This window comes from Rhinolophus ferrumequinum, chromosome 24, assembly GCF_004115265.2.
Source record: "Rhinolophus ferrumequinum isolate MPI-CBG mRhiFer1 chromosome 24, mRhiFer1_v1.p, whole genome shotgun sequence".
Taxonomy (NCBI): Eukaryota; Metazoa; Chordata; class Mammalia; order Chiroptera; family Rhinolophidae; genus Rhinolophus; species Rhinolophus ferrumequinum.
The window spans coordinates 21,077,776-21,149,864 of record NC_046307.1 but is presented as its reverse complement, the minus strand read 5'-3'; the positions used below and the strand labels follow the sequence as shown (position 1 = coordinate 21,149,864).

General features: G+C 39.8%; 1 protein-coding gene across 7 annotated transcripts; it reads right to left on the bottom strand.

Moving 5' to 3' along the window:
- Positions 1 to 13,613: 13,613 nt before the first annotated feature.
- Positions 13,614 to 59,425, bottom strand: FBXO38 (F-box protein 38). 7 transcript variants are annotated; one of them, XM_033096211.1, is made up of 22 exons: positions 59,320 to 59,421; positions 52,858 to 53,048; positions 49,014 to 49,147; positions 45,984 to 46,147; positions 45,612 to 45,777; positions 42,669 to 42,806; positions 41,354 to 41,491; positions 39,626 to 39,719; positions 38,495 to 38,625; positions 35,971 to 36,141; positions 34,200 to 34,342; positions 33,104 to 33,314; positions 31,929 to 32,048; positions 30,383 to 30,562; positions 28,173 to 28,907; positions 23,024 to 23,124; positions 22,713 to 22,815; positions 21,505 to 21,671; positions 20,016 to 20,161; positions 19,289 to 19,392; positions 18,455 to 18,568; positions 13,614 to 14,491 (listed from the first exon to the last, which is right to left on the bottom strand). In XM_033096211.1, exons 2-22 carry the CDS (start codon positions 52,983 to 52,985, stop codon positions 14,313 to 14,315), a joined length of 3,567 nt encoding a protein of 1,188 aa, XP_032952102.1. In that variant the 5' UTR covers positions 52,986 to 53,048; positions 59,320 to 59,421; the 3' UTR covers positions 13,614 to 14,312. The 7 variants fall into 7 exon arrangements, with proteins under 7 accessions (XP_032952102.1, XP_032952107.1, XP_032952103.1 ...); XM_033096216.1 differs by having other exon boundaries at positions 28,398 to 28,907; positions 59,320 to 59,394; XM_033096212.1 differs by lacking the exon at positions 59,320 to 59,421 and adding an exon at positions 58,980 to 59,245.
- Positions 59,426 to 72,089: the final 12,664 nt, after the last annotated feature.

Below are 72,089 nucleotides of genomic sequence, written 5' to 3'. Positions count from 1 at the left end.
TTCCTTTTTGGCCTAGCCACATCCTGTGTTCTTATGTGGGGAGCGGGACCAGAGACCCTGCAGGCCACCCCGCATGACAGTAGCTGTAAGACCTTAAGCAAGATCTTACACCAGACAGAGCCAGAAGACTTGGGCCACTCTGAACAGATGACAACCTTTCTCTGGGGTTGTTTCTTTATCTGTAAATCCATCTGGACGGTTTCTTTCAGCCCTATGATGAATTGCTTAGTGAACAAACATCTGATCAATTTCTAAGGCGTGGATTTCTGCACTGAATCAGCAGTGGGGTATTGGGTTCGAGTCTTACCCTGATCACTAAACAGTAACAGTACAAATCAACATTCATGGAGTGTTTCTGACACTATTCTAATAAGCATTTTTATGTGCATTATCTCATGTAATGCCCACAACAACCCAAAACTTCTGAAGTAATCATACATCTAGTTTGTGCCACAGACAGGATTTAAACCCAAGCATTCTGCCTCAAAAGCCTGTATTCTTAACCATTCCATACACAACTATTAATCCTTCTTCGACCCTGGGAAAGTCACATTTTCTGAACCTTGGTTTCCTTAACGATGAAGATTCCTATACCCTTTCTGTATCTGGCTCTTTGCTAAGCCCCTTACAAATGTTCATTTTATCATCATCACAACAAAGCTGCAAGGTTGCTGGAGCTAATCTGCTTGACCAGGTCACACAACTAGTAAATAGCAGAGTCAGGATTTGAATGCTATTCTGTTTGCCTGCAGTAACATGTGCTTTCTTTCCCTCAATATTCCTCAAACTGGGGATGTGTAGATCGCCACGAATAAGTCCACAGACTGCTAGGGGTTCATGCACCCTAGTTAGAGAAATACTGTGTAAAGTTAGCCATCAGGGTGGACCTGAATGCAAATGTGACCTCAGTTCACAAGGTAATAAATGTGAGTTTATAAGGTGGCCATGCAGTTGATCCCAAATCTGCTCAAATTATTTATTTACTATCAAAGTAAGGATACCAAATTAAAAGACATAGATACCCTGGAGACCTGGGGATACACAAGCTCAGGGAATATCTCTGCAGGCCAGACTTCATTTGAGACACACTGCCCTCACTAGAGTCCTGCCGGAGAAATCTCAGATTAGTTCTTTCTGTGTGTATCACCCACCACACGATGGTGACAGGATCCACCCAAATGTCACTAGAAAAACGTGTTTGTCTGCTCACCCCCGTCTCGAATGAGAGCTGTTGCCTTTCAACTGCATTCTGGAATGCAGGGAAACCCCACTTGGAATAACCACTCCAGTCCCTCTTTTCTAATTATTCCTGAACGACTCACTCATTAGCACATGAGAATTAGACACTTAGGAGAGTTGTGTGTAAGGCTGCGGAGGAGATGTGCCTACACTCCATGGCAGCACGTCTTACGTGATCAGAAATATCAGTTTGGCTCCTTAACTGAGACACCCTCTGTATGTGAAATTGGTAGGAGAAGCTGTTGTTGATTGCCAGTGAAAATGACTTATTGGGAGTTTCTGAGGCTGTTCTGAGGTTAAGAATATGGGCATTATGGACACTGTGACCTCATATAAGTTGCTTAACTTCTCTGAGCCTTAGTTTTCTCATCTGTAAGGTAGGTCTAAGTAGTAGCTACTACTTAAGGGTTGTGAAAAGTAAATGATATAAATGAAATCATGTATGTAATTACTGCACATGGTACTTGGTAGACATCCTCATTTATCATTATCCTTAGAGTCTCTTCTACATAAACATGCACTTCTGGAATACCGGAGATATCTCAGATACCGGAGTACAGCCCCGTTTCACAGGGGTGTTAGGTTCTGAACCCTTTTTTGAAGACCTGTATTTAAGTCATTAAGCAACTCATTAACTCAGAGGCAAGAGCAATGGGCAAGAGTCTGACTATGATCCTGGCCAGGCCCTGCCACTCACTTACCGTGATGCTCAAATAATCACTCAACTGCTCTGGGCCTCATTTTCCTCCTCCTTATAGTATTGGTTTTACTCTCTGCCTTGCCTGGACTGCAGAACTACTTTGAAAGGATTGTGTATGGAAAAATCCATTAGTGCTGCTTCAGTGTGCCTGCTTACCAAATGAGAGCTTGTGACTCTGAGAAGGGAGAAAGGAAAGAGAGGGGCGTTTCCTACATCTTGAGTCCTTTCAGGTTTTACCTATAAAGGAAATAAAAAAGGAAAATATTTGTAAACAATAAACTGCCATATATATATATATATATATATATATATATATATATTTACACATATGTATATTGCCTTTGTTACATACTCCTAACTAAATGGGATATTGAGGGAAAGAACTAAATAGAATAATTTTAGTTTCAATATATTGAGATTCTACTCTGTGCCAGACCTTGTGCTAATGTCTTCATACATTACATTATTTAATCCAGACACCAGTACTAGGAGGTAGGTGTCATCACCGTCAGTTACAGAGGAGGAAAGTGAGGCAGAGGGAGATTAAATAACTTGCTAAACATCACAAAGCTGGTGAGCGGTAGAGCCTGGTTTGGGAACTCAGTCTAGATCAAGGGCTGTCAATCTTGGCACTACTGATGTTTTGGGCCCGATAATTCTTTGTTGTGGGAGATTATGCTGTGTATTGGACAATGTTTAGCAGCATCCCTGGTCTCTACTCACCGGATGCCAACAGCACTGCCCCTTCCATGACACCCAGAAATGCCTCCCCAGCGGTCTTGTTGAGACCCACTGTTCTAAATGTATACCTTGTCCCTGGGCTGTGTGAGGATGAGCTGTGTGGGCTGTGTGGGTGTTGGCGTCAGATAGACCAGGTTTGATGGGTGTATCTTCACATATTACCTGTATTCCCTTGGGCATGTCATCGAAGCTATGCATCATTTTGCTTCACTGAAAAATGAACACAATACTATCTCATAGGGCTGTTGTGAAGATTAAATAAGGTAATTCATGGAGAGGGTTTAGTACATTTCCTGGTAGACACAAACCAATCAGTACAAGTCAGCCATAAATTATTATAATGCAAAGCAAAGCATTAATGTAATTCATGACAAACCACCAACTTGGTTGTCAACATATAATGCCAAATAATGGGCAGGTGTGTGTGTGTGTGTGTGTGTGTGTGTGTGTGTGTGTGTGTGTGTGTTTTACTGAATGGTTTGCACTGCCCTCAGAGAAGGGAGTGTTGATGGTGCCCCTAAACCCTCTAGAAATGTTATAAGAATGACTGCCAGATGCTGAAATCTTGGTTACTGATGACAAGAGCCACTTGCAATTGAGAATAATTTTTTTTTAATTAAAGTTTATTGGGGTGACAATTGTTAGTAAAGTTACATAGATTTCAGGTGTACAATTCTGTATTACGTCATCTATAAATCCCATTGTGTGTTCACCACCCAGAGTCAGTTCTCTTTCCATCACCATATATTTGATCCCCTTTACCCTCATCTTCCACCCCCCTCCCCCCTGACCCTCTGGTAACCACTAAACTATTGTCTGTGTCCATGAGTTTTTGTTTCTTCATTTGTTTGTCCTGTTCTTTTGTTGTTTTCAGTTTTATATACCACATATCAGTGAAATCATATGGTTCTCGACTTTATATGTCTGACTTATTTCACTTAGCATTATAATCTCAAGATCCATCCATGTTGTTGCAGATGGTCCTAGTTCATCTTTTCTTACCACCAAATAGTATTCCATTGTGTGTATATACCACAACTTCTTTATCCAATCATCTATCGAAGGACACTTTGGTTGTTTCCATGTCTTGGCCACCGTAAATAAAGCTGCAATGAACATTGGAGCACACATGTCTTTATGGATAAATGTTTTCAGATTTTTTGGGTAGATACCCAGGAGAGGGATTGCTGGGTCATACAGTAATTCTATTCGTAATTTTTGGAGGATACTCCACACTGCCTTCCATAGCGGCTGCACCAGTCTGCATTCCCACCAAGAGAATGATTTAAATACAATTAACATATTGCATGCAACTGTGTGATCCTGCAGAAAAATAATAAACACTTGTCAAGTAGTCAGTTTCACTGTGATGCTTAGAGTCAAGTTGCTGTTTGATTCATCTAATGGATTTACTGTTCCAAATGTCACTGAAAGAAACCAAAGGAACAAATACGGTTACATTGTCGGAACCATCCCTGGTAGAGAGAACTTAGCATCTGCAGGTGCAGCTTTGAGGTGCTACATAGGGTCCATCTTGCTGAGTAACACAAGAGCCGTAGGGTTTGTTGGGAGAAAAGACATCTGGGTTCTAGTCCCAGCTCTGTGACTCCCTATCTGTGTACCCCTGGGCCTGGCCTTTCCTCCAGGCCTTCAGCCCCCCACCTTTAAAATGAGCAATTTGGATCCATTTCTTGGGACGTCCCTCTCAATGACATAGCCAGCCCCACCTCACCATGCTCTGGGAAGCACACAGTAGAAAGGAAATCAGGATTGGTGGAAATGCTCTCTTTGATGCATTTGAAGGATGCCGGTTGAATTCTCACGCTTTCTTTCCTTTCTCCCCAGGTACACAGTTCTGCACAGCGGACATCCCCAGGAACTCGAGAAACTGCCCATACACAATGACCCAGAATCCCTGGAATCATGCTTCTGATTGAGGACATGGCTTCCAACTAAGCCATTCATTCCCATTCATGTCTGCATGAACAGGGCACCCTGGCACCTCTCCTGACCCCCAGCACCACCAGTGAGGCGCGAGGCGGTGGGGCTGAGGGCCCAGGGACGGTACATGGAGATCAGTGTTGGCTGGCACCCAAGGCCAGAGCATGGAGGCTCTCAGAGTTGAGAAGGGACTTGAGGCATCGTCACATCCAGCCTCCCACCCAGTGCAGGAGCAGCATGTTCCACAGCACCCCTGGATGTTGGTTAGTCTCTGCGTGCACACCTCTAGAGACAGGAGCTCAGGACCTCCGGATGCAGTTCCTTCTAGTGTGGGGAAGCTTTCATTATAAGGAAGTTCTTTTCTGTGTTGGAACACAAGTCTGTCATTGCTCCAGCTTCCATCTGGGCCCTGCAGTTAGCCCCCTCCTGCCCTTGAGAGCCCTTGGATATTAGAGGACAATGAGCTGCCACCCACTCACCCTTTTAATTCCTCTTTCTAAACTAAACAGCTCCAGTTTTCTCTCCATTCTGGCCATCTGCTTCTGGACATGCTTTGGTGGGTGAATTAATCGAGGCTCTTTTAATGAAATTAGGTTGACATCAAAGCCAAGGGACCCATCCAGAAGCACATAAACACTGATAAGTGAAGTATCAGTATTTTTCAGTTCATAGATGTGAACATTTTTCTTTTATCTTGAATGTAGATTTTGAAAACTCTGCTTCAGTTTTGGTTTCAGATCCATTACCAAAAGGCAGCTTTATAGCCAGTCTGATGTGGACATGTGTTTCAAGGTGACATTTTCTCATTGGCACACTGGCTTTGAGGTCTTTTGGAATGGATCTTGATTCGCTTCCCTTCCATGACGATGGGAAATGGACCCATGCCTTTACTGAGAAAGCTGATTGAGAACAGCTTTACAACTCATATTTGGGGAGGGACAGGGGAGTGCTGCCATCAGACAGCTTTCAGGGACCTTCAGGGCTCTGTGCTGAGCCAGCGGCTGGTCTCAGGCAGGGCAGCTGCTGGGCAAAGACAGAACCACAGCCCAACTTTCTTGGGACACTTCATTGGCCCCTGTCTGTGAAGCTCCGAGGGCTACCACTTTTCTATATCTTTTACCAGCGTCTCCCCTCCTCCAACCTCCTAAGGAGATATTTCTTTCATGTCAAAGCTACCACCAGATTACTTTATTGTGAGGTGAATTATTCCCCCCAGGCTGAGGCTCTGAGGGTAAATTGTTTTCAGTTGCCTTTCTTTTGGCTGCTGATAAAAACCCTATTGAAAAGATTGATTGCTGGTCCTCATAGGGAAACCTAGGGAGCAAGCGACATGGGTGGATGGGTGGGTGAGGGTGGGGGGTTCGTATCTCACACACCCTACAAGACAGAGGCATGCCAGAAGTTCCTACCCTTACCAGTTCTCCTGGTCCTTCCACTTGCTCTATGACCCTTTTTTCCTTCCTGAGTAATCTTAGAAGTTGCACTTGCCCCTTTATCCCCTATTTCATTCATGAGGGCAGAACCCAGTACCTCTTCCTCTTCTCTCTGTCCCCAGGTATGGTGAGAAGGATGGTCAGACTCTACATGGGACAATGGTGACCAACCACCTGCGTTTTAGCACTGAGAGTCCCCCATTCCACGAAACCTATTAGTCCCAGGCACCCTGGGCTGGTTGGTCACCCCAGGGGGGACCTGTACTGAGGATCATAAACTTCACAGTCGCTTTCCTTTCTTCCGTTTTTTATGGAAAAGGTAGAGAGGAGTGAATCTGGGGGTCCAGAGGTCTCCACATGCTGTGGGAATGTGGTCTCTGTTCTCCTCGAAGCACAAAGAACTGCTTAGGGAAGGACTAAGACAGAGATCCTAAGAAGCAGAGCACAGTGAGGAAGAATACACTGAGTCCTTTTAGGCAGCTGGTAAACTTTGTTCAGTGCCCCCAAGTGGATAGGATCTACTTTTTAATACATGCGTATATACACACATACATAAACATGGTAGGATTTCTTGCCTATGAAATGCTGCTTTTCCCAGCAGCTTAGCAAACATATCTGCTTATGTAAAATATTTCTCAGTGGCAGATCAACCATATTAAAAGGCACATTGGATTCATCAGGGATCCAGAGACTACAACATAGGTGGGAATCTTCTGGACTCTCTGGACATGCTTCTGTGGGCCAGCCTGGTGTCTCTAGAGGTGATAAGCACTCTGGACCAGGGAAAGGACAGCGCTTGAGGGAATGGGAGCCCCTGTCACTGGTAAGAAGATGGTCTCTTTTGCAGAGATGGTCTCAAGACAAACTTTGCTGTCTCTTTAGACCAGGGCTGGGATGATACGGGTGAGGCTCCAAATGTCCACATTGGTGGTTCCAGGGCAGGACCAGACTGGCTCTATCTGGACAGTTGCTAGCCTGGCATTACTTCAATCTCTGGCTTCTGGGAATCCAGGTAATATAGCATGTGTACGGAAGCCTCCGAAGGAGGAAACTTAGAGCTTGTCCAAGAAAGAGGAGATCTCTATCTTTCCCTCTTCTCTGAGAAGGCCACCCTCTTTCTGGAAGCCTGCAGTATCAAGAAGAGGTGCTTCCAGGGAGGAGGGCGTATGCTCCAGCCATGTCAGCCAGATTGGCCTTGACAATCAGTGGGGTGATGGGTGCTGCAAGCAGACTGCCCCATGTGGGGATAAAAAAGGTTCACCTGTGTTTCTTCTCAGCTTAACTCTCCAACCTGCAGGGCTATCCAGGCAGTAGCCCTGAAATTCCCTGTCCAGCTCATGGTCAGCAGCTAGAAAGCAAAAGAGATAAAAAAACAACTTCTTCAACGGACACCCAAGTATGTGCTTGTAGAAAAACCAGTTTTTTCTGAGGTTTCACCTGCTCGTCTCACCAACCTGTCCTCTTCATGCTGCTAACTTGCTCTTTCCTGAGAAAATTGCTGTCTAGCTGGGAAATGGGGGTTGAGCATGAGGATGGATGAGGGAGGAGGTCGAGGGCAGGGCCAGGAGTGGCTGTAATTAAATTGCCTTTAATATTGTCTTCAAGTAAGAACATAAGTAGTGTCTTCTGGGTGCCGTGCTGCCTACGCGTTTTTCTCTTTGGTGTTGGATCTCAACGAGAGATCAGTGTGGCTTTATTCTTTTTCTCTATTACTCAGCTTTGCTCTGGTCAAAGTCATTCCTGTAATAGCTGGTCTGGAAAGAGACTAATAATGCCTTGACCTCCTCTAGCCATCATTTGCACCATCTTTTCCATCCAGTCTAGAAAACTGAGGCCAAATATTTGGTTTGAACGTAAACAAAGGCCCGAGTTTGGGACACCATGTCGTGGTGGGACTTAATCGGCACTAGTGTCACTCGTCTCTTCTACAAAATGGAGAAAATCTCTGAGCTGGTAGGATTATCGTGAGTGTTCCAACATGCATCATCCAAGGGCCACTGTTAGGAGTTTTACCAAATATGTGTCCTGCCTGTCCTGTTATTTATGTAATATTTTTATTTAAGTCAATTCACATTTTCACTCACATAAATTTATTTTAGGAAGAAACATTATATCAGTACCCTAAATAGAAAATCAGTATTACTCGCCATAAATAGAAAGCAGCCATGGAGATAAATGACAACAAAACAAAGTCATTAAATTCTAACCAGAAGCCAACGCTCAGAGCTTACCGAATGCTTCAGTGTTTAAAAGGGAGACAGTGAGTTTTGGAGAGCAGTAGGGCCACTTCCCTTGAGGGACTCTTTAAGCTAGGAAGGGTTGAAAGAGAAGGTACCAGAGATGAACTTCCAAACTTTATTAGTTAATGTGATTCAATGACGAGTTGCAGTCCACACTTTTTGGAAACGTAGACAGAAGGGACGTGAAACTGCTTATATTTTTAAGTACTGTTATATTCAATTCAGATTAGGTTTCTCCTTTCCCTTTCCCTTTTTTTTTTTAGCTCACCCAGAACATATCTTAGTTAATAATAATAACAATGTAGCAATAATAAGAGAAGCTAGCATTTAATGAGCTCCTTTCTTCTAGGCACTGTGGTGCTTTACACAGATTATCTCATTTAACCCTCATGAAATCCTTACAAGATAAGTACCAAAATGACCCTGTTTTACAGACAAGCAAACCTCAGCTGAGAGACCTGCTGCCTGCCTAGCCCAATGAAACAGACCTGGGAAGTGTGGACTTGAACGCAAACACAGGCCGTCTGATGCTAAAGCCCCCAAGTCCTAAACACATGCAACACTGTTCATTTTCAGGATTAACGTATTCCACATTCTCGTGTTGGACCCTACGCTGGGAGAGAGCAGTGAACAAGCCAAGCGTGGCCCCCTCCCTCATCTCATGCTGCCTCAGTAACAGTTTTCCTTTCGCATCAGCTTGGGACCTGGAGAGGAGCTGGGGAATGTGCCTATTCCCGTGGAAACCTCTGCCACTCGCTTGCTCTATTGTTCTCTTCTGCTCTCTTCTACTCTCTGAGCCTCGATTTCCGTCTTTAAACAACAGAGGGATACAGGTACTAGGTGGTTGATCAGCAGAAAAGGCCCTTCCGCACTGATCTTTCGTAGCCTTTTCAGTATTCAGCAGCCTGGAATCACCAAGTAACCAGCAATGGACCCTGAGAATCAGATGTGTCAGCCAAAGGAGTCAGCCACAAATATACATTTGTGTATTCGAGACATCACTGGAGCTGCTGCTCCCCAGTGGAAGGCACTTTGTCTGGGGCACATTTTTGAGTCGGAACCTTCGCACTCCGTGGAGAGGTTGCCATTGGTCCCATCAGCTCACCACGGCAGGCCCTTTGCACAAGACCTGAGCCTCTCACGGCAGCGTGGGCGGAACTGGCGATTGACTTCATTTTATAAAAAAGGAAACAGACATTGTCAGGGAAAGTGATTTGTCCAAGGACAGAGAGCATACATGGGACAGAAGTCAGGACTGAAAACACTTTTCAGGCCACTCCATTCTAACAGACTGCTTTCTTCCTCCTCCTGTTTAAACTTATTTGATTTCAAAATATACAAATTATATATTTTTAGACTATACAAATAATGGGTTATCCATATATTTCTGCAATCGATTCTCACTATAAAAAGTTTTAATAATATGGATACAGCAAAATACCCCTTGACTCCAACTCAATCCCACTCCCCACCCAAGAAGTAATTCCTCTTATTGCCTGGCTTATATAATTCAAGAACGTGTTCTGTGTATTTACACATGTGTAAATGTACATATACAAATGCACGGTTTTGCTTTGTTCTTCTACAGAAATAAGATGAAGCTATCTATAATCTGTGACTTGACTTTTTCAGCGGTACACCGTCAACATCATTTCACACAGACACGTGATTCTTTGTCATTCTTTTTAGTTGCCATGTGTGCGTTTCATACAATAGACGTATAGTTTGCAGTGTTGTCTCTTTTACGTTCTGGCTGCACCCCGTGTCTGAGTGGGGCATTTGAGGCATCGGAAAATCAGCAGTCCCATTTTTTTGGAAGCGTGCTAACCAAGTGAAGGTCAGTGGAGTGGTTTCAAGTTTAACCAGCAGCAGCAGCTCTGACTTGGCAGCTTCCCTGTGGGGAAAACCGGCCCTTCCATGGGCTCCCCGCCTCCTCCCTCCCTTTGAGGGGCTGAGACAACTTTGCTCAAGTTGCACAGGCTTTGGAGCCAGACTGCCGGCTTCCTGCTTCCACCACTTCCTAGATTTGTGTTTTTGAACAAGATATTTAAACCTGCTAAACCCTAATTTCCCCAACAGTAAAGTAGAGGAATGATCAGACACATTTTAAAGTGTTAGTATGAGGATATATAGGCAGCATTTGGTAAACGCTTCTAAAAATGCTTTCATAGTATTATTTCCTCTTGATGGCCTCCCCAGTTGTGCTTCCTGCCATTGTGGTATGTGGTCTAAGGAATAGAAAGTTATGGAAAGATTAGAAAACAAAAAACCTTTCGTAATAAAGGGAGTTATAGTGGGAGCAATACTACGTCCACTTGCATCGCACTTTCCAGTTTACTGAAGACCCTCGTTGGACCTTCACAACTGTCCTGTGGCGTGGGTATATTATTCACTGTTACCATTTTACAGATGAGGAAACCAAGGCTCCAGAGTCAGGGTTGTGAGCAACTCCAGGTCACCTGGCTGTCATTTGAGGGAGCCAGAATCTGAACTCAGGTCTGCTGATTCCAAATGCGAAGTCCCTGTGAGAACTGTGGTGCCAGCTATGATTTAGAGTGAGGTTTAGGACTCACACACCTGGCAGCATTAGGACAGAGACCTGATTGTCTCTCTAACATTGACAGTAATTCAGTAATCCATCCATGAAACGTTTCTTAAGGCCTTTTAAAAATATGTCAGACACTGCTCTACATGCCGGTGACACATAATTGAATGCATATGGGACAACTCAGTTCTCTATGGTGTAGGCAAATCCTCCAGTCTGTAAACTGAAGAATGGTTTTTACTTTTTTAAGTGGTTAGAAAATAAATCAAAAGGTATCTTGAGACATGTGAAAATTATGTGAAATTCAAGTTTGTGTCCATAAATAAAGTTTCGATGTAATGCCATCATGCCCCTTCATTGATGTATCTTTTATGGCTGCTTTCATACCACAGCAGAGTTGAGTAATTGTCACATCTGAGCCTGAAATGTTTACTATCTGGCCCCATATAGAAAAGTGTGCTGACTCTTGCTGTAGGGCAATCACTATCCAATCATTCATTCCATAGACATTTACCAAATGTCTACTATAATAGAGATCTTCCAGGTCGGCCCTGTGGCTCAAGTGGTCGGAGCGCCAGGCTCCTAGCGCCGAGGTTGCCGGTTCGATTCCCACATGGGCCAGTGAGCTGCGCCCTCTACAGCTAAGATTGAGAACAATGGCTCTCCCTGTTGTGCTACCGTGTGCTGCCATGAGTGGTGGCCGGCAGCCAGTATGAGTGGCCAGCAGCCACTCTTGCCATGAGCGGCTGACCTACTGCCTACGCTCGTAATACCTGTGTTGACAGAGTCCCAGAGAGCTGTTTCCAGGCTCTTGGCCTCTCGTGGAAAGGTGCTGGCTCAGGTAGTAGATGGCCATCAGCTGTGACTAGTTGGCTATCAGCTGTTACCCGTTAGCCATCAGCCACTGATATAACTGCCGTGGTTATGCTGGCAGGGGGGTTTTGGTTGGTTGGCAGAGAAGCGAATGGCAGATTGTGGATCATGGATCATGTGGCTCCTGCTTCCTGTGTCTCCAACCCAGCCGCCAGTGAGAATACAGTGGTATGAACCCTCTATCTATGGCTCCGTGGGTGTTCCTTTTTGGCCTCACCATAGCCTGTGTTCTTATGATCGGAGCGGGACCAGAATCCCTGCATTACACCAGCATGAGCCAGGGAGCGGTGTCCTACGCAAGTAGACTGAGAAACAACGGCTTGAACGGGAGTCGGGGAGGGAGGTGGAAGAAGGGGGAAAAAATTTTAAAAACACACAAAAAAACAGGGATCTTCCAAATGTTTTCAGTTGGGCCACTCTGGGCATCTTTAGAATGACTTTAGCGCCCCCTGCTGTACGTCTACTTGTTCTAACTGCATTGCATGAGGATCAACAAGTTAGAAAGCAGCGACATCTAGTGACTGACCTAAGCATTACTTAAATTATTTGGTTATGGTTACAGTGAAAAAAACAGATTTGGATTGAGTTTTCGCTGAGGGTTGGGGTTCTGTATTATTTTGAAATACCTAGAAAGTTCTATAACTTGTTTCCTGCCTCTGACTCTCACGGTTCTAATCTGGAGAGTGGAACACACACTTTTAGTTACAAGGGAAGTTAGCAGAGTTAAAAACAAGGTAATAATGATTTTAGTATAATAATGTAATACCAGTCTTCCTAATGTAATAATAGGATTTTAAAATACTTGGAAAAGAGAGAACGTCGAAGAAAGACACTGAATATCACACTATTTTAGCATTAGGAAAACTTGCTGGCATCCTTGCATTTCTATGCACATTAAATGAGACAGAGGCAACCCCGTGGGAATCAGGCACTTGGGTTCTTGTCTCACCTGGCCTTAACCAGTCCTTGACCATCTGAGAACTCACTGGGCTTCAGCTGATCCCCTGTAAATGAAGGGGTTGGATTAGATAAGCTCTAAGCGCCCTTAACCCTCATACAGACCATAATTTCATAGGCTACAGTCATGCGCTGCTTAACAAAGAGGATGTTTTGAGAAATGCTGGGCAATTTCGTCATTTGTGATCAGAGTGCACTTACAGAGACCTACCACTGTTAAGTGTACGAGTTATACTTTTATAGGACTGGCAGCGCAGTAGGTGTGTTTACACCAGCATCTCCACAAACACATAATTGTTTTGCGCTGGTTTCAACCTATTAGTCACCTCATTGTTGTGGTTGGACCAACCCTTGTGGTTCTGATGATTGCAAGACACCCCTCAGCAATACCATCAAGAAACTTTGAAGGTTTATGACCAGACTTGGAAATTACAGTACAGGTGGGGCCACACAGCAAGTTTGAGGGTAGAGAAAGAATAGGTCTGAGGTTCTCTTTTATTAGGGTCAAGGTTGGGGGGCCCCCCAATAAATAAAACCGATTTCAAAGGCACCTTCTTCGTTGAATTTAAAACATAAGAGCAGGAATTTAAAGCGTGGGAAGAGAAATCTGACCCTCAACCGCAGCTGCTGCTGCTCTAAGGCTTTTGTTTGCTCTTGATCTGACACTCTTAATACTGTAGAGAGAGATCACTGCCCTAGCTGGGGAGTTTCTCTTTGAGAGAGGCCACTTTCTGATGACCAGATATCCTGGGAAGCTCTGCTGTTCCCAGTGTTCTGTCGTGTACCTTTCTGTGAGTTGAACATCTTGCAGCCACAGAACTTAAAAAGAGAGAGATCAGAAGGTGGATTGTACTGGAATCTTATTTAGATGCAACTTTACACATTCTTTTTCTGCGTATTTGCTACTGTTCTTTAAAAAGAGGGATTCAGGTCCAAGGCAAAAAAAAGTTTTTAATAAACTTTTATTTTTATATTCAAGATAAAGCATATACACAATTGAATGTGGAAATAAATAACTAGAAATGCTTTGGAAACTTTTGCATTTCCCCCTCAAACTCAGTTTTTGTTTTTGTTTTTTAACTCATGAGTCTTTATTTAATATTAAGAAGTATGGCAACTATAATACCAAAAGAAAAAAGAACCACAATTTTGTACAGAAACATATAGCCACTTCTGACTATAGGGTTTAGTCTGTGTTTTAATAGTAACAAAAAAAGCACACAAGACACAAAGACTCTTCAACAGATTTACTCAAACTGCTTTGCTCGAGAAGAAAAAGGCACAGATTTAAGGGGATGACAGTGATCATTAAGAATATAGTAAATGGAGGCTCAGCCAAAAAGTGACACTTTATGAACTAAGTCAGGAAAAATGAACTCTTTCCAATTATTTGCCTTCATTAAAATGAATTTTTAAATTAAACTGTATAAACATATGATATAAAGTTGGTACTTAGGAAGTGTCTGTATATCTCCTCTATGTACAAATCTTTGTATACAACTTCAATGTTCCTTATATATTTCCTATATTCCAAACTGAGCCAGGGCCTCCAACGACGCGGCCCGAGTCCATATGGTGCTCGCTGGCAGCCGGACGGCCCCTGCAGCTTTCTGCCAGAAGAGCTGGGACGCAGGAGGGACCAGTCAAATGTAGTCATCTTCCACTGGCTCCCCATTGACATCACAATAGTGGATAAAAACTGCCACCACTCGCTGAAACACACCCTTCTTCATCTGACGCATCTCTGAAATTTCTTCTCCTATTGTCTCCATACAGATGTCTGCAGACAGCTGCCCTTTCCGTCGCGGAGCATAGATGGTGCCTTGGAAATCAGAAAAAAAGGGGAAGTATGCATGAATATCAGAACTATCTGGAAGGACACTTGATTAAGCTGGTCCATGAGCCATGCCTATATACTACAAGGCAATGCCACTGACGTGTAGAGCTCACGGAATGGGTCCCCGTCAGGTTAGTTATACACCACGTTTGATGCCTAAGAGCACACAACGTTAGGGGCCCAAGGTGAAAACGCACCAGAGAGGTTAAGTCATACACATGTACATGCGGCTTCTGAAATCCATTTCCTCACAAAATATATTTTTAACAATTTTTTATTTTTCAATTACAGTTGACATTCAATGTTGTATTAGTTTGTGGTATACAACATAGTGATTACAATATTATTGACCAAATTCCCTCAGCTTTACTTTATATGCCCATGACTGTTTTGGAACTACCAATTTTTGACTCACAATCTTTTCCCCTTTTCCACCCATTCCTCCAACCCCCGCTCCCATCTGGCAACCATCAAATGTTCTCTGTACCTATGAGTTTGTTTCTGTTGTGTTTGATTATTTTGTTTTTTAGATTTCACATATAAGTGAAATCATATGGTATTTGTTCCCCTCTGACTTATTTCACCTAGTACATTGCCCTCTATGTCCATCCATGTTGCCACAGAAGGCAAGACTTCATTCCTTTACCACATCTTTATAGATTCACCCACTGATAAACACTTAGGTTGTTTCCATATCTTGGCAGTTGTAAATAATGCTGAAATGAACATATGGATGCCCATGTCCATTAGAATTAGTGTTTTGGGTTTCTGTGGATAAATACCCCGAAGTGGGATTACTGGGTCCTTTCTCTCCTGTAAGAGCCTTTGTTTTAACGTTTATTTTATCTGGTATATGTATTGCTACTCCAGTTTTTTTGTTTTTTTTCTGTTTCCATTTTTATGAAATATCTTTTTCCATCTCTTTACTTTCAGTCTGTGCGTCTCTCGACCTAAAGTGAGTCTCTTGTAGGCAGCATATGTAAGGCTCTTGTTTTCTTATCCATTCAGCCCTCCTATGTCTTGATTGGAGCATTTAATCCATTTACATTTAAAGTAATTGTTGTCAGATATGTAGTTATTGCCATTTTTTCTATTTTTTATCTTTTTTTCTTTTTCTTAAAAAAAGTCCCTCTAACATTTCTTGCAATACTGGTTTGGTGGTGAGGAACTCTAGCTTTTTCTTGCCTGGGAAGCTCTTTGTCTGTCCTTTCATTATAAATGACAGCTTTACTCAGTAATCTTAGTTGTAGGTCCTTGCTTCTCATCACTTTGAATATTTTGTGCCAATCCCTTCTGGCCTACAAAGTTTCTGTTGAGAAATCAGCTAATAACCTTATAGGAACTCCCCTGTAGGTAACTGCTTTTCTCTTGCTGCTTTTATATTCTCTCGTTGTCTTTAACCTTGCCATTCTAATTGTAACTGCGTCTTGGTGTGGGCCTCTTTGAGTTCATCTTGTTTGGGACTTTGTGCTTCCTGGACTTGCATGTCTATTTCCTTCACCAGGTTAGAGATGTTTTCAGTCATTATTTCAAGTAAGTTTTGAATTTCTTGCTCACTGTGTTCTCCTTCTGTTAACCACATGATACAAATGTTAGTACACTTGATGTTGTCCCAGAGGTCCCTTAATTCTCATTTTGTTGATTTTTTTTTTTCTGTTCTGATTGGGTATTTTCTGCTACCTTATCTTCCAAATCACTGATTTGATGCTCTGCTTCATCCAATCTGCTGTCGATTCCCTCTAATGTATTCTTTATTTCAGTTATTGTATTCTTCATTTCTGACTGGTTCTTTTTCATGTTTTCTCTCCCCATTTTTATGTTTCCTATCTCTTTGTTGAAGTTCTCCCTGAGATCACTGAACATCCTTATAACCAGTGTTTAGAACTTGGTGTCTGGCAGATTGCTTGTCTCCATTTTGTTCAGTTCTTTTTCTGGAGTTTTGTTCTTTTCCTCCATTTGGGACATGTTTCTTTATCTCCCCATTTTGGCTGCCTCCCTGTGTTTGTGTCTATGTATTAGGTAGGGCTGCTATGTCTCCCCATCTTAGCAGAATGGCCTTATGTAGTAGGTGTCCCGTGAGGCCCAATGGCACAGTCCCCCTGGTGTCCTAGCCAGATGTTCCTGGTGTCCCCCTTGTGGGTTGTGTGTGCCCCCATTGTAGCTGAACCTTGACTGCGGTTGGCATGTCAATAGGTGGTACTGACCCTCTCAATCTGGTTGATTGGTTGTGAGGATTGGCTGTGATCACAGTGGAGGAGCTGTTGTGCAGGGGCTGAACTTATAGAGCAGGATTTGCTTTAGCAGGGCTCTGGTGCCTGCTGAGACTGCCTTTTGGGTGTGTTGTTTGTGGAGGTGGTTGGGTGGTGGTGCTCTGGTGTAGTCTGAAGCTGGCCACTGGATGTGTTGGTTCTGGGGTCTTTTGGGAGGGGATCTGGTACAGGCCAAGGTCAGCCGCTGCCTGTGCCATCCAGGGCCACTTGGTACGAGCTACAAAATGTTCTGCAGATGTTGCCACTTATACTGGGATTGGAGGTGACTGGGAGAGGTTAACTTGCAAACTGAGGCCAGTTGTTGCTAGTGCCAGGCTTGGGGCTGCTCAGCCAGAGGTATAGGACATGCTGAGGCCAGATGCTACTTGTTGGGGGTTTGTGAACCTTTGAGAGATTTTAGGAATGTCTGCAGCATGAACCAAGACAGGTCTTTTGTATGGAAAAGCCAGTAGGAGTGGCTTGAGTAGGCCCACTAGTTGGGTGGAGCAGATCTCCAGGAATCAGCAGGGCAGGGCATATGGTGTTTGCTAAGCGGATGGAGACTCAGCTACGGCCCCTGCACAAACAGGCTGGGTGATAAGAGGGCTCAAAAAAGAAACGATGGCTTCTGTCAGCCCTTTTGTCTGGGAGTAAGCTGCCCTTGCCTTGAAGCCAGACAATTTAGTTCCTCCCCATATGTTCCTGGCGGCTTTCAGCTGCTGTCCCAGTGCTGGAGCTCAGAGTGAGTGAGTCAGTCAGCGAGCAGAGTCCATGTGCAGCCCCTTTAAGAGGAGCGCCTGGGAGTGCAGCTGCTCTCCGGCTCACTCAGCCACAATCTCTGCTGGTTTTCACAGCCAGAAGTTGGGGGACTTCTCTCCCCAGCACTGGAACCCTGGGCTACAGAGCTCAGTGTGGGGCTGGGACCCCTTGCTCCTGCAGAGGGTACTGCAGCCGAGATATCCCTCCTGATTTTTAACCACTACATGTAGGCATGAGACCAGCCCGTTCCACATCTCAGCCCCTCCTACCAGTCTCGAGGTGGCTTCTTCTGTATGTCTTTAGTTGTAGGGCTTCGGTTCAGCTAGACTTCAGGTGATTCTCAATGATGGCTGTCCTGTAGTTTAGTTGTACTTTTCATGTGGTCGTGGAAGGAGGCTAGCACAACATTTACCTACCTACCATCTTGACTGGAAGGCCCTCATAAAACATTTTTTAACAAACATCCTACAAATGGATATTCAACTGTGCAAACACTTAGATGAAGTATATTTAAAATTTCTTTCAAGTTTCCCCCAAATATCTACACCTAAATCATAAGTTGCAAAAAGTATGCTAAAAACTGTAAGTAGCAAAACAATAATTAGCATAACTGGAACCAATCTGAAACAATATGGTTGAAAATAAGGAGTAACAAAATTATAAACATTTAGGTAATAAAAAAATCTAGGTAGGAAAATCTGTCTAAAGGATTCCTTCCCACCAACCTCCGTATGTCCCTGGTAAGTCAACTGATTACTGTACAAATGTAGAGCTGTTTTTTGTAGGGGAGAACCAAACAATAACGAAAAGCAAATAAATACATTTATATGGGAAGGGAATTAAAAGCTGAACTGCTTCTAACTGTAAACAAAATATAAATATCTAACACAGTAGAATACACTCAAACTAGAGAATATAAATCAAGTCAGGTCATAATTACTTTCTTCATCATCTTCAAAATCGTATCTGGCGAAGCTGTTGGGTTCTGCTGCCCGTAGTGATCTCAACCAAGGGAAGTCAGAAATCATGGAATATGGAGCACCATCCACAACACCTGAAAGAGGAAGACAGGATAACAGAGTTCCTGGTGGGGAAGTGACGACAGGGCCAAAGGGGTGGTATTTTGTATCAAAATGTGCTTTCGTTCCTCATGGCTGACAACGCTCTGCAGCAGGAATGCACGTTCCAATTACAGCTCTGTCGCTGCTCGGTCACATGATCTGGCCCATCCTCTGCTTTCATTAAGCCTCAGTTTCTCTCTATGTATATATGCAGAAGGTGCCAAAAAAAAAAATGTATACACATTGTAAGAAAGGAAAAAAACATATTAAAATTGGTAACTACTTTGAGTACCTCTTGTAATTGCAGAAGTCAAACGTGAATTGTAGTTATCTTTTGTTATAGGTATATATTATTACAATTTTAATAGTTTTTTTCCTTTCTTAAAATGTGTACACATTTTTGTGGCACCCTCTGTATGTATAAAACAAAAAGGCTGAGACAGGTGCCCTCAAGTCACCTCCAATTCTCAAACTATAGCAAGTTTCAATTTTCTTCTACTTTTTGTGTTTCAACACTGCTTCTGATTATTTTAGGGATGGTAAAGACATATGTAGGGAGAATAGGATTTATCTGGTTCCTGCTACCCCCAGATATTCAAAATACCCATTATTTTGAAGAACTGTAAGGCTCCCATTCCTGTCTTCCCTAAGACATGTCTCTCCATTGAGTTAGTTACAGCTGCTTAGCTTTCCAACCATCTGTAAATGCTCACCTTCTAAAGTATAGATTTCTCTTCCCCAGGGGTATTTGGGGTACTTCTTTAAGTCATCTTCACTTCGTTTGGCTTCAGGGAAGAATTCATACTTAATGAGCTCTCTGGTAGCAACAGGAAAAAATAAATAAAAATGATAAAACTGGAAAAAGTGTTGGGGTGTACAATAGAAAGGAACTGTCAAAACTGTGCCAGGCCTTGATTCTGATGAGCATCTCGAACTAAACATTAAGCACCTAATGGAAGAAGGGTATACTCAAACTACAGAGTACGTATCCAGCAGGTCAAAATTACTTTCTTCACTACCTTCAAAATCCTATCACGTAAAGAAAGAAAGCCCCTCTTTAATCAAATGTCTTGTGTGTACAAGGTGCTTAATATAATGTTTATGTAACAAATGCATAAAAAGCCCAATTTCCTAATGATGTATAGCATTGCAGTTTTAAGGTCTTTAATTCACCTCTTTTCCATTCCCTAAGGGTAGAGGAATGAAGTCAAATGTACGTGTATAACCTTATCTTGGAATTTTTCTTATGTCTGAAAATAAAAAGTTACAAAAAACACATTTTTAGTTTTAGGTCCTCATTCCCTCAAGATTTTCACTTACGTTGTATTTCGTATGTTTCAGTGCCTGAAAAGCCCAGTGAAAACATTTGAAATAAAGAATAATTAGGGTTTTTTTCTGGGAGGCCTTGCAACAGGAAATGACTGAAATGGCCTTACTTACTGATTGATGTTTGCTATAGTGTCCATCCAGCTGCGAATGCGCACCTTGTTCCGGACGTTGGGAGGGTTACTGAATTCATGGATAATGCAGATGTGATAGGGGTAGGGCCCGCTGAATAGCTTCTGCTCAAGTGTTAGTGTGTCCACCTGTGGGAGACATCAGAGAGAGGGGTTTGGGCCAACGAAGAGAATGCCTCAGAAATCTCTCTCTGAGAGCTTGAAAAATCTTCCCTGGGGACCTACGTTTTAAAATCATTGGCTGATTTGAAAATCAAATAGTCACATTCAGCCCTGAACACAGCTTGCCACACTGGAAGTGACGTTTAGCAAACTCTTCTGTCAAGCAAGCTGAGAGACTGACATTTCACTGTTATATAAATGCCCACTAAATCGGAGAATCGGAATCAAGTCAGAGCGCAGGAGTCCGCGTCCAAGCATGTCTTTCATAGATTCAGATAGTGACTGCATTCCAGGCCTGTGGCTGCGCAGTACCATATCCCCTGTTCAAACTAGACTACTGCCTAGTCCAGCTCCTTGCCTCTTTGCAGCCGTTGTTCACGTTGCTCTCTTTTCACGGAAGGCCCTCTGCCTAGCTCTACTTATAAAATCCCACTCTACCATCTTAATGGCATTCACATCTACCTCCTTCTCGGAAAACCTCCTTCTCGGAAAGACAAACTTCTCAAGGGAAGGACGACGTGCTGTGTACTTTTCAGCCCCAGCACATCAGAGCCACTCAACAAACAATCTGTTGAAATGACTCTTTTGGGGCCAGGTGCCAACTGACTACAAAGGTTTAGTATTTCCTTTAAACTTTCTTTTGCAATTAAGCAGAGCCTTACATATAATGTTTACTTTTTATTTTGTTGTTTGAGAAATCACTGACATACATCATATATAAATTTAAGGCATATGGTATGTTGATTTGGTTGACAAATATTGTGAAATGATTACCAGAACAGGTTCAGCTAACATCTATAGTCATATTAGTGCAATGTTTACTCTTATTAATAATGAAAATAATAATAATAGCAGCTATCATGACAGCTTACTATATGCCAGCAGCTGTTCTAGCACTTCACATGTATTAATTTAACCATAACAATAACTGTACGTTTTTATTCTTCTAATTTTATAGATGAAGAAACTAAGACACAGAAGTTAAGTCATCTGCTATAGGTCAGTGAACCAGAATTTGAATCAGGCAGTGTGAAACCAATCTTTGCTCTTCACCATAGGCAACTTTGAATAAGTATGAAAACTTGCTGAATAACGATTGCCCTCATCACACAACTTGCTAAATACCCACAAAAATCTAGCAGAGAAGTATTAAGGAAGATTGGCAAAGTAGTCTATCTTGGTTAAAAGAATGTAAAGGATCATCACTATAGGTTGAGCAAATGAATAAATGTCAAGTCCGAAAAGGTTGAAGACTAAGTAAACATGTCACTGCAATACGTGTGTCATCAGAAAGGGGCAAAGCTGGGTACCTGCTGCATTGGGCGTAGGTATATGATGCGGTTTCTCTCAGGAGGCATCCGTAGTATCTGGTCTAGCACCTGATCCATGTTCAGTTTCTTGCACTGTGCATAGTCAAATCGGTTTACAATTGGCGCATTCTCTACTTTTAAGTGTTTCAGTACCCTGCATCTGGTAGCTATGAAATGAAGACAACGGTAAGCTCTACAAATAACTTATTGCAAAATCACAGAGCAATGTACAACCTATTTGGAATCATCTTTGGAGGACGGACACCCACGTTTTTGGTCCAAACTTTCAGGGAAAAAAAATCTTTCATTTTAATTCAAATTTTTATTTTTTTATATTTAGGCACTTGTTTTTTGTATTATAAAGGAATTTTAATATTTATTTATTATTGTACTTTTAACTCATAAGCATAAATAAAAGAATTAAAAACATTTATATATATAATTAATAGATACGGAATTAGTACTACCCAAGTATAACACATCCTTATTTTCCCCTCACAAATTTGGGCCAAAAAGTGCACATTATGCATGGGAAAATACAGTACTATGTATCTCAAATTTTCAAAGCTCACACAAAATAATACCCTACTATTTTTCAGAGACAAATACGTACATACGCAAATACATGAAAGATAGACTGGAAAGGATGTATGTTAAACACATGAGTATAGATGGTGGGAGCCAATGGGATTGACAATGCGAGACAAATGGGACTAAAGAGAAAAGTGAGGCTTGGACTAATGATAATGTGCCGTGAATTGAAGTTATTATTAATCATATCAATCTAATCCGGAGCAGGTAAGCACTTAAGGTCCAGTCACCATTCGTCCCCAAAAACATTTATACACAAAACATATGGAATATCACAGTTAGCACATAGCAGAAACAGGATTCAAGCTGAGGTCTATCTGACTCCAAAGCCCATACATGTTGTTGTTCTGTCCTATCAGATCAGGGAGCAATGATCATTTGGAAGAAACGGGAGAAGATGCTATTTTAAAAGATGAACCAAGTCTCTGTACATGGTCCCTCGCAGATACTACGGAGTAATTATTTGAGAACTACAGAACGAGGACAAAATTATAAGTAATCCAACATAATGATTCCTTTAAAAAAATAATCTAGTCATGTTACTGAAGCATTTGTGAGTCCTTAGTTCCTTCCACTTGTTCACGATGCTCCTGTATGCCGTGGGCCTAAATACATACCATGGATGAACATCATCTTGGGACAGTCTTTTAGCACTAGATCTGTGATTCCACAGTTGGTCATAGTGACTCCAACGAGATTTTTGGATTTTAATACAAGGACCTACAAGGACAAAAATTTTTAAGTTAGAGATCTCTGTACCTTTTTTTTTTTTTTAAAGCTTAAATGTTTTCACTGGCACAAATGACAAGCCACTGTTATCAATTTTTTCTCCTTAGGGCAAAGAAACTATGTAAAGATGGAAATTTTAGTTCCTTTACGTTATTCAGGAGATGGCTGGACTGAAAAGTACGAGGGTTTTTTCCTTCACCTGCACGTGGTCGTCCTCAATCACCGGATCACTGGTGCTGGTGGATTTATCTGCCGTCCGCTTCCGCTTCATGGCATGACGTGGCTTTGTTTTGGCAACCTCTAGAAAAAGCAAGGAAAAATTGCAAATTTTAACCTTGCTTTCTTTCCTTCAAGAGAGCACATTCAATTCCATGTGTATAAACTCCATCAAGACAACTCTCAAATCTGTGACTGGATTCCCACAGGAATCCAGTCAGACCCCTATTTCCCAATGACTGTTCCAAAACAAGATCACCCTCCATTATACCTCAAGTATCTCTACATCAAATATAATATCCCTTGTTATCCCTGGGCCATTCCAACAACCTAATTAACATCCCAATCTCTAGTCACTCAACCCAACCTAAATACTATTGATGGATGAAACTCACCAACTTCCTGCTAAACAACTTTAAATCATCAATGACTGCTGAATGAATTCATTTTAATACCTGGCATTTGGAGCTATGCTTTAGCCCCCCCTCTCTCCTGTTTTATTCCATACCGTATCCTAGTCATCTCCCACTGCCAAAGCCTCGGAAGCCATTAATCATTCTAGCTCCTTCTGCCCAGAACACCTTTCCTAACTTCACTTTTTGAAATGCTACGCATCCCTGAAAAGACCATCTCAAATGCCACCTGCTCTAACAAATCACTTGGATCCCCACACGTTGTATATGGCTTTCTAATTCCCTGTTTACTTGTTCTGTTGCTCCATTTAAACTAAAAGTTCCTCGAAGGCAACAACGCCGTCTTATTTCATTTTTGTATCAATGTCAGCCACCAGCAAGGAGCTAAAATGAACATTTACTGAAATGAATGGCACTCAACATTCACTGAATGAATTGAATGAATGAATGAATGCAGCAGAAATACATAAGTGGAATAACAATAATAGCAAATAATTACTGAGCCCTTACTGTGTATCAGGCACTTTTCTAAAGGTTTCACTTGTATTAAACTAATTTAATCATTCTAAAGGCCCTTCTGAAATAGATTTATTATTCTCCTTATTTTACAAGTTGGAGACTGACATAGGGGAAGGTAACATAGCTTCCAAAGGTGTTAAGTGGTAGAACCAGGAGTCAGAACCAGGCAATCTGGTGCCAGTCACTACACTAGAAAACCTGCAATCTTTTATCTGCCAAACCCTAGTCAGTAAGGCGCTAACTCATTTTTTAGTATTGTTCTGAAACATCACAGATTAATTATAAAAGTATGATTTTAAATACAAGTTCGAAATTCATCTCTAAAACTTAAGCACATATATATTCTAAGACAAGACAGTAGAAGTCACTATCCTCATTTTTTATAATCATTCTGTAGCAAAGCTTATACTGAATGAAATAAGATTGCCCTTCATGAATTAAATCCCGCCATACTGCTCTTCCCACTTGGCAATTCTCTAACTTCAAACATGAAACATTACTAAGAAAGAGGGAAGCAAGATGCAAATACTGCACATTCCCAAAGGCTTGGGATTAGATGGGAACTCTAAAGATCTAGTCTAAGTACTTTTTTACACACCAGAACTTTTCCTCCACTATTTGAAGTCTTTGTGAAACCTTACTATGCAAAACAATAGAAAGGAGCTGCTTCGGTTGAAGACTAAGAAAGAACCCAACAGTTCTACTCATCAATCTTGCTCCAAGGACCGGGAACCCAAGCAAAACCCTGGAGTTCTGGAAAAACATGAAAACCATTGATCTAGGTAACCCAGTGAAGGCCTCCTTTCACAGTATTCCTGAAGGAACTTTGTGCAGAATCTAGTATCTTCATTGACAAGGAATCTTCAAAAGGCAGCACATTTCACATAACAGACAAAATGCACGCACTCGTTACAACAAATAAAAAGGCCCTGGTTCCCTCTCCCCATACCACAAAAATGAAAACATACAAAAAAAGCAGGTTTTTTTCCATTCCTTTATGACAGAGTTCAAATAAGAATCTTCTACTTAGCATTCTTTATGATCCGATTTTCAAACTTTTCCCTTTGCTGGATTGCTCTCTCCCCTTCATTCATCAGAATATGGGGTTCAAAGTTAAATTTCCTGCTCTCCAGAGTGCCCAAATTGGCAGCTTATGTTTTCTAAGAAAAGTTATAAAACTAAGTCACACTTTACATTTAGATAATCTTAAAAACCAAGGACTTCTCAATGTAAAAGGAAAACAAGAGTTCATCCTGTTCGTTATTTTCTTCTGCCTCCCTCCTTGTTTAGGAAAAATTAATCTTTCTAGGGACAATTCTTAGTGATTTCATATACCCGTCAGCATCAATATACCTCAAATGATGGTTCCTACCACTTACTCACAATTAAAAGTTCACAATTACTGAGCCCCATACCATGTAAGATATTGTGCTAGAAGCTGGGACTATAATGGCGAACAAGCAGACACTGTCCCTGCCCTCCTGCAGCTCATAGTCTAGTAGACAGACAGACGGCAAAAAACGGAATTACAACATACTGTGGTTAACGTTAGAAGATGCTACAGAAACACAGAACTGCAGACCAATCCAGTCTTGGGTGTCAGGGAAGGAGGTTAGTATTTATGAGAACCATACCATATTAATCTTAAATGCTATTCTTATGACAATTTTTGTGATATTTATTTTATAAAATATTATACAGTGAGGATAAAAAGAACTTACAGGCATTTATTCCCAAAAAAGGAATTCATAAGACGAATAACTATATCAGCTTCTAACATGGGTATTAACACAAGGCCATAAATTAAAAACTAATAAAAACCTCAAATGTTTTCTTTAAAGTGATTTTAAAAAATCCCTAACACTCAATTAAGTCTGTTCCTTTATTAGTTTGGACTTTTCTCCTCAAAATTTTTAAAGCAGGATGGCGAATAGATATTAAAAACATGCTAGATTAAAAATAACAAGTTGAAAGCTACCCAAACAACTTATTCTTCTTTCTAAAAGAGATCTGGAAAATATTAAAATCAGCACTTTGACCTCTCTCCAGAAAAGTTGTTACTGAAAGTATATGGACTGTTTAATAAATATTAGGAAATAATTTACCTACTATAGACACATTAGCTACATACATTAGAAGTCTTCTCAAACTGAATAGTAAAATTACAAGGTAACAGATGTAATATACCCAAAAAAGTAAAAAGCACTACATGAGATTTAAAAAAAAAAATTCTAGGGAACTATTTAAACTATTTAACCTAAGAAAAAGCTCTAGTCATGAAACAAGTCAGAAGGAAATAGAAAAGGGGATAGTAGAACACAAGGCAAAAAAGAAATCACAGCCCCTTATGGTTAATATGAAAGATCTATGTTAAAAACAAAAACAAAACAAAGCAAAATCCCCAAAACAGTAACCACCATAAAACTTTACATAAGACAAATTGGAGACATAAGACAAATTGGAGACAAAATAGTCTCTAAATAGGAAGACTTAATGCTGCAAAAACGACAGTAATCTTTCCAGTTGATCAATGTAATAGAATTCCAAACAAAAACAAATATTTGTTTTTAGAGCTTGACAAAGTTATTATAAAATACAACTGTAAAAATAAATGATAAATGTATGACTAGCCAAGGATATTTTGACAAAGAATAATGAAAGAGGAAAGGGCACTGGAACAGAATAGAATGCCCAGAGATAAACGTTAAGTACAGCTAAGGCACATGGTAAAAGAGCATTTTAAAATAATGACATAAGAATGGATGTCAATAGATAGTATTGAGACAACTTGGTGACAATTTGAAATAAAAAAAAAAATCAAGTTAATTAGCACAGATTAAAATAAGGAATTAAAATCAAATAAACAAATAAATAAAAGAATGAGAAGATACGAACAATTAACTGAACCAGGCACAGGGAAGGCCTTCCACAGCATAGAAGCAAAGGAAAAAAATGGTAAAGGTAAACTCATACACCTGACCTTACAAACATGAAAAAAACCTGCAACGAAAGGTGTCTCAACGGGGGAGTTTCTGGGTACAGTCTCAGTTTGGGACGATGAAAAAATTCAGATGGATGGTAGTGATGGTTGCACGACAATGAGAAGACACTTAAAGCCACTGAACTGGACACTTCAAAATGTTTAAAAATGATAAATTTTAGGTTATGTATAAAATTTATCATAAAACATTTAAAATTCAAGCTAGAAAAAGGATTTTCAGCATACGTCAGGACTAGTGTTTGCAAAACATAATAAATCTTTAAATAAAACTCGTAAGTTTATGCTACTACAATTCAATTAGCACATACTTAAGTTCTCGTATTTATCTTCTGAAAGCTTATTTTTGTTTATTTTAACTCCACATGATTCGATCATCTATTAACATATAAAAAGTATGGACTCTGTTCTGGGGTCTGATTTTAAGATTTTAAAACTGAGGGAGACTTGGATAAAGTTAAAATATATTATTATTCATTGACAGGTATACATGTCTTACAGGCAGAAGAGATGACTTAAAAATGAGGTCAGATATATAAACAGAATTATGATTAAGAAATGTGTTCATCCCCACCCTTCCCAATGCCTCGGCATACACATTATAATATTATTAATGAAATTTTATACACACACACACACACACACACACACACACACATAATTTTTTTCTTTTTCAGTATATCGTCACCAAAATAATTCTCAGCTAAGCTAGATACTTACCGGCTTATCTCCTGGCAAACCTAACTGGACGCAAAACTAGACTTCAGAAAAAATTACTAAGTACTGCAGAGGCCGACAGAGGAGGATCCCCATATGACATGTTCCCCCCACCCCAGCAACTTCAGGCCCTTATCTTTTGGCTAAGGTTTAAAACTTCACTAACAGTTAAGACTTCCCTAAGCGTGGGATGGGAGCAGAGTTTACCTATTGGGACTTACGACATCAGAATCAGCAGTGTAGTTAGGGTCAATATACAGTTATATTTTTCTTAGAAACTTAACTTTCTGAGTTTTCCTGGGTCACACATTTTCCATACCCTCCCCCACCACTGCTGAAAATTAGCTCCAAATCTGTACGATCACAGAACCCCAACACAGAATTCAGTCTGCCAAACTGGCTTTACCTAAGAAAGCTTATGGAATGAGTTCATGCCCGTCTCCAGTCCTATCCTGCAGTTGCTAAGCCTGGCAGCATTGTCATACCTGACTCAGATACCAGCGGTACATGGGACAGTCTGCTCCTGGCCCTTGTTAGGGGCCTCCGAGGGTAGTCTTCATTAGACTGCACGTCACAGCTCTCAGGCTGGGAGCTCCCCCTCCTGTCCTCACCTGTAGCCCCAGAGCCACTCCCATTAGTCCTCTCATCATGTGCTGGGCCTGAAGACCCCCCTTGTGGCAGAGTCCTAAAGGAAAAGGCGGATCTCGTACCATCCGGGCCATTCACAACACAGGCTCGGCTGGTTGAAGGACGTTCCTCATCAGAACACCTGCTAGTTCTCCTTTGGGGTTCCTGGGGCCTGTGACAGCAGCATCTGGGGCAGACAGAACTCTCTGCATCTCCCTCCTCCATGGCCTCAGAGTCCTCTGACCCAGCGGGGGAGCAGACACACTGCCTGGACACATCCACTTCTGGAGGGCTAGGCTCGGAAGAGCCGCCGCTGGTCACCGTCCTTACAAAGGCAGGGCTTTGAGAAGCAGTGCTGTGTGAGCTGGAGTTTCCCACTGTGCTGGCGGTGGTGCTGCTGCAGCTGGGATAAACATCCTTGTTTTTTTTCTTTTCAGGAATATCCCTAGCTGCTTTCATATCGGCTTTGATCTGCTCACTGGTGACCTGACAGCCTTTCTCACAGCTGCTTTCCTCGAGGGGAAACTGCTTCGACTGGCCCATCTGATGGGAGTTGTACCTCTTTCGAAGTGGAGTCTTGCCTTTTCCACTTACTGCTTATAGAAAAAGAAGAATGGCCCGAGGAAAAGAAAAGGTTTCAGTACAAATTCTGGACAAAAGGCAAGAGTAAATCTGGAACAGGAAATAATGTACACCAGTTTTCCTAAGGTATAATGGTGACCACATAACTCAGCTGCTCAAATTCTCTACCGCTCCCTAGCGCCTCCCGGGTTCACACACATTAGCTCAGCCTTCGAGGCTCACCAGGACCTAACTGCAAACTAACTTTCCATTCGCATCCCCTCTATGTACATTCTACACCCCACCCCAAACTTTTCTTTCACTATACACAGCCCTGCTTTACTCCCTTGGGGTCTCTGTTCTTACCAATCCTTCAGACTTGGGCCTCTGTCATCTCTTCTGCAGCCCCACCCCAAAACCACTGCAGTGCATCCCCTGTAACTTTATTCCACGTTTCTGACCTGACTCTTCAATGAGGCTAGAGGTTCCCTAAAGAGAGATCATGACTTACTCATCTATGTATCTAACTTACTCATCTATGCACCTAACACAGTACCTGGGGCACAGTAAGGCTCAGCCAATATGTAAAGGAATCCTTAAACAAATAAGGTTTTGTCTGGCTGACAGAAGATCTAGTTTCTAAATTCAGAAACTGAACTTTCTAGGAAACTTAGGTTAGTCAGCTGGTCATATTACTTTTCCTAAATTTTACTTTCCATAAAAGCTCCTTTCGACCACAATGTAAAGATATCTGATCTTTTGAGAAGAATAAAATAAGAACTGAGTAATTAGTCAACACTTAGTAAATTATTCCTCTAAAGAACTGAGTTTTCCATATACAGAAGTGTATATTTCAGGTTCAGTGTAAAATGAGTACTGAACATTCAAATATATTAAGGAATAGGGTACCCAAGGAAAAATGAGTGGACAATTTTTAAAAACCCCATCCTTTGCTCAAAGTGGAAAGCACATGGTTCTGAGAAACATAAAGGAAGGGAAGACAAGGAGGAAGTATGAAGAGATACAGTTACAGTTTCTTGGTGAGGCAAAGGGCAGAAGGCTGTTGGCTAAATTTAAAGGGAGACACGGGATGGGAAGAGTTCCCTCAAGCCCCCAGAATAGCCACTGACATTCACTGAGCACAGCTGGACAGGTTAGCCACTGGGGAATATCTGTCTTCACTACTCTAAATGACCAGGGGCCTTCCCTTATCCAAGGCGCAGGCCCCTTGCTCATCCCTGACCCTGATGCCACAACTTCCTAAAGCTATGGATTCACAATGCTCGTGTCTTCTCTTCCCTGAGCCCCAAATTGTACTACAGTTGCCCTCGACAGCACCACCCAGACTCCCCTCTCCCTTGGGCTGTTGCCTTTCTCGTCTCCTGTCACATTTCGTAAGGAGATGTTAACTGCACCACACGCTGTGATAGGGACACATTATTATAAAAAGTCCAAGTGTGTCAGTTCTCATGACTCTAACAGGTCAGAGGACGACACAATCTCTCACCTGACAATTCCCTGGACTGCACTGGCTCTCCGGTTTTTTCTTCACGCTCAGAGTAACGCCGAGCACCATTCTTAGGAATCCAGACTTCTTGGAGTTCTAGACTGTCTTCCTCATCATCACTCTCTGAATCATGAACAGTAATTGGGGTTGGTTTTACTACACGCTGAAGACCACTGGGTCCTAAAACAAAAAGCACAGACCTAACAGTTACTTTCTGCCTAAGAAAGACTCGCACTCAAAATGCTGCTTCCAGGGATCTAGGCTCAGAGATGCTTTGGCTGTATGCAGCCTCCCTGATCACTCGTTTCAATGGAATACGTACATACTTGGATGAATACTGTGAAAGCATTTTAACTCTAAAACTTCATATAAATATTAAGTATGATTAGTAAGCAAATTAAAATAGAAGATCATGTGGCATCCCCCTTCAGGACCTTCACTATTTGAAAAAGGCCCATAAATCATCCTAAAAATAAGCAAAATAAGTCATAATAATCACCAAATAGGCCCTGTTTTTCCAATTTTGCAAATGTGCAAATGAAGGCAAAGGAAACGAGGACCTCAGACATCGACAGGACCAGTGAGAACTCTGCCTTCTTTAACTGAGCACAGGTCTATCTCACTGGATGTAGTTCACATACATTCTCGAGAGGCCCTGCGCATGTTAGAGTCCGGTTATTTACTTATACTTATGTAAAACGTGTTATCTGCTTGGCAGTACACACTGTAAACCTTTAGCTTGTATGACCCAATTCTCTCTGAAGAATGACTGATATTTGTTCCATCAACAAAATGTAAGCTCCAAGGAACCTTGCCTGTCTTTTTCCTGTTAACACTGTACAGTGCCTGGCACAGAGTGGGCACTCAGTAAGTATTTGTCGAGTAAGTGACTGCATCTGTAAGACACTTAAAACAAGGGTAGTTAAAGGTGTTTTCAATTCAAAGGCAAAGTAGCCTTCCAACAGACTAGCTGAGAGATAACTTGAGCTCTAATTTCAGTTCTGCTCCTTGATCCTTAGCTGAGTGGTCCTGAACAAATCATTCAAACTTTTGAGAGAATATTAAGTTTTGCCACCCGGAAAATGCAGGATTGTATTAGGTAATTTTAAGGGCCGTGGACTACCATAGGTCACCCAACAGCAGAGACTAGATCTTGGTCTATTTACTAAACCAGGTTAACTTCTCCACTGCTCTTCCTCTCCACCAAAATGAAGGGAGGGCAAGCAGAATATTTAATCAGGTCATTTATTTTTCCATCAACAAGCTAAGTGCTTTCTTTCTCTACACACACACACACACACACACACACACACGTGTGCTAAAACAGACAGAGGAATTTTTGCTGCAGTTATAAAAAATCAAAACCAAACTTTAGTAAGATACATACAGCAAGGAGAACATCAATGTAATACAGGCCTCAGTAAGTAAAAGCATACAACACATCATTATCTGTGATGACAAAAAAGAATCATTCAGTGTTTTAACTCCTTCATTAGAGTCAGGACCTAGGTTTCAGAACCATGAATGCGGGCAGTAACATGATTACCTGCTTGTTCCTCGTCACCATCCACAGGAATAACAGCCTGACTGTGAGCTGGAGTCTCATGTCCACTCTCAGCCAACACCTCTCCATCTTCTTGCACCATGTCTTCCATCTCATTCAATGCTTAAACAAAAATAAACACAAAGTCAAACAGGAGAGCTCTACAATGACCACAATGCTGGCCAAACTGTGGCACCCCTGAGAAATGAAGAGCCCTGTGATTATTACGCCCACTCTGGAAGAAGAGCACGTAATCGTGCTTTGTTATATCAACATTAACAAGAAGTATCCACTTCTTCTGTAGGCGACGAACTCACAGACAGGAAAGGATCACTTGTTGGAGAAAGTCCATCACTGTATGATGAAAGCAAGGACAGAGGAACACAGCTGAGAGAAAGCACCAAGTTCATTCCTGAAGGTGTTACCAGGGATGGCTGTTATCAGGCAACTGCTTGTCTCCTTCTAAGCTGTTTGCTTGGAGGGAGTGAGAGCCAGCTGAGGGAAGACCTTACAATCACAAGCAATTAGTCTCGTAGTATCTGCTGACTAAACCAGGAAGTATTGGGCAGGCAAGCTCAAACTGTACGTACGTTTCTTTTCCTACTCTCTACAGGCTGCGGTATCATTTTGGCTAATGTGTGACAAGGATTATTAACAAATATACCAAGTACTTTTTTAGCATTTTAATATCACTCCAAATGTTTTATTTGCACCAAAGTCTTCACTACAGTTATCAGTGCCTATCAGTGAAGGGGAATGTGTGATTTTATTTATAATTTTCCAGAGGATAAGTGCAGTGAACAATTTCAGATCGATGTTTTAATCAGTTTACTCTCAATATAAAATGGTCACTTTTCAAAGAGGACCCAAAATGAAATAATTCCTGGCTTTGCCGGCTTTTTATAAGGTTAAATCCAATCCCCACGTCAGTATTCCCGGAACTCAGCCCACGACGCCCTCCCGGCCTGAGCCTGCATGCCTGATCGCAGCTTGAGTAAGGACAACGCCAATGCTATCCTACACATTCCCAGCTCGGACACAAGCCAGAGGGCAGCGGACGTCTACCCCCTTTACCACTATCTCCTCAGTGCCCACGGGTAACAGAAACAGAATCAGAGAAATAGAATCCAAAAGGAGAAAATCATTTCTATCTGGAGCTCACAAAAGGTCTGGGTTACCGTCGGCTGCAAACTGCTGCTCTCCCGGCTGGAGATCTTGCCGGAAGTCATTCTCCTCATCCGAGTCATCTGGCTGATGGTGATTATTGTCGTGGATGTTGGCATTATTCTGGGCGTTATTGTCATTGTCGTTGTTGGAGTTCTGGTTGCTCACAAGGGCTGAGGACACCCCAATTCCTGTGCCTGCACTCAGACCAACTCGAGCACAGCCCTAAGGCAAGATGGAACCACATGCTTATTAATTAATATCCCTTCATTCATCTCTATTTATAGCACCTTTCATCTCTATTATTTATACAGCACCTTATTCATGAAGTGCTTTTACATATGCATACAGGACTTCACTTAAGGCTCACAACACTTCAAGCAAGAAAAACTGCTATTATTCTTGAGTTACAGATGATGAGAGGCACATTGGGAAGAGATCTGCTCAACAGCACGTGACCAGTCAGTGGGTCAGCTGGGACCTGAAACCCAGTAATCTGACCTCAAATCCTGAGCTCTCCCCACTGTCACACTGCTTCAACAGTGGGAAGGTAGCCAATTAAGAACTGGTAAAACAGAACATAATTAGTTGACACATTAAGTTTTTATTATGGTGAGAGTATAAATTTTATGTTAAACTGTTTTAAAATAACCTTTTGTACAATCGGGCAACCTCAGATTTCTCAGGATATACAACTGACTGAAAAAGATAGCAGCAAAGGAAAACATTTCCAAAATAAATTCCTAATCCTTATTTATATTTTGGATTCCTGATTAGAGATTTAATCTCCGAACTAATTACTCTAAGTAATAATTTGTCTTAGCTCAAATTTCCACCTTTGCTCTTACCTTATTTTCAGTTTATAGGACTAATGGGAACAGCTTTCCACTTAACTTTTTCCTTTCCCTTCTTTGAAAACCCTTTTATACTCATTTACAAAAACAAGAGGCCATGCATTATTATAACCTTTATGCCTTCACTGAGGCTGGCAATAAAAAGTCCAATCATAACACTGTAAAGGCATATTAGAAAGAAAAAAAAATAATGTAGGTTGTTTTCTTCCTTGAGTATCAAAATAAATGAACAAAAACTCTCTCAAATGTGATTTACTTTGGGTGGTTCACGAAACATCTGGTCCAGTGAAATAAACTCCAGGCTGGGCAACAATTCAACAAACTGACCAAAGGAGTCCAGCTTCAAAGCGTGGCAGCGCACTAAGTTGATATCAACCAGTCGAGTCCATCTTGAATGGTCTGTTGACGAAATGGCCAGAGAGAATATAAGTAACACTTTCTCCATTACTGATGAATTCTGTCACTTTTAAATTCTGTTTCCTTAAGGAACTTTTCTCTTATCTCATGATCTCTAAAACTTGGTGACTCTACACTGGTATTTCCATACCTAATTTCATTGTGAGAACTAGATAGCTTGGGAATCATTAACTTGAAACCAAGTCAGCCTTGATTTAAATGTAACCCAATCTACAACCTATATACCTATTCAACAACAGGACACTAATTAAAGACATACTGGTGCATTTATTTAATGGAACACTAAGAAGCTATTAAAAGATTGAAGAACTGAATATGCTTGCATATTAACATACAAAGCTCTCCAAAATATTTAGTACAAAAGACAAGGTACAGGACGGACAGTGTATACCCAGCAGGCTCCTTTTGTAAACATAAATCATTTTTAAATGCTACATATGCATAGGCTGCAATGTGCACAAAATAATTTGTCCAGAAGAATATATAAGAAACTGTTGATGGTGGTTACCTTTGAGAAGAGGAGACTTTTCATTTTGTACCTTTCTGTACTGTTTGATATTGTTTATCAAATGCATGTATTACTTTTAGTTTTTAAGTGTTAACAGGAATTCTGAGTGATAGGATTATAGGCCATTTTTTTTGTGTTCTTCTTTATACTCTTCTGTATTTAAGAAAACAAACAAATCAAAAACCCAATAAATGTTATTTGTCAAAAGTGATCTATGCCTGCTACAACCCAAAGTTTGTATTTCCCAGTAACTTCTTGGTGCAGTTGGCCCAGGGAGACAATTTCCCTTCTGGTGGGTGAGACATAGCCATTCTAACGAGTGATGTCAGCAGAGGCCCCCGAGCTCCAAAACAGGCCTGGGGAGGGGCTTTTTGAGAACTACAGTATCTGCGGGAGACAAGGCAGACGGCAGAGGCGGCTGCTCTGCAGGTGTCAGTGAAGGGGGCTTGGTTTGGTTAAAGAGGACGTCACAATGAAAATTCTCTAGTTCTGAATTTACTTAAAAGTTTGGGAATTTAGGTATTTAAGAAGGGCCTTTAAAGAAACAAACAGTATTTACTCTCTTAGGGAGGAAAATGAACTCTGCCCATAGGAAAAATACCAAGGGCAGAAGTCACACTTGTATATACAGGAGATCAGGTGGGGAGGGGAGGAGAGGTCTGAAAAAGCCTAGGATTTTATAGCGGTAGAAAATTTCACTATAAGTTCATGTTTAATATGTCACTTAAAAGTATTTTTAAAATATATATACTCACTCTGTCCTTTCAGATGTGTCATTTGAAGGTAATTCAAAGAAAACAACTATAATATCCCAGGCAATGATTTGTAACTTTCATTGTAAGTGTCTGGCCCAAGGAAGTGTCTATAAAGATCAGGACACTTGAATCCATAACTTGGACAGTGTAAATTTCTCAGCAGAAAATTTCAGGAGTTCAAAGAGGCACTGAATATGCTTCCAACTTGGTTATCAAAAGTTCCCAGAACTTGAATAATAATCCACATAAAATACCTACATTTTATATTAAGATGCAATTCATAGCACACACACAAAAGATACACATTATCTCAACGTAAAATACAGCAGTATTTAAGCCTACAGTACCTGAGATCCAATTGTATGGGTTATGTAGATGGGGGCAATTGTAAATTGCCAGATATTTGATACATGAAAACACTTCATTGACTGCCTTCATCCCTATATCAGTGATGATACCAGGATTTTCTACCACATCAGCCAAACCATACTTCACCAGATCTGCATTAGCCATTCTACCTAGAAAGAGAAATCGATTAAAAAGAAAAAACATTCTTAAGCGTCACGAAGTGCTCACAATACTTTATATTAACATCCAGTAGGATCACTATGATAATTCTGTGTCATCTGTCCATCATCAGGTTCAGGTTCACGTACAAATTTAGGTTAGGTATTTTGTACGAACGGGGTAGCATTTATCTTGTAAAATAAGATTTTATATTAAAAGTCAGGGGACAGCTAGTAAGAAAATAATTATTTCCAATTGTTAAGAAAAGGAAAAAAAGAAAGCAAAAACCTTAAAGCAAAACTGAAAGATGTATTCTATTAGTTCACATTTACAGTGCTTTTTAGTTTTATCTTTTAAGAGAAAAATATGTTAAAATGTAAGTCTTTCAGTGTCAGGGTCATGTTTTCGGAGCCGGGGGGGTGGGGGTGCCCATGTGTGGAGAAGAATCAACTCTGGGAATTCAGATTCATTGTAGGGCCCATGTTATTGGTTAGTCAATCTGAATGTATCCCCAGAAAGTGGACTTCTAACTCAGCACACCCTCTCTCTGCCACTGGCTTTAGTGCCTGCTGCCTTGTCACAGACTAGGGGTGTGGGTAAAGCAGAAGAGGGTCCTCCATCCTGGTTTGTGCCACTGGAAATCACACTTCACCCCGTGTCTCCTATCTAGACAGTCTGTCAGAGGCCCCTGGCACCAATTCTGATGCAGAGAATCCTAGGCTGTCTTTGGAGATACAGGAGAGTATGTACACGGGAGAAATGCATGAACTACAGCAAACAGGAAGAAAAGAACAGCTTATAAAAAGGTCAAAACTAAAAGTCTATTAAATATGAATCAGACTGTGAAATAGTTATATTGAAAAGTGTAAAATAACGGTAGTCAAAAGGTAAAGTGTTTTTCTATTGAAACTGTGTGTTAAGGAGAAAGAAACACTATAGGGAAATATTTGGTTATAAAGATAACTCTCCAAGACAACCTTTCCCTGGGCCTAAGTGTGGCTATCTTGAAGATACAAACTTTGTCAAGTTTTGAGCTTTCGGAAAGAATAAAAAACAAGATTATAGAAAGAACACCAATTACCAAGCTAATAATATTATTAAGTTACTACACAGACACTGTAGAAAGATAGAGACTGTTAGCAACCTCATTCAAAAACCGAAAAGCCTGATAGCAAGTACAGCAGGTTCCGAGTAACGTCACTTTGTTGTAACCTGTGTGAGATGTCCTAGGAACTCTTGTTTGTATCAATTAACCTGGGGTCAAATTGGTTTCATTAGATGAACACGGTTTTGCCGCAGTTCCAAGAACTTATCAAGGACGTCAAGGGGGACTTACTGTGCACTGATTTTATATGGAATTACTATACCAGTTTATCCTTTTAAAGCTAAGTCGGTGAAAAGCTGATCTTTTTCAAAGCTATATGGAATAAAAGTGATTCCCGTGTTAAATTGGCTAGAAGGTGATTTGATTTGATTTTTTAATCCTTCACCTGTATTAATGAGAACTGCAACAAAGCAAAACAAAACGACTATTAATCGGACATATGTCAGAAATGAAAAAAGACAACACTCCTGCTGTTTGACCTGCAATGCCCTGAGCAGAGTCATGAAGCCTTCTTATGGTCTTCTACGAAGCAAATCAGATCCAAAGAAAAAATGCCATTTGGTATGATAGTGAGTTTAAGAAAGACTTGTTGCAAATTACATGGGGAAATAATTAATTCTTGCAAAAATAAAAACATGCTGGTGTCCTTGAATACCTAACTAATGCATGTGGGGGAAAAAGTTTGAATAATGAATTGCCATGCATTCAAACCCAAAGGAATGAGCTCCCCATTGTAAATACATTCCAGAAAATGCTGTGAGCAAGCCTTTCAACAGCAATCCTCGTGAAATGAATACTGACCATTAAGTGCTCACACTATCTGGGAAATCCAGACCCCCCAGCGGGCTTGTTATGGAAATGGGCAGGGACTGGGGCCTCATCTGAGAGGACCAGCAAAAGCTTCAAGTGTGGCAGATCAAAGTCAACAAATGGAACCAAGGATGACATTCTGTGAAAAAAATGAAGCAGAATGGGAAAGAAACTTGGGCAGCAAAGTGGAGACAGTATCAAATGTAGATAAGGATCTTTTTTTGGTATGCTGTTAATCACTACATCTTCTATAATAAAATCTGGCAATATTGGAAAAATTCACTGACACTTCAACTTTAAATTAAAAATTTCTTTTTTAAGAAGCAGAGCTCCTAAGATCTTAAGTTCTCTTAATAGTCCGGATAATATGGCACATCCCCATTCAGGTGTCAGCTCATCAAGTGAGTTCCCTACAGCAATTCTAGGGAATAAAATGGGATAAGTCTTACTCTGCAGCAAAAACTCATCTACATATCCCAGATGAAGGGTTTCAAACTGGGGGAACTCCAACTCTGCCATCTTTAGGGCAGAAAAGACACCATCTTTGGTTAAGGAAGGCTGGATCCGAACTTCATGTAACCTATAAACAAAGAAATACACAGCAGAGTAAAATGAAAGCCATCAGAATCAGAGGTTCGTCTAATGTAAGGCTCTGAAAGAAGTTTATCTTACTGAAGTGTCAAACGCAAACAATGTTTTTCCCTCCATTAAAGAGATGTTTCCTTTAAAGGAGTATTTTGTGAAATGTGGGCACATCTTAGATGGCACACTGAAGTTACACTAAGTAACAATGAATTACCCAGTTAGAGTCTTGAATCCTTTCCAATGCTTTCTTAAATCTGATTAAGTCAAGGAGATCTGATTAATCTGTGTCTGGTGCTGATATTTCTATAACATATTTTGCTAGCTGTTAAGTCCCATTTTAACAAAGGGTATAGTTCTACAGTACGTAACAAAACCTACTAAATTAAACTTAGAAATGGTTTTATTTATACTCTTAATATGCTACTGATGGAAAGTAAGTTTTCTCGTTGAATAAATGAAAAATGGTTAATTCCATTTAAATAATATTATAAAAGTGAAAATAGAGGCATTTTTCATAACACAGGAAATAGTAAATGTGGCATAAAATGATATGAAAATGTGTTAAAAATATAAAGGTGTTATAAGAAATCAAACACTGATTTCTAAATAGCAAATATTATCTGCAACTAACTAACGCCAATTCTTATAGTCGCAGAGGCTGAGACAACACTTCCCGAGAGGGCTGCAGACAGCGGAACATCAGTGCTTGACTTCGGTTGGGCTCTCAGGCACTTCCAGACAGGTGACTGCTTTTCTCTGATGAGACCACACCCTTTCAGAGCTTGCTGGGTCTGGAGTGCAGACCAATTGGTCATCAGTTATGACATAAGGCTACCACTAAGTGATAACCCTATTGCTATGTAAAACAACTCCTTTGTATTTTACAGCTGAATAAGGCATTATCAAACTTCATACACACATTCCCCAAAATTTTTGTAAAAAAGGGAGAAACATACAATTCTAAACAAAAGACACAAGGTGAAGAGGAAACATACCTACGGGCAGCAGTGATGATGAGGTAACCAAGATCCACTTCAAGAGCGTTTTTGCAAGCTCCCAAAACAATAGTGTGCAAATTTCTAAAACCACCTAGTTAAAGGAGAAAAGGAACAAAACAATAAACACTTCATTTGACTACAGCATTTTTATTAAAGCATTTATACACACTTTAGATGATAACTATTTGTTTAAAAGTAAGTCTATTTGTTTTTCCACTTATATTAATATCTCAAAATGAATTATGACTACTAGCCATCTCCTAAAAAAAAGATGAAAACAGATGCTGTCATTCTAAAAATACGTTTTGATAGCATCTAAAAATTAGTCCAAATTATTTAGATCTTTAAGTAAGAATTCACTGAAAGCCAGAAAAGCTCATGAGGAAATTATAAAAAAGGGATCCTGACATTTTCTGGCCAAAGTTTGAACCTCCAATATATTATAAGGAATAAGACCAGCATTACTTTAATTTCAACTAGCTTTTTTTTCATGTTTTTTAAACTTATACAGAGGGTGCCAAAAAAATGTTTTGGCATTTTCAGAAAGGAAAAAACTGTATTAAAATTGTAATACTCAATATATACCGATAACAAAAGACGAATACAAGTCGTGTGTACATTTTTTGGGACCCTCGGTAGAGCAAAAAAAGTACACAAATCATTAATGTATACATAGCTTGATGAATTTTCACAAACGATTGATTTGTTTTGAACTTTTATAAATAAAATCACATAGTATGTACACTCTTGTATATGGCTTCTTTTACTAAACATTTTGTTTATGACATCCATGAACATTGTTGCATATAAGCTATAGTTCATTCTCATTGCTGCACAGTATTCCATTGCGTGAATATGTTATATTTTAATTTTGCATGCTATTGCTGATAGGCATTTGCACTGTCTTCACTTTGGGGTTACTATGAACAACATTACTATGGACAATCTTGACCGGTCTCCTGAAGAACATGTTATGCGTTTCTGTTGGGTTTAAATATCATTATCATTAACACTGTCAATGATAATATCTATTTGTTACAAATGGTACTTGATGATTTTCCATTTATACTTTGAATATCCAAAGTTAGATTTTTAGTTCTCAACTATTAATTATCTATCTAGCCAAATATCTTGGTATTTTTGCTGCAATGAGAAGACGATTAACACAGAGAGCATTCTATTAATATTACGTATCATTATTTAAAATATAAAGGACCTAGAGAGTAAAATGATTTTTCTTTTTAAAAGCCATCATCTGATGGATGGATCTATATCCAAGTGATAAACATAAAAGCATTTTATATACTATAAAATATTAAACAAACGTTAGATATTGACATCACTAATACCTGAGTTTTATTGTAGGCCTAAGGCATCCAAGTCAAAAAATATCTCTTATCACCAAAGGGCAACAGACATCCCTGTTAACGTTTCTCAGAAAGATTCCAAATATGTGTTATTAACTAAGTAGTAAGTATTAACAAGCCAGAAAACATGCCTATCACTGTATTATTTATTTTGGGAAGGTTTAACACTGCATAAAAAGGAAATGAATACTAGCTCGCGCTCACGGTTATTTATTCTCCATGAAATACACCAGACAGAAAATGAAATTACTAATAAGCATTTTTTTTAAAAAAAGACTCAAAACATAAGTAAAATGCTCAATGATTTTCTTTTTATATTGATTTTTTAAATATTTGGTAACTAAAGAAAAACAAATACCTGATCTCCAACTGTCTTCAACTACATGTTGGATAAGACCTCCAAGAAAAGGAACTCGAACCATTTCCAAATGTTCCAAGTTTCGGGCAGAGGCTAAGCCTGTTACTAGAGGGACATATTTCAAAGAGTTTGTTGGTCCTGGCGTGGGGAAAGGTGAAAAAAAATTCAATGAAACAATATAAATTGCCTTAAAGATGAATTTTCAAATCAGCAGCTGAAACAAATAATTTATAAATTCTATGTCAGAAAATGACAGCCAAGTATTGGCTCTCTGCAATTTCTACTTAATAGAATGAACACATTAGCCCGTTAACCATATATTTATTTAGCATAAGGCCTTTTCAGCAACATGGGAGAGGTGTTTAGTATTTTTTGTAAATTCCCTGAAGTCTCAATAGTTTTGAGCTCAAAATAACTAAGGGGGGAAAGCCAAGTTGAAAATTTAATGCTTCACTCAAGTAAATAGCTCAGTCATTTAAATATTTCTCTATGCAATGACTCTTTTATTAGGTGTTATAGATGATCACAAAACATAGGGTCCAGTTGGTCAAAGAGCTTGTGCTTGACATGGAGATAAAACTAACATGAAAAAATTATAAAAAGATAAAGAGACAGAACATATCAAATACAAAAATAACATCTCCTACACTATATAAAAAAAGAAAAAAGAAGGAAAGAGAAGAGGAAGGGAAGCAGAAAGAGGCAGAACTTGAAGGCTGTTTACAAGTAAAGAGGAGGAAGGAAGTGTGTAACGCAGGACAAGGAAATGATAGTAAAGTATGAGGAAAGAAACAAAGGTGAAGGTTGCAGGGTACAGTGAATAGGCAGGCCTGACTAGAAAGAAAGGGGTATCTTAGAAACGAGTCAGAAATGATATCAAGAGGGGCCCTGGTTACTATGAACTCAGAAGCAGAATAGTTCCCACTTAACACTCTTGGGAAGCAGAGACACTGAAGGTTTCTGAACAGAAAAGTAGTATCAGAAAAGCAGTGTTTTATGCTTTAAGGCAGATTAGGTCAGATAATTATTTACATTCAGAATGACTAGGAGGCCAGAGACAAAGAAAGCACATAGAAATCTATTAAAACAATCCTATAAAATGTAAAAGTGCCTGTAAAAAATATGTAGAGACACTGGGATAGTGTCAAACACAAATCATGTGTCTTCTGTCTTTAAAACAAAAAGTACATTGATCTTCAAACGGTAAGTTACAAAACATAAACAGTAATAGCAAAATATAATTTCCCTTACAAATGCAGCTATGGCGTTTGCTTTAGGCTATTTGTAGGATTCCACCATAACCATGTACCATTACCTGCGCAGTTCCTCATGACGAAAGTTCGTAAGCTGATGCAAAGAAAGTCTTTGAATGGCTGTGGCTTAGTGAGTCTTACCCACTTCATATAAAGGTGCCTTAGCATTGGGATACAAGGAATTTCAGGAACATTCACCCCTAAAACATATACACACAAAAAAGAATAATCAAGGAAGTCACTAAAAGACTGTATACTGTGTATAAGTTCAAGAGTCTACTTTTCAAGCTGAGAATTTATCCTTCATGGCTATTTTCATCAGAACAAATTATCTAATTAAAAGTCTGTAAGATTGGTGTAAAACAGTCTTGTAAAGAACATTTTAAACAAACCATAAACAGACTAGTATTTTGTTATTTCTTTCAAAAAGGTACATGGGAAGATTGTATTAAAAAGTATTTCTATATTTCATACATACTAAGTCTTTATCATAATTCTAAATCTTTCTCATAATTCACCCTTCCAGGATATATGTGCCCAGTAGATATCAAATGAAAATAGGTCGTTGAAAGCAAAATGAAGAAGATGTAGAAGGAATACACAAATTATCTGACTACCAATGCCCAATGTCCCACCAGTGGGAAAACAAAATTTCTCAACACAAAGGCAGACTAGCTGGCTTTAAATATGATTGTTTCAGGATGATAACCAGAGACAGAGATTAAAGATATTTCTACAAATGTATGAATCTTAAGGATTTATAAATGTATGGTAAGAGCCATTCAGCATGACACTGAGAAAGTGAGAAACCCGCCAGTCATTTATTTTAATATTTCAAATTGATAAAGATATTTTATCCTTCTGATTCATGAGTGGCTTAAAGCTAGGAATTGTACCTGAGGAGGACCATATCTGGAAGAAAGGGGATGCAGAGTGGGAGGAAAAGTCAGGAGATATGGAAAAAGAAAGGAGATAGATAAATCTTGTAAATTCTAAATGGAAGGAAGCAGTTCGAGAAACGTGCCCAAGAGTCTAAACACTGTAGGCTACAGAGAAACCAAGGAAGTGACATATGTCTCTGAGAGAAAACCAAGGATCCAGCGTGATGGCATTTATTAGGTTGGTGCAAAAGTAACTGCGGTTTAAAAGGTTAAAAGTAATTGCAAAAACTGCAATTACTTTTGCACCAACCTAATAATAAGCGGTAGTTGGGAAAACCAGTTTAAACTTTTAAACTTGAGTAGTCGAAGGCCTATTAGCAACAGTAACTAGCAATACTGGAGTACTTGAACGGTTCTTTAAAAGCTAAATGCTACAGATCGCTCCCATTGTACAGATGACTCCTTAACCTGGTCCTGCCAAAAAAGCATAGTTAACTTTAGCTTTGAACTATGTAGACTCACTGTACATCAACAGATGGGAAATAAAACTGGGGATGAAAGCAAAGGAAGAAAAACAGAAGAAGTAGGGTGCAGATTGAGACTCAAGATGCAGAATCCACAAAGGGACGTTTAGCATCTACCATGATGGTGGCAGTTCTGATTAAAAAACCCAAAGTAGCAAGGGTGAGACAGATCCAGACAACTACATCCTATGCCTAATCCACATTTTGCCCCAAATCTATTCTATAGACAAAGGACACAGTTACCTGGCTTCCCCAGCATGTTCATTAATTTACTATACACATTTGTATCACCATCACAGTGTTAAACTGTTGAATGAATGAATCAAATGAATTAATGCATTTCAATAACATTTACCAAGTACTTATATTTGCAATGAACTGTGACAAACATCATGGTAAATATAAAGACACAAAAACAAAGCCTCCGATTTTACAGAGCTTATTATTATATACTTTGGCAGTAACAGCTAAAATCCAATTTCAAACTAGATATCCAAGTCCCTAACAAAACTACTCCTTGATCTTGTAAATGAAAGGTAGCTAGAGAGCTTTACTCTTCTTCCGTAATTGTGCACACAAGTCTTATTTAAAACCTACTCCTTATCATCCCTGCTGCTCTCCCTTCACCATCTGACCCAGATGTGGTAATTTCCAGTTCTTTGGGATCATCCCCAAAACATCTGGAATAATGCTTGGAACAGCAGATCATCAATATGTATGTGTTCAATAAAACATTTAATAAATAAGTATTAGAAGTCAGACTATAGTTATAGGAGGCCTCCAAATTCCTTTCAGCAACCTAAGCCAAAGTCAACAAATTTGAGAAAATATTTGCCCTTATCATTTACTTAAGTTGAAATTATTGGGATATAATATCCGAGAACATTTAGATGGAGAATGCACGCTATGACCACTGCAAATAAGGTGCCTTTGGGAAAAAGACAACACCCGCCCCATTTCTCAGGGAAAAAGAGAAGCAGCCGTTTCCCACTGGATCTGGGTTGAAGAATATAGCAGAATTTCCTGCTTGGAGAAGATACAAGTAAAATAAGAGTGATCTAGGAATTTTTATTCTGCAGTGTTTCAGAGCTGAGCTGTATAATAAAGTGGCCACTAACTACATGTAGCTATTTGATGAATTAACATTAAATAAACTAAAACATTCAGTTCCTCTGTTTCATTAGCCACAGTGGGAACCATATGGGATAGTATCAATATAGGACATTTTCAACATCACACAAAGTCATATTGGAGAACTCCCCTCCAGAGGGTAGAACTAGGACCAAAGGGTGGATATTAGAGAACAAGGGCAGGATTCAGGCTCTTTGAAAACAAAACCCAAAAAACCCAACAACTTTCAACTACTCAAACTGTCTTCAAAAAAGGAAATAGACTGGTTGTGAAGCAGTATTTCTCTCACCCCCTTACCTCCCACCCAGAGCTCTTTAATGGGAAATTTTTATACAAGTCTCACAAGCATATCTTTTGCCATCATCAAACAACAAAGCCATTTCTAAAATTCTCATTATTCCCTTTCAGTGAATTTTCAGTTATATGGAATTTTAAGGAGTCACAAGTGAGCCAAGAAACAGGTACTCACCAACTAAATGTAAAGTTTGAATTTTGGCTCCTACAGGAATTTTCAGTTTATTTTCAGGAGGAATTGGAAATGCTCCATTACGATTACGAAATTTCCCCAAAATATGAACATGTGGCATGTATGTCCAAATGGATTCTACCAATTCCAAATGAGAGGTCTCTACACCCTAGAAAATAATGCCAAAGCAAGCATAAAAAAAGCTTTTAATTTAGCATCCAAAGCTTATATTTCTGTATCATAAGTTATTAAGTATGCAACGGAGCTTAAAAGTTTATTATAAATGAAATTTACATGTGAGTGAACATGTTCTATCACTCTTTTAATTTATTTCATCAATTAGCTTAAGACAAATGCTCAACCAGAGGTACTTACCACCAAGTTTGGGCATGCCTGCAAAGCTTCCAGGACTCCTGGAATGCTAAAAGCTTCATGACCCCGTACCCTTCGCCTCTCGAGGTATCTAGGGTGAAGGCCATATAGCTGTTCGACGTCTGGCATCTTCTTCAATAGTGTTAGAAAACTGGAATCTGTGAAACCTGAGAAGTTCAAAAGTATTAGAGCCAACTTCACCTTTCCATTCATCAACATTTACTAGGTGCTTGTAATTTTTATCAAAAGTTAACACAAAAAAGAGGTTTCCTTTTTAGATGTTCATAAGACTAACACAGCCGAACAAACGGCTAAACAGAAAATCTATTCTTTTAGTAACAGAGGAAATGTGTCAGAAACTTCATGTATTCTGAGTTAATACTTTACAGTTGAGGCTTTTAACTGCTTATCACCTTTTTTGGTTCTTGTTGCTGCCTTTAAGACACAGAAATCTTCAATGAGGAACAACACACTTCTAACCCAGATAACCTGGACTATACGATGGGTGGGTGAGGAAGGACCACCTACCTGATCAACACCACCCTCCTCCTTCCCCAAAAGTACTTTACGATCCATAAAACCTCAAGGGCTCTGCAGAGCACGCAACTAAAAAAAGAGTAAGATATGGTCCTCATCTTCAGGAAGCTTATAGTTCTAACCTAAATCCCATCTCAAACTAGGTTCTCTTCATCTATCCGTTTCTTATTTACTCTGCCCTGGGTTTAACGATGACTCCTTGAACATTTTAGACAATTCATTCTTTTCACAAAGACAGATGCAAGTTGCTAAGAGAATATAAGCGATCCAAACTGAGAGGACGCTGAGCTGGCAGAGAGCTCTTTATCTCTGAGGCCAGCTGTGCTCCCCAGTGGGAATCGACCAGATGGGAACAGAAGGAGGCAGGTTACTTCCACAGCAGACGGTGCTGGTGACATAAGTAGGGAGACAAGTCTCATACAGATGGTACTTTATTTATCTGGGTCTTTTTGTTTTTAATACAGGTTGTCAGAAAGCCAACTGTCTGCTCACGAACGACAAATAAAAACATTAACACTCAAGAATAAAATTGAAGCCTAAGTCACTAAGTCTTACACACTACAGTTCTCAAAAGTTGTTCTGTTTGCCCCGGGCTACTCCAGATATGTTAACTTTACAATCATGAAACTGAAGAGTAAGAAGGGACATCAGAAATTACTTGGTCTCTCTAATTATAGTAACAGTTCATATTATTACCTTGGACAGTATCCTTTACTGACTGAACTATTCAAAGTGTTAATCATTTTACATGTTTCTTATCTATTCTTAACTTGATGAAAAATGTTATCACCCCCTTTACAGATGTGGAAAAAAAAAAAAAAAGAAAGATCTTGGAGGAGTTTAAAGCTATCAAGTGGCAGTGGCAGGGCCCAAATTCAAAACCAAATCTGATCTCTGCCAATGTCCATCCTCTTTTGTTGTACATGACACATTGCGGCTCACTAAAATGTGGTTCAAGTTCAACCTCCTTGACAGAGATGGTATGAGAATCCAGAGAGATCACATATGTAAACCATAAGGTATTATATAAAAACCTTAGTGAGCACTATTATACAGAGGACCGGGCTTTAAAGTCCAGGGAACAGGCCAGGATGCATTAGCAATCAGGGTCAGTAAGAGCTTACTTAGGCTACAGACTGTGTGCTGTGACTTTCTTTTTATATTCAGTGCAGGGACAGGAAGCTTTGGGCTCAAGGTATTTCTCCCAGTCTGAAAGAAGTCAGCAATGTGCATACAAATTTTTCTTAGACTGTATCATGTGGGAGCTTCACTATCCTCGTCCTTTATACAGATCCCGTCTCCAGAATCCCTGCTGGCCTAACCTCTGTTAAAGCAAATCCAATATAAGGAATGACAGTCATTTTCACACAGCCCTACTGTTTTCTCTCCTACTATAAATGATCACACTTTGGAATAAGATGACTCCTTCTCTCTTAGGATGGTTTCTTTAAAGTATTTAAAGACAATTGTGGTTTGCTTTCTACCAAGCTAAGTGCTAGCCTCAGGTCTTTATAACGTTCTTCACAAAAAGGTATACACTGGTAAATAACTTTGGCCAACTGATAAGAGTCACCAGTTGACGGATGACCCTCTTGCAAGGATACAGTACCCCAAGCTGTACAATATTCCATCACGCCAGAAGTAGTCTCTCCTGTTCCACACAATAGGACAGACCAAGACAATTATCTCCTCAGCCCTTCACTTCTGTTTAGGCTCCCGACTACCCAGTCTCATCACATTTTCTAAATATCTGAATCTGAACATTATTGATGAAAGGTGGCTAAAAGACATTTAAAATTGCTAAACAACAGGTTAAAAAAAAAAGCACTAATTAATGGACTGATGTTAACCAAAAAGAAGCCTGATTAGCTCTTCATTTTAATTCTTGCCTTTCAGGTGTGTTCTGCTTAACCAAAGTCGTCAACTTTCTTTTCTCCTGCTCTCTATCTGAAGTCCATTTGGTATGGTTTGACCTGCAAGGCCAAGGCCTTATTTGACAATCTCCAAGACCTAATACGGGCATTTTAAAAGTGCTAAAGAAATGAAAGTTCCAAACGTGGAATTTCTGTGGCCTACTAGCACAGCTTTACAAAAACTGATAAATATTTGTTTAACTAGAGGTGCATTAAGGGGTACAGGAAAATTATGAAAACCTGCATCGTAGAACAAAGGATACTTTGTCTAATGTGATAGACATACCTTTAGTTAATAAAAGGCTCAGTAAGTATTCTCTAATCATATATATTGTGGAACAGCCTGATGTAGTTCCTTAATGGAGCAGGAAATGAAAACAACAGACCACTAAAACAGTAAAGCATCAGGCAAAATGTATTGTATTAACCTAAACCAACCTAAATAATTTAGATAAAATCCTGCCGCCCTACTTATGAGGTGATTCTGATTACCTATCTCAAGACAACAAGTAATATTTGATGGGAACATTATTGTTAGTGTCTCGTAGGGCTCCCCTGTACCTTCCAGGCCAAATCCACTTACCACTTGGCATGTATTCCCACCACCGCCCTGCGCAGAGATCCACAACCCTCACAACTCTCAGATACAGGGTCACTGCTTCCTTTAGCTTCCGGGAAAGACACTCCATACACATGATATCCTGCAGAGGGAGGTACCTTTGTGAGAGAAAGAAACTCGTATTTATCAAGTGGGTTAAGTATTTTCCTCTCCCTGATGGGTTATTTTTTTCCTTCCTCCATTCTCCTACCTCTCAAATGAAATAAGACCTTAGGTATTCACAGGGTTTTTAAGATTAACATGCATACATGGTTTTTTACTAAAAACAGGTAAGTCAGCAAATATTTAACTACTGCATTCCCTACACAAGGCATTTGATACAACTTCTTTTAAGTATTTAAGGACAAAGGAACTGTCAAAAGACAAAAAAAGGAAGAAAAATATCAGTACATTTCAAGGCAACTAAAGGAATGTGAGGAAGATCAGAGAGAACTGATCAATTTGAACATGGCCACCATTATTTCAAAACTTTTACAAGATCCACTTCCAGTAAGGGCTAAAAAATTCCTCTCTGCTCCCTCAACACCACACACAAACTCTATTTTCTCCATCAAGAGATACGTATACTAAGTTTATAGTATATAATTTGTTCCTAGATCTTTTACCTTTTCAGCCACACACTCTGACAAAAGTATTGCATAAGCACTGAGACACTTCATCTAAATAACAATTTCCTCTTTTCCAACCTCCTGTTATTTCTTCCTTCCTGAAACTTTTCAACTAACCTTTACTTTTGTTGTTTCCAGTGATACCAATGTCTATTTTGAAAGACCAGAAAATCTCATCCTCTCTCTTTCTTAACATTCTCCATGCATACCTAGATTCATTTTTTTTTTTTAATGGTAAACACTACCCTTTATTGAGCTGGTTTGTGTCACAGACAATGTAAGGAAGTTATTGTTTCACAACTTGACAAGATAGGTTGTTCTCTATCTGCCACACAGCCCTCCCCCAATCCATTTTCTTTCTTCCTCTGCTCTGCTGTGTACCCTCCTCCTCTGGCTATCAGTTGACTTTGGCCACTGTCAAGAACAAACAGAGGCTTTCTGCTGTTGCTAGTCCCCTAGTTCAATTCTCCAACATCCTTCATTGATTCTCTTAACCCTACCCACACCTCTCTAAATACTCCCTTCATTAAATTATCTTCCAGTTCCAGCTGAGTGTATCTTGTTTTCTGCTCGAACCCTCAATGATAAAGTAGGTGCTATGACTTCATTTTGCAAGCGGTGAAAATGGCTCAAAAAAGTTAACAGGCAAAAAGTCAACACCTAGTTAAGAGGGAGGAAGAGCAGGGATGTCAACACAGGTGGGTCTAATTCCTAAAAATTAAGCTAATTCTAAAACAAAAGTCCAAGTATGCCTGCTGAATATTTCTCTACTCCATTTTTTTCTATCTCTGGCCCCTCTCTCTTTTCCTTGGAAACTATTTAAATAGAGAATCAAATTCTCTACAGAAAAATCATTACTGCAAACTTAATGTACATTCTCCACTAACTCAGTATAAGTAGGACAATTTTCAGAAACTATACAACTTCACATTTTATAAGCAATGAAAAATATTAAATTTGTTTTCTAAATCAAGTTTTGCCACTAAAACATATTTCCCCCAAATGATTGTTATCCAGAGTATTTGCCTGAGTTAATCATTATATTCCCTTTAAATACAAACAGATCAGTAATCACCTGAAGTTTATCTTACATCACATTTGCCCTCAGAAAAACAAATGTATTTTTCCTTCATATATATTCAGTGGGGCTAGAGTGCAAAAGGCAGATCAAATACATTTTAGAAAAGATGTGTTAACATGGCACATAGAGCAAAGATTAGGTTTCTAAGGAAGCCAGTTTTTCTTGTTTCATGAAAACATGCTTAGTAGTTACTACAAAATTACAATGTGGGTCCTCAGAAGAAAACTTTAGAAGCCTAAAAATAAATCGTTTTTTTAGAATTAACATCTCATACCAAATTCAAGTGTTCAGCTTAGTTCACAGTTCATCTTACATTCTGCCAATTTGCTACATGTTTTTTTTACATTATAAGCAGGGTAACATCCTTCTAGATTCCAATACTTCCATCTGAATATTATTTGAACTGAAGAATGTTATTTGATCCACTCTCAATTTAAAATATGGTCCAATTTGTTCCCATGTCCTACCATTATTCCACAGCATCTAACACACAAGCCTGGAAACAATTTTACCTATGATTTCTTCTAGAATTTTAAAAGCTTTATTGTTTATTTCACTGATGTATTTAGAATTTAGTTGTCAGATATGAGACATAAGAACATGCTTTTATTCTTTTCTCCAAATGGTTTTGAGGTTGTGACATCACCGCTGAATAATCCACAAAGCTCTTCCTCATTGATGTGAATACCAAGGTTTTCATAAACTAGACCCCAAATATATTTGATTCCGCACATGGAGCCTGTATATGCAATTTGTCTGTTTTACTCAACTGTCTGGATATCTCCTCCAATACCAAGTATTTAATTACTGTATATTTTAGCATATACTCACATTTGAACATCTGGTAAGATTATAGAATCTTTTACCAAAAAAATTTAGCTATTCTGGCAGACTCTTTTCTGCCAGATCAACTCTAGTATAATTGTTATGTTAAAAAACAAACAAACCAAAAAAAGTGTTATTTTAATTGAGCCTTCTATTCCCAGACAGAACTGAACGAAAACTACACTATGTCACAGAATAAGAAACTGCAGAAGATAAGAACTAATACAAATTGATATAAGAAAAGTAAAGTGCTTATGGTTCCCCAAAGTAACTCTGCTATCACTATTTTACAATTTTTCAATCTGCAAATATTCAATAATTTTAAAAAATTCAAAACATTTCTAAGAACTTCATTTATGGAAATTTCCCTTAGGTAAATAACCTAACATAAATGAAAATCCAAAAGCTTAGAAAAGTTCATTGTAATTGTATAAACTACTGGAAACAATCCAGACGTTAGGGAAAAGGTAATTATTGTGTCACAGGAATAGAACGCAATGACTAAAATGATACTTATGAAGACCATGTAGCAATATGAAAATAGGCAGTACACAATAACCATTAACACTTACCAAGCATTTAAGCCATACAATGTGTTAAGCGCTTTAAAAGCATTATCTCAGTGAATTCTTATACTAACATCTTTGTACCTATCATTGGTCCATCCACTAGTAAATGAGATTCAGGATTCAAACGCAGGTACCCAACTCCAGTATGTTAGGAATTATTTGAATGGATAATGACTGAAAGAAGGGAGCAAGGGAAACTAGAATGTTTTTTGTTTATTTGTTTAACTACTGTTATAATGCAGTTTGGATTAAAATATAATTTTAAAAAAGATTTTGAAAAAGCTTATCACAAAACAACTTTAATATGTGCACTACATATGGTGATGATGGGTATTTCACTAAACTTTTGTTTCAAACACTTACGTATATGCACATACTAAGCAAAATGTGTTTCTCACTGCAGATGGTAGTCAGAAAAGTCAGACACACTGTCTTATGTATAGTACTGTAATAACAAGTCAACAAATCAGTCGATAAGAACTTCACGCTATCCAATTGAACTTCCTGCAACAAAATAAATATTCTCTATCTTCACCACCTGTGATGCCCTACACAGTAGCCACTTGCCACATAGGGCTACTGCAACTGAGGAACTGGATTTTAAATTTTATTTAATGTAAATTTAAATGCCATATGTAGCTAGCGACTACCATATTGGATAGCGTACTCTAGGATTTGTTTGTACTTATACATTCCTGGTAGGTGTAAGTCAACCAAAGTCTTACCTAAAAATATGGCAAAGCACTTCATGTGAAAGTTGATTCATATAGTCCTTTGTTTCATCTGATATAGTTTCTTCAGGGATCTCATTATTCATGAGACAAGTTTTAACACTTTTCTTTCGTGGACCCATTGCTGCGTTATCTCCAGTATCAAAGAACAAATCTCTCCTCTTGGTTACTTGAGTTCAAAGCACCTGAAACCAAGCAGAGAATAGACTAAAGCACCAAACCCAGATGCAGAAATTATCTCTATATAACCTAGGTAAAACATTTATTTTAAAATACAGACAGACAAAGGTAGTGCTATAACAAATGGTACAGACCACATTCAAATTAATAAAATTATTACACAAAAGGCGCAGAACATGGTTTTCTGAAGAGCAGTAAGAATACAGAAACGCATTATTCAGAATAAGTAAAAATCTAAGGAACCAGGAATCCTGGATTCTAATTTGTTTTCTGACGCTTCCTAGCTAATTCACTCAATTTCTCCAAACTTCAATTTCTTCATCTGTAAGGTAAGATCTCTCACTTCCCACAGTCAGTCGATTGGCTATTCTTATCAATTTTACTGCAATACTGCTCCTGCATCAAATCCCACTGGCTCTCAGGCCTCCATCAACCCTCACCCCGGCTACCACAGTGGCTTCTAAGTAATGGCCACCACTGTATCCCCAGGGTCTGGCACAGTAAGCCCACATTAAATAATCTGCTGAATAAATGCTTACCATAACACACTTAAGCTAGAGTTAGCTTTTAAAAACATTCCTCTGCTTGCGCTAAGTGAAAAGAGCAAGATGTTGAATTTGCATACAAGAAAAAGGAAAACTATGTTTGTGTTTGCATGGGACATTTTTGGGAGCATCCATGACAAAATGTTAACAGTGGTTAACCTCTGAGGAGGGAGAACAGAGGTTTAGGAAAGTAAGAAAGAGACTTTTACTTTTCATATTCTTTGAACATTTTATATTGGTCATGTATATTATATTTGTTAAAAAACAAACAAAGAAAATCAGCCTGCAAGGAATCCAGTTTCTAGAGTAAAATCTTTCCAATCTGGCCTCAAGCCACCTTTTCAAGCTCATCTTTCAATCCTTCCACTTGCTCCTCAGGACTCACTCCAGCTGCACCAATAGCCTGGTTTCCCCAAACACACTGATCTTCCATTCGGACTAAGCTATTAACTCTGACTAGAATGTCCTTCCCTTCCCTTCCTTTTAGTTTTTTGCCTAGAAAACCACTATTTTCTTTTTTTAATCTGCCTTCAAAATCTAGTTTAAATGTTAAGTACTCTGTGAAAACTTCTGCTCGCCCCCTTTTCTGAGCTCCCTGGAAGACTTCACATACGCTTCTACTATAGCAATATTTTATTAGTCGTGTCTGTGCTGGGAAAAGGAAAAGATCTCCATCTCCCGTTTCTAGATGATAAGCCCTTGCTCATGACAAATCCTCAGGTGACTGATGGATCTCTCCATGCCTCCATATGCATCCAGTAGCTTCAAGGCTGCTAGAAGCATCTCACGCTCCTATTTGCTACCACAGCACTCAAACTCAGCAAGAAGCCCGTAACCCTGGCAATCGTGTACTCAGATTTGACTCCAATAAAGACCCATCATAACCAGCTACTCTACAGCACTGAAATGAGTCAACAAGACGATTAACCAGTATGGAGCAATCCAACCATGGATTAAGTCTCTAGTGGTTATATTTTAGCCCATGCTTCACCTTTAAGCATCTTGACAACTCTAAACATTCACGGAGAACATGTGCTTGACTTCTCATCATTTAAGTAAAAATCTTTCTTAGCCCTTCTCCCTTCTTTTTCTTTACCAAATCCACACCATTTAATAATTTACATCCTCATCTTATGACTCCACCTTTTATTGTACCTTGGTTTTTTTGCAATGCTGTGGTTTTGGGTGAAATCAGATTTAGTAGCCCCATTCGAATTTTTAAAGCAAACTACATTTGCATTTTTAAACCAAATAGAGGGCATCTTAAATATCACTGAGTTTATAAAAGTTCACTTGTTCGGAACTCAGAAAAATATTTACTCACAGATATGACATTATACAACATCATATAGAGGTTATGTTTCCAGCAAGCCCACAAAAATCGGTTTAACGTACAGGAGGCATTAACATTACCAAGGGGCCTAAATTAGCAGGACTAACACTGAAAGTGTAGGTGAATTTGTATGTGTATTCGCCATACCATGCCTAGAACTGAAGTCCTGGTCATGTAGCTAATACCTACTCAGCAGTAGGCGGAATAGCGCCCCTACTCTAAGTGTCTGGTGGGGAGGGGACTTGTGGAGATGAACACTGATGGAAAGGATAAGATCTCTGTCCTATATCCAGGGGTTTAACAGGACAGGACCTAGAGACAGGGGAAACCCATCAGTCCAAGGAGGTGCCCCTGGAAATGTTCAGGAGATAAAAAGCTTCCTCATTAAAGGACTCACTTATCTTGCCTTCCCATCACTCAAACTATAAAGGACAGCAAAATTGTTTCAGCTAAACTTGGCTTCATCTTCACTCACGTGAATTAACAGCTAGACCACAAGCACTTCATCCCAGGCACAGAGTAAGAGCGGTCTGGTATCCCTGTGTGAGAAGAAAACACCATGCAAGACACGCAAAGTCCCAAGTGATCTCTTGTACGGTGCACTCTCTTAATCGCTTTTCTTTCACTAGGATGAGGGATAAAAGCAAGTGAGCACAGAAAATTGCCACAACTAGCTTTCTATGTCTTAGTTTCTTCCTACCCCTCTCTCCTAAAAATATTACCATTTGCCACTTGAGAAAGTCAACAAAGAAGGAAAGGTTCAAAGCAGCAGTAGGTTAAAAGGGAAAGAAGAATGGAGGAACATTCCAGTTATCAGCAATAGATTCAGATGGGACATTGCAGTTGGTTTAGCAAAGGAGTCATAGAGGTTAAGGGAGAGGTGAGTACAAGTAACAAGTGAGTATAAATGTGTGAAGACTATAGTTTGCAGCAAGAGGTTATTTCTAAGGTTAGCAAATTCTGGAAGCTTCAACTCTAATCCTCAAAAAAACGTCATTCTACAGAAATACAGAAACCCAGAATATTAGAAGTTGAAGGGGCCCTCAGAGGCTACCTGGTCACACAGTTCTTAATTTTTTGGAGTTACAATAGAAACCCATCTGAGATTATGCTGAAAGCTGCACATCTTCTCCCCAAGAGAAAAACAAAACATATGCAGACTCATGTACACTGAATTACAGCAGGGGCTTCACAGACACAGCCAAGCTCATCCAGAGGTCCCTATCCAAGAATGGCTTTCTCCATTTTCAGATGGACACAGTACCACAGAAGATAAGTCACTTGCCCAAGGGCATATACTAAGCATCCGAGCTCAGGAGGGGATTCAGACCCCCCAACTCACACTACACACACTATCATCAAGTCAGTCGGTACACCTGGGCTGTCTCCTGGCATTCCACAGCTATGCCCCAGTGCTTAGAGATGGGTTTCTGGAAGCTCTGACAGAACTCCTGCTGACTGCACCCTCTTTCACAAATTAGGGTTTGTGGTCCATCTAATTCAGGCCCCCACGCAGCAGCCTCCAGCAGCCCTGGGTATCCTCCAGTCATTCTGTGGCTGTCTATTGCAGACCTTAGCCACAGGAAGCACCATTTTTGTCCTGGCAGCCCAACTACATTCTAAGTAGTAAGCCTGTGTTGTTTGTGAGTATTCTTCCATAACACAGTTCCTCTTAGGTATACTCTTCTTCTAACCTGTCAGTTCCAATCTCCTCCCATCCCAAACAAAACGACACTATCCTCTGCTAATTCAGTTCATTCTGGTTGTTCCCAAAAATCTATCAATTTTTTTAATCCTTAGCCCTCAAGGCTATCTCCACCTCTTGTAGGGGAACACCAACATTTCCTTGCTTATAAAATCAAGTTATTTTCCTTTTAATCCTCTATTACCATCATAGAGGTGTTAAGACTTATTGTTCACAATTCTCGCAACCGATATCTGTAAAAGACCTGATATCTCTTATAGGTATCAGCCTGATAAAAGGCTGATATCTATAAAAGACCTATCTAAATTCACTCCTTTACTCCCTTAATGTCACAACTAAAAAATCTCCCTATACCTGTTCAATCGTTGTCAACATCCTCCTCCATCCCTGACTTATTCTACTAATTACTCCCTTCCCCAGATCACATCATACCCTCTAGGGTATTTGTTTGCCTCTTATTACATACTTTACAGGGCAGATAAACAAACTTACCTTACAGCTAACCAGAAATCTTAGGGACCTCTTATTTTATAAAATGTTCACAATTCTGTATCAATCTCTCATTCTGTATCTAACTAATAACAATTCTCTGGAGAAATTCCTCCTTTTCTTGATTGCTATTGTCTATCTGTCTATGTATCTCTCCATCCATCCACTCATCCATCTATCCCAGGGGTGTCCAAACTGCGTCCGCTATTGGCCTGCAGCAAATTCCAAAATTATATTTAGTTTACTTAAATAAACCAGGTGAGGCAATACGTACTTCACCTCGAGTGAGTGGCCCGGCTGTTTGTGTATTTTACCGCATATGGCACTTGGTGAAAACCGCTGAAAAAAGTTTGGACACCCCTGCTCTATCCTTTAAGTAATCCATCCTTTACTCAATTATTTACTTCCTACTAAGTGCAGGACGGTAACAAAGTCTTTCTTCCCATGAAGCTCACAGTCTCAGAGTGGAGATAGATTCTATCCAGTTTCTTACAACTCAAGTCATTTCAATTCTTACAACTTAAATTCCTTTTCATTACCCTCACCTCTTTCCCATTTAAAAACACCTCTTTCCCATTTAAAACGCCCAAAGTCATCATCTTAACTGGGCAAGGGCCTCCCTGTCCTTCACTTTTCTAATGCCCTTCTTCAGTTTTTACTGGCTTCAGCTTGCTCATCTCAAAGTAATCGTTTATGTCACTTAACTTGATCCCATTTCTCATATCTTCTCATACATCTTCTATGTCTCCTACCTAGGACAGCCTCTCTTGCCTAAAGAAATAACACCCCACATCCACCAAGGTGCTCAGATAAAAAACAAACAGAACTAGAGTGCCGAAAGGGTATAGGAATCACCCAGTCCAAGCGTTCATTTTCCACACATGGGAAGTGAGGGCCAGAGAGGTAAGCTGGGTTGCCCTAAGTCATAAAGTCACAAAATCTAACTGCAAGGACCCAAGGCGTCAGTTCCAGTTCCAGTCCAATTTTATTTCACTATGTTACTTTACCTTACTGGAATAATTCGTTACCTAAACAAGACATAAAAATCGCTGCATCATGAAGAAGGCTTAGGGAATCACCTACACCGGTAACTGTCAAACGTTAAAGTTAAAAATTACACACACTGATTTTTCAATCTATATGACTACATATGTACCGTTTACCCTCGCCCAGAAAATCATGGCCTTATAGAGCCATTATTTTATTCTTCAGTTGTGCTGAGAGGATGGGATAGGGGGACTTAAGAACCAGGGACCCAATTCAACACCTTCATTTGCCAGATGAGAAATCTCAAGTCCTGAGAGAGGAAAGAATTTGCCCAAAGTGAACCAGCAAGATAACAGCAAGTTTTACCACCAAAAAAACCCCAAGGTCTCCTATTTTTCAGATTGGTGTGTTTTACACTGCTGGTATGAGGTCCTAAAACAAAGTCTGCGGGACAGAGCCCCCCACTGCACGAAGTGCCCATTTGCCCTTGGCCGGCTTGGGGCCGGGAAAACCACCACGACAGACGTCTTTGATCGGTCAACTCCTGACTATACAGTACGTAAGGAAGACACGCTTTTCAGGTCTGTCTCTAAGGAAAGACTCCTTGAAAGGGAGTGGAGAATCTGGTTTTTCAGAGCTAGGAGGGGCATGAGAGTCATCCAAAACATTCGTTTCACAGATAAGCATCCTTACCACAGTAAAGGTAATGGGCCTGGGCACGGTCACGTAGTGAGTCGGTAAGACTAGAACTCGGGGTTCCCGACCCCCGAGCTGGCCGTCTCTCACAGATGTATTCGTCGGGGCCGGCGCAGGCACAGCCCCTCAGTACGCCGACTACACGCCCCCTTCAATCTACTGGCTTAAGCACTGACCGAACATTAAAACCGTGGAATTCAGGACGCCCGGAGGGGACGGGGGTCCCAGAAGCGGTCGCAGCCAAACTCCCTCCTTTTGTTGAAGAAATCGAGATCCACCGAGGGTTCTGTAGGCTGGAATCTTGAGCCCGATGCAGACAAGGTGGCAAACTTCGCCACCAAGGCCTGGAAGGCCTTCAAGCACCACAAACCCAATCCCTGCTTTCCCGGGAGCTCTAGGCCCGAAAGGGGCTCGGGACCGAAAGCCAGGAAATCGGGAGCCCCGGCGCCCGCAGCCCGCCACACGCACCCCGGGCTCTGCGGCCCGCCTCCCGTCCCCTGGCCCACCGGCCACCGCCTTACCTACGCCGGGCCGGGGCTGTTATTGTGGTTGAGAGGGAGGGAGAATCCCTACCGACGCTTCCCGCGGCCCCCACCACCACCACGGCGCTTCCGCTTCCGCCGCCGCCGCCGGAGCACTTCCGGAGTGTTGTCATCCGGGGCAGGGCCGGTACCCAGAGTCCATGTTGGGTGTGAGACGCAGGCGTCGATGCACCGCAGCCATGTTAAGAGTGGCATTTCCGACAGGCCGGGGGTAGGGGGGGAAAACTGTCCTTCTTTCACGTGACTGCGTCGCGGCGCGGGATGCGACACCCGGGAATTATGACTCCGCGGTTACTGCTATTTTGACCGAGAAACTGTAGTTAGTGGTCAGCAATGCAGGCTTTCGGACCAGAAAGAGCTGGTTCGAGTGTGAGTTCCTCCACTTAACTGGCAGCGACCACAACAAGCACTTCAACTCTAAGTCTCAGATTTGTCATGAGAAAATGGACATCATTATGGTAGCTACATAATGAACCACTGCAGAAGTTAGTGGCTTAACACCATTTGTTATGATCGTCATGATTCTGTGGTTGGACTGGGCTCAGCTGGGCAGTTCTAGTTTGAGGTCTCTTACACATTTGTAGCCAGATGTCAGTTGAGACTGTAGCTACCTGCAGGCTCAAACGGATGGTACATTGTTGGCAATTCAGGCTGGCAGCCTCCTAGAAGTTCCCCACAGTTATCCAGCAGGGTACCTACCTACACATGACCTCTCCCTCTGGTTTGGGTTTCTCACAGCAAAGAATTGGGTTCTGGTAGGAAGTCCTTGGACACAGAATGCGGAGAGTGAGCTGTTCCAAGCAGTACAGGAGGAAGCTGCAGGGCAGGACTTATGATCTAGCCTTAGAAGAAGTCCCAGAACTTAGTTCTGTCCCATTCTATTGTCAAGGAAGCCACTAAGCCAGCCCAGAATCAAGGGGAAAAGAATAAGACACCTCTTAACTGAAGGAGTAGCAAAGAATTTGTGGCCATCTTTAATGTACCATACTACCTCATCTGTTTGTTTTTAATTTTTTGGATGTATGTACATTTTATTAGCACAGTTATCAAAAAGGAAAACTGGTAGCCCCACCAATGTAAAGTATACTGTCGTGAGTCTCAAGTGTAAAGTCTTGAGTCTGCACATGAAAGATTCTTTACATGATTTTTTTAAATTGTAAAATATACATGACATAAAATTTATCATTTTAATCATTTTAGGAGTACAGTTCAGTGGTATTAAATATATTTACATTGTTGTGCAATTACAATACCATTGACCTCCAGGACTTTTTCACCCTCCCAAGTTGAAATTCTGTACCCACTAAACAACAATTCCCATTCTACTACCACCTCCACCCTTCTACTTTCTGTCTCTAGGTATCTCATATAAGTGGAGTCATATAATATTTACCCTTTAGTGTTTAGCTTCTTTCACTTAGCATAATGTCTTCAGGAGTCATTCACGTTGTAGCATCTGTCAGAATTCCTTTTTAAAGCTGAATAATAAACTATTTTATGTACATTCTGCATTTTGCCTACTCCTCCCTCAATAGACATTTGGATGGCTTCCACCTCATGGCTACTGCAAATAATGCTTCAACGAACATGAATGTGCTAATATCTCTTCTGGATCCAGCTTTCCATTCTTTTGGATCTATACCCAAAAGTGGGATTGCTGGATCAGTTCTATCTTTAATTTTTCCACCATAGCTGTACCATTTTACATTCTCACTAAGAGCGCACACGCATTCCAATATTTTCACATCCTTGCTCTCATTTGTTTTCTGTGGGTAGGTAGACACTTAGAACAGTGTCTGGCACACAGCAAAACCCCCACAAAGGTTAGCTATTATTTGATTGTTCAGAGACCTCTTTTTCTTCTTCCTTCTCATTGATAGTTGAAGTTTCAAGTGCTGAATTCTTGGCATGTAATATTTCTGAAGTTTACTTTCAAAGCATCTTAAGTTTTTCTAAGTTACATAATGAAATTCTGTGAAAGGATTCTGTTCAGAGGTAATATGCATAGACAACTGCAGTTTCAAAACCAAACACAAGGTGGGAGGTTAGGCCCAAAAAACCAAACCAAACCAAATCAAAAAACCTGGGAGGATTTTTTAAACATGAGCTCTGAGTGAGCATTAAGCAACAAAGTCCTTAAATTCTAAAAGTAACAGGGAGAAAACAGTTGTAATTTTTAAAAGCTGGTTGTGTTTGGAGCCTGACATGGTTTATTCATTCATTTAATATTTCCTGAGTACTTGCTCTGGGGCCAGGCATTGGCCTAATTGTAAGAAAACAATTGTGAGAAGTTGATATGTTTCTACTTTCAGTTTGGGAAGGGGAGACAATCAAATAACCGTACAGGTGAATCAATTTTTCAGAAATAAACAGATGGGGGTTGGCACCCAGTTAAGTTGTTGAATACAGAAATTAATGAATGAGTGGATAAATCTAATATACTCAAATTTTCCTTTTAAGCATTTAAATTTAACAAACAGAAAACATGTTTTAAACGAAGAAAACTTGCCAAATAAATAACTGTTATAACTCTATTCAATTAAACACATAAATATGGCAAATGAAAACTGTTCCTCAAAATGCCAATAATATTTAGCTTTAATAAAATTCTTATTTTTACAACTTAAAATTTTAAGTTTAAATCAATACTCAGTTAAAAGTTTCAAATTAGAATCATAAGATTTATCCATCATATTCCTTAAGATGCTGTATTTTCTTACTATGTGACAAATATTTTAAATGACAACTATTTACAGACTTTCTTAACAGAAAATAATATAAATATGATTTAATTCTCATTTCTACGCTTAAATTGAATCTTTTGGGGGTTGTAAAACAATCACTTAAAAAGCCATTCGATTTCCCATATCTGGGAGTTGCAGTTGGATATTGATTGGATGGGTGTTTGGCTGGGCCCCAGGATTTCCTTCCTACCTCCAACCCTTTTTCTTTTAGCTCATGAGCTATAAGGACACATAACTGAGGTGGTAGCAGTTATTATCTCATCATGTAGATGGAGTCTCTACGGGAGATGACGAAACCAGCATTTAATTAAATTCATAGGCTAGCAGAGGGCAGAGATGTAGAGTAAGACTCCTGTTGCTTAAGTCTGGATACTGCTGTGCTTGAAATAAGTAAGACCCGTCCTGGCCCCTCCTAAATGCATGAATCCACACATTTCTCATTTGGCCTAAGCTAAGTTTCAGTTGGATTTTCATCACTCTTAACCAAAAGAATCCTGATATATTTCTTATGCTGTGTTAACCATTATTCTCCTCTATTATCCCCAACCTTCAGAAAACATGTTACCCCAAGTAGCCTTGAAAGTGCTTGAGAAATGAAGGAAGATGGGAGGGAGGGCCTACCATGAACCAAAGTGGTACAGAAGTGAGGCATAAGAATCAGAAGGTGAAATGAGGGGCCGATGGAGAGCTCTGAAAAATTAGGGATATAGAGTAAGGAGTAACCATGAGAACATAAATGCCCTGGAGTCCTCTGAAATTGGGAGGACACCAGACTTCCCGTGGTTTGTGGAATGGAAATTCAAATCATTTTGTATTTTTATGCAAGTGTGTTTTCCAGGAGGCTTAGCTCTCTGGGTGACATTTCTTTGCTTTCTACCAGGGTAGTGAAACGTTTCAGCTCCTGAGGGTATCATAATTTCTCATGATACAAATAGGCTAAGTAGTTAGCTCTAATAAGGGCAGAAAAATAGCAGGAGATTGAGCTTTGGGCAGACCTGAGGACAACCTCAGACTCAGAGGAGGGAAACATGGCATCCAGGAAAGATAGTGCCCAAGCATCTTTGTTTATGCCAGACTTACATTCATTTCTCCTGGCAATAGTACCTAAATATTCCTTTGGGGAACAATTCTTTATCCTCTTCTAGTCCATATAGTAGGGACTGCCTCACCCCTGGCTCCTGCAGCGCCCTGTAATTCAGTTCATTTCAATGAGAGTTAAGCATGCTTAGAGCTATAATGACTGATTCAGGAATCTTATCCCAACTAATCTAATAAGCCTCAAACCTTTGGTTAGACGTTTTGGCAAAGAAAAGCTCTCTTCTATTGAAATTGTAACTCTATAACTGTCAGGGTCTACCAGAGGGACGGCGGTCGGGTGGGGTGGTCAAAGCCAACCTGAGAATGAAGACAACATCAAGGAAAACGTGGATGGATCCAAAAAAACGAAGAGCAAAATTTCTGGCAACATTTTTTTGAGACTCTGGATCCAGCCATGCCTGAATTCAGAGATTCCTCTGGATTTTTCAGGTACAGGAAACATGGAAGTGCTCTCCGCAACCCCCCCCCACCCCCCACCCCCCTTTTTTCCTTTATTCCGGTCACTTTGAATTGGATTGTTTTGGGGGGTGTTCTTCTTCAAGTTCAATATGCTACACGTGGTTTGCCCACTAGAGGGCGTAGCTCACTCACGGCACTTGTTCAGAGACAGCACGCTGGCAGACCGGCTTTTCCAAAGAGACCTGTTGGGATGGTGCGGTGTCCCAGCCACAAAGCTCACATTCCTGATAGAGAGAGCCCTTAACTTAGAAGGACTGGGAGAGCAGTCAGGTAATCAAGGCATGGCTACAGGCATAAAAAAATGGAATAGGACTATGGTGCCAGGTGAAAACTTGCTCTCTAAAAAAAATTTAAAAAATGAAGCTTCCTTAGTCTTAAACAGAAAAAAGGTAAAGGTAGGAATGGCAAATAGGTTTTGTCTTCCATACCAAATCCTGATTGTCAAGGCATGCCTGGATTGCTATGTTGAGAAAGATTTTGAGGCCACATCCAGCTCAGTGGAGTGTACATACTATCCCTGATTACTCGTATCTGGTGTGAGCCTGGGGAGAAGCAGGAGGTTGGATGTGATATACTTCCCACCTATGGGTGAGATGCTTCTCGGTAGGGGTGCTATGGCATTTTGAGGTGTCAGTCTTCACTGTGTGGGACTGTCCAGCGCATTGTGCGGCCTTAGCCCACTGAATGCTAGGAGTACCACTCCAATCACTGTGACAAGCAAAAATCAAGTCCCCACATATTTGAAATGCCTCTTGTGAGAATAGTACCAATCTATTTGAAAATCATTAAGTTTGAGCAAGAGTGACTTGACTTGGATTTACCAGAGGATTACACTAGAGCTTCTAAAATTCTTTAAGACTAAAGGGGGAAAAAAAAAACGAGGATTTTTTTTTTTTCTTAGATCCTGAGACCAGATGGAGCTTGTTGTCAGGAGGGAATAGGCACTGAGAATACAGATGGAAATGAAGAGTCTCCAGCAAAGGGAAGAAGATCATATGGGGACAAGGAATCAAGTAGAACCTAACAGCAGGTAATCAGCATGTCATCCCTGGTTGGGGAAAGGGTAGAGGGAGTCTTAGCTGTGGGAGAAGGGGTGTCCTGTGAAACGTCAGTGTCATTTGGAATACCCTCATCCCACCTCAGGGTTCCGTTGTCTTGAGGTGTTTCTTTGATCAGAGTGTGTTTTTATATGACAGTTCTCAGCTGCCCTCCATTCTGTACCTCTGAATCCACTGAGTAATGTCGGTCAACATGATATTTGGAACAAGGTAGCATATGAGTCAATGAATGAATAAATAAATGAATAAAATATTCCCTACCCCTTGATTTAAGAGTTCAAGTGTCACCTATTTTCATATTCTTGATGCACCTGGAGAAGTGAGAAAAGAGGGTCTGAGCAACAGGCATTATATTATAGCCACTTTCAAGTTTTGCATTTATCAATGATGCCCTCTAGCCAAAGACCACCAAAAATACTTTAGTTGAACAAGTTGGATTTATTATTGCCGAGAGAGAGGAAACACACACAGGAAGCCATAGGGCAATCTCAGTAAAAGGATATTAGAAAGGATGTAGGACTGGGGATTATTAGGTTAATTTGGGGAACATTTAGGGAAGACTGGCTTTCCTCTGGATTGGATACCCTCAGGAAGTGGGAGTAACACTGTGATTTGGTTTCTTAAAAAGTTTTATTTCACAGGAGGGAAGAATAGCCAAAAGCTAGAGTTGTAATTGGTAAAGAAGCAGCACTCACTCATGTTAGTCTAGATAGGGGATGTTTGGTATTTTGTAATTAGGATAATGTTCATGTTTTTGCCTGTGTTCAGACATGCTTTTGGAGTGGTATTGTCTCTGGTTACAGAGTGGCTTTGTCAGATTTTCATGATCTGTGAAATTATGTTAAACACGAGAATATCAAGGCCTAGCTGTGAGCAAGAGGCCAACCTGTAGCAAGGTCAAGTTCGGCTCTTAGATGCCATGGATTTTCTCTTTCTCACATTTTATCATATTTTGAATAATCATTTGTTTCCTTGCTCTTTTACTCAATTATAAACTACAAGGCCCCAGACCTGGTTTGATTATCACTGAGGACACAGAGTCTAGCCAAGTCTCTCTGTCTCACAAGCTCTTAAAGATTATTTACTGAATAAATGAATAAATTGTCCAACTAGCCTATCAGACTGTGAGTTGCTCAAAGTCAGGGGCCACTTCCTGTTCAATTCTGTACTTCTAGAAACAAATACAGTTGTGGCGCATCTCATTAAACATATCTTGAGTTAAAAAGCAGCTTTCCATAACATAGGATTTATTGATTTTAAAAAAAAAATAAAGCAATATAATGAATTCCTCTTTTTGAAGGAAAGACGATGCTTAATTCACATGGGTTCATTCATGATGAAGAAAAATCATGTCACATTCAAGATTTTTCGGCATTTTCCATAGTGTTGAATGTGAAGAGTGAGTTGCAAAGCTCTAAGGGAAATCGACATAAATATTTAGAGACCGTTGTTATGAAACATAACCTTTCTTCTCCTATCCTAGTTGTGCTACAATAAGTATTTTAAGGGAAGACAGGCCTTGATTTGAAAACTCCTGACTTATAAATAACCCATACTACAGAGATTTACATCTCTCCTTGCTACTCCCTTCACCCCAAAGACCACCCTACTTTGTAATCACGGTGAACTATGATTAGATCTTTTATCAAATGCGTAAACCTGTATGTTATTAAGTGGAAGGAGGGGGGAAAATGACATGCTGAGGAACCCTGGAAAAATCTTTTCACTTTTCTGAAGTAGATATTACCTTATCTGTAAAATGACCATAATGATGGGTACCTACTGAGGCTGACCGTGAACGTGCTCTATGAACTACAAACAGGAAGGACTCATTGTCAGGGGCAAAGAGCATAATGATCAAGAATAAGATAAATAGAGCAGGGTGGAAAACTTCAGTGAAAATATGTCTTCTTTCGCAGTAATAACAACAGCAAGCCAATAACTACATTTTGTGCTACATTATAGTCAATTGACTTTTGCTATTGCATTTTTCACAAAAAGAGTGGTCCGTTTAAAAAAGGTTAATAGCCATGTAGGAGCTTCTGTAAAATGATAAAAACATTTTTAATCTTCTGTGAATACTTCCTATTTTACATTGGACAAAACAAGTAACTTGGGAGTCTTTTCTCTTTATGTGGTAAAAAGCGAATAATTTCATCCTGCCTACTACTATGCAGTATTGACATGGGTCTCATAGGCACCCGGTAGGGAGAGTACTTTCTAAGTGATAGCAGGCTTATAATCATATATTACTTATATAATAGCCTGAGAGTAATAGTATCTTTTTTTTTTTTTTTTTTTTTTGCTTTCCCTGCACCTAGCAGGGAAACTTACTAGGCATTCATTGAATATTCATGGGACAAATGGATAAATATGAGAAATTGTTTTGAAACATCCTAAAACTCTGGACAAATATAAAATTCTAATCATGAGGTAAAAAATGTGAAGTTAAGCTGAGGGCTTTGGATGACAGATTCTAGGATTTGTTTCTTGGTTTCTCCCCTCATGAGCTATGGTATCTTGGAAAAGTCCCTAAATTGCTTTAAGCATCAGTTTCATCATCTTTAAAATATTAACACCAATACCTACTTCATAGGATTGTTTTGAATATTAAATGAGACCATTCCTACGTAGCACCAAGCATGGTCCCTGGCATACAATAAGCATTAAATTAAAGTCAGGCGTATTCATAAGTTTTCCAAAGACCTCCATTTTGCATTCTCCTTCATATTTTTTATATCTGTGTATATGTAATAAAATTATATTTTTTAAAAGTCTGATCGTGCTGTTATATATTCTTTTATATCTTTATATTTTCAATTTTTAACTTAACATTGTGTCATGATTATTTTTTGAAAACTTGATATGTAATGTCTAGTGGGATTTTTTTTTTTTTAATCACATATGGCTTAATCACATATGAGCCTTTAAGCAAAACATTCAACCAGAGACTTTTGGTGTGTTGAAGCAAATCAACCTTTCGACTGCCCCAGGATGTAGTAAGAAAGTACCAGGCAGAATGTGAACTGCAGCCTGATGTATGGAGGGAGACACAGGTGCACTTAGTATAAAGGTGTGCTTGGCCCCCTCGTGTTACGAACAAGTGGAATGCCATGATAATCTGGGAAGAAAGCAACTGCAGGCTACAGGGGATAAGTGTTTCATATTGAAACTTAATGTTCAAAACAGGTAAAGTGAGACTTCTCTGCTGGAGTTGGAGGAGAGGACTCAGAATCTCAATTGGTTTAGTCCCTGCTACCCTCACCCACCTTGGGTTCAGCCAGTGAAACCGAAATCCCAGTGATATTGTTTTTAGTTTACAGAATGACATCTGGAGGTCACACACATTTTTCAACATACGTGGAAGTGTTGTCAGTCAGCTACACATTATATTCTCAAAAGAGGATTCTGTTTTGGATTTGGTGTTTTCACTTACACGTTAGCGAAGCAGTACACGCAGGAATTCGAGTATGTAACATTATTGGAGGCGCACACTGGTCTGACTCTTATGGAGCATATGTGTTGCCGTTGGATGGACTTCTTTTTATAAAAACTGCACAAAATTCTCTAAAATAAAAATCACAAGTCAAACTTTCCATCCGGTAGTGCTCTCTTAATGGCTTCTATTATAAATGCTTGGGAGTTTTATGTTGTGCAGTGAGAAGACAATGAAAAAAATGTCTTCTTTTAAACTTCAGGTATCAAAACTTCCTTATCTTAAATTCAGCAGCCAGAATATTTAGGATTTCCACTTTGAAAGGCAGCTGACGCTATATAGTCTGCATCCTTGACTGTGTAATACACATCTGTAACCTGTCAGAGGGGAAGCAAACCATTTTGGGAAGTGACAAAAATGACGATGACCACTGTCTGAGAATGGCTACAACCACTGTCCCGGTGCTTCTGACATCCTTTTAGTTCATCACCCCCACCCCCACCCCTTTAACTACGGTGCCTGGATTGGGTCACTCTGTGTGGTCCCACTCTGGTATAGGCTATATATTATATAGTTCACTCTTCTAGAGACTGGGAGGCTGGAATAGTGAGGGAAAAACGTACCAGATTCCGATTTTCCCAATATCTCCCCATTTTGTTTCGCTTTCTACAATACTACCAGAGTTGGAGTAAGGTGGACTCAGAGGACCTTGAGTAACAGAATAATTTGTCTACAGGCAGAAGGGGGCTTGGAAAGTTCTTGGAAAGTATTATGTAATGAACTGATTTGGAATGAGCTGCCACAATATGCTACTGCATTGGTTCAGATTACAGGATATCTCTATATCCAGCATATCAGGCTACTACCCTGTCCACAAAACTTCAATGGCTCCCTTTATTTACAGCAATGTTTCCCAAGTTTCAGTCACTTGGTTTGTGATTCCTTCCAAATTCATGTGTCATTTTTCTTTAAAAATATTTTTGTTGAGTTTGCCGCCTTTTGAAACTTGACTACTCACCTTGGATTTGTCATAAGCATGACTATCCACGATAGCTTGGATTTGAAGTTGTAATTATATATTTTTGTAACACACATTAAAGAAAAGCTATAAAAGATATTCTGCAGCACTATACACAATAGCCAAGACATGGAAACAACCAAAATGCCCATCGGTAGACGACTGGATTAAGAAACGGTGGTACATTTATACAATGGAGTATTATGCAGCCATAAAGAAGAATGAAATCTTACCATTTGCAACAATATGGATGGACTTAGAGAACATGATGTTAAGTGAAATAAGTCGAACAGAGAAAGACAAAACCATGTGATCTCACTTATATGTGGAATCTAAAGAATAGAATAAATGAATGAAGTAATCAGAAACAGTCTCAGAGACATAGAGGAAAAACTGAGGCTTGCTAGATGGGAGGGGCGTTGGGGATAAGGGGGAAGGAGAGGGGATTAGAAAGCACAGTCGGTAACCACAAGATTGCCACGGGAAACGAAAGTCAATCTGGGGAATGTAATCAATAATGTTGTAAAGATTTGGTAGGGTATCCGATGGACACTTGTCCCATTAGGGAGACGACCTCAGGGATGATGTAGATGCCTGATCACTGCACTGTACACCTGAAGCTGAAGCTGAACAATAATGAATGTCAACTACAATTTTATATATATATATATATATATATATATATATAGTTACAAGAAGTGGAGTACAGCATTAAGAATAGAGACAGCGGAAATCTAACGGCTGTGTGCGATGTCAGAGGGGTAGTAGATGGGGGGAGGGGGGTTGTCACTGTGTGAGGGATATAAATGATAAATGTTTAACTATTACATTGTTTTGTGCACCTGAAACTAATAAAAAAATGTTAAAAAAAGAAAAAAGATGAAAAAAGATTGATCTGGTTCCAGATATCCTCTATAAAGATATAAAAAAAAAGAAGAAGAAAAGAAAAAGAAAAAAAAAATATCAAGAGTACACTGATACAAAATTAGAGTTTGGTTTTCTCTGTTAAAAGAAGAGTTTTCCTTTATCATTGGTATGTTCTTTATAAGAAACTATAAAGGAAAAGCAAAGATCTCATGTTTTACTAAAATTATTTCCTATGTTTTCTATCATCAGGTCTTTAATTGCTTAGGTATATAAAATCTTAATATTAAACGAGCTGAAATTCACTTCCAGCCATTTAACTTTCTGTAATAGCCTGCGATGATTAAATGGATAATTAAGTATTACTTCACAGTGATCTATAATCCTATTTGACCCACTGTTTTAAAACTTTTTATGCATTTGACAAAGTTTCCAAATTTTCAAAATTTAAATAGAATCTTTATCTTAACCTGAGAATAAATTTGGGATTCTTCATAAAGATCCTTGAAGCATTTCAAAGAAAATCTCTCCCTCTTAATAAAAGGGGGTTATTAAACTAATTAGGCCTATTTAACATGCTAAAATTTTAAGGTTTGGAAATTGTATTTTATCCAATGGCCTCCATCTCAAGGATATAAACATATACTAGTAATGGTTTGTATATATGAGGTGTGATCAAACAGTACATTGAATGTTTAAATAAAAAAAAAGATTCATTAGCATATTAACTAAAATTGTTACTAATGCTATTAGAAGGTAATCAAATCACTCTTTGGGGAACACTGTTTCTGGCTCTTATCTCCTCTTTTAATGATTAAGTCTACATGGTTTGTTCAGGAAGCCTTTACCAAAGAGTTGATTCTTTGATGGGTTCTTAAAAGATGAAAATGACTTCCAGAATTGGATATGAGTATGGAAAGAAGGATAATTTAATTAGAGGAAATTGTATACACAAACACAAAACTGGAATAGCATGAACTCCAAAATAGGTTAACTAGAACCTAAGGTAAGAGAAGAGGAGTTCTCCTTTTAGGGAGAAAGAGGCTGGGTTAAGGAGGGTATTATTGTAAAGCATGCAAAAAAACTAGATTCCTAGAGTAACAGAAGTTTGTGTCTTGAGAGGGATGTCTCAATTCGATTTGCATTTTAGAAGGCCCATTCTTGTGGTTGGGGAGAAGATTAGTGCAGAGATTGACAAACTTTTCCTATTTAGATCAAAGTAATAAATATTTTATGATTTTTAAGCCATATGGTCTCTGTTGCAATTACTTGACTCTATTATTATAGCCTGAAAGCAGCCAGAGACAATATATAAACAACAAGTATGTCTGTGTTCCAATAAACTGTTATTTTCAAAAACAGGTGACTGTAGTGTCCCAACCCATGGATCAGACTAAATGCAAGGAGACCAGTAGATGGCTATTGCAATAACACAGGCAAGAAGTGAGAAGGCCTTGAAAATGGGCAAAAGCAACAAATTTAGAGGGAGGAAAAAAAATTTTTTTTTAAATGAGGCACTTTAATTGCCGGTGGTATATCAGCAGATGAAAGAGCAGTAAGAGACAGGATGAGTCCTGGTTTTCCCAGGATCTATTTTGATAGAAATGTTTAGATTGAACAATATGAATTGCCATTATGGAGATCAAAAATGGTCAACTATTAGCAGTTTTATATGGTTTAATATAGCTCAACCTAATAGAAATACTATAAGCCTAAGATTGGAAAAATCATTCTTATGCAAGAAGTAGCCAACTTACCTTATATGGAATTTTACCAAAAACATCTGAAACAAAATGTTTAGAAAAAATGATCAAATGAAAACAATGTCGTGTTGAGATATGAACAGCTAATTAGCCCATTAATTAATCACATAAATTAATAACCAATAACATCACAAGGTTTATCTGGCCATGCCTTGTTCCCAAACACTGTTTTCTTCCTCACCTCATGCCTGGGACACTTAGTGTCCGTCCCATCTGAGAATTCAACCTTAGCCAGTTCCTAGGAGGCAGAAGACCTCAAGGGAAAAACCCAAGCTTTTCCCTTTGGGACTGCATGTCATCCACTGTTGG

Bases quoted from the DNA above. Each gene is read 5' to 3' on its own strand.
- FBXO38 (XM_033096211.1), bottom strand. From the start codon at position 52,985: ATGGGTCCACGAAAGAAAAGTGTTAAAACTTGTCTCATGAATAATGAG. The intron at 42,807-45,611 runs GTGAGTACCTGT...TATATGTTTTAG, and splicing joins TCAAACTTTACATTTAGTTG to GGGTGAATGTTCCTGAAATT. The intron at 18,569-19,288 runs GTGAGCATTTAC...TTCCTCTTTCAG, and splicing joins AGAAATCTATACTTTAGAAG to GTGTTGTGGATGGTGCTCCA.